Source organism: Anolis sagrei, chromosome 6 (genome assembly GCF_037176765.1).
Source record: "Anolis sagrei isolate rAnoSag1 chromosome 6, rAnoSag1.mat, whole genome shotgun sequence".
In the NCBI taxonomy this organism is placed as follows: domain Eukaryota; kingdom Metazoa; phylum Chordata; class Lepidosauria; order Squamata; family Dactyloidae; genus Anolis; species Anolis sagrei.
Genome location: NC_090026.1, coordinates 24,069,359 through 24,141,447, shown reverse-complemented (window position 1 = coordinate 24,141,447; position 72,089 = coordinate 24,069,359). Strand labels below are relative to the sequence as shown.

At 40.6% G+C, this 72,089-nt stretch overlaps 3 protein-coding genes across 4 annotated transcripts in view; 1 reads left to right on the top strand and 2 right to left on the bottom strand.

Annotated features, from left to right (window-relative positions):
• LOC132777998 (serine protease 27-like) overlaps nucleotides 1-9,755 on the bottom strand; it is a 20,023-nt gene extending 10,268 nt beyond the window's left edge. The window contains exons 1-2 of the mRNA XM_060780586.2: nucleotides 9,495-9,755; nucleotides 4,345-4,782 (exon numbers count right to left, since the gene is read on the bottom strand). Of these exons, the coding sequence (XP_060636569.2) occupies nucleotides 4,345-4,480 (136 nt within the window). The 5' untranslated portion in view covers nucleotides 4,481-4,782; nucleotides 9,495-9,755. The remainder of the gene's footprint in view (nucleotides 1-4,344; nucleotides 4,783-9,494) is intronic.
• Nucleotides 9,756-30,143: 20,388 nt separating this feature from the next.
• On the top strand, nucleotides 30,144-45,771 carry LOC132779508 (serine protease 27-like). The gene is made up of 5 exons (XM_067470504.1): nucleotides 30,144-30,147; nucleotides 33,992-34,154; nucleotides 37,360-37,634; nucleotides 43,272-43,441; nucleotides 45,451-45,771. Exons 1-5 carry the CDS (start codon nucleotides 30,144-30,146, stop codon nucleotides 45,739-45,741), a joined length of 903 nt encoding a protein of 300 aa, XP_067326605.1. The 3' UTR covers nucleotides 45,742-45,771.
• Nucleotides 45,772-47,551: 1,780 nt separating this feature from the next.
• Nucleotides 47,552-64,821, bottom strand: LOC132778009 (serine protease 27-like). Of its 2 annotated transcripts, XM_060780599.2 has the most exons (7): nucleotides 64,668-64,821; nucleotides 58,697-58,723; nucleotides 56,437-56,463; nucleotides 54,754-54,922; nucleotides 53,310-53,581; nucleotides 51,869-52,038; nucleotides 47,552-50,269 (listed from the first exon to the last, which is right to left on the bottom strand). In XM_060780599.2, exons 1-7 carry the CDS (start codon nucleotides 64,720-64,722, stop codon nucleotides 49,979-49,981), a joined length of 1,011 nt encoding a protein of 336 aa, XP_060636582.2. In that variant the 5' UTR covers nucleotides 64,723-64,821; the 3' UTR covers nucleotides 47,552-49,978. The 2 variants fall into 2 exon arrangements, with proteins under 2 accessions (XP_060636582.2, XP_067326052.1); XM_067469951.1 differs by lacking the exon at nucleotides 58,697-58,723.
• Between the last annotated feature and the right edge of the window lie 7,268 nt (nucleotides 64,822-72,089).

Genomic DNA, 72,089 nt, shown 5'->3' with positions numbered 1-72,089 from the left:
ATGTTGAGAATAACAAATCTTAAAAGGAACTTCATTACCATATTGCAAGGTAAAAATCCATTTTTTTCCTTCATCAGCATTAACTGAATTTCCCAATATTTGCTTGGGTTTCATACTGGAGTTATTTTGCTTGATTCTTGCTTCATATTACAGTGGGAGGAAATATGGGTGTGTCCCCTTATTGAGATCAGTGATTTCCCAATCAGTGGAAAAGCCATAGATATGATGGCTTTCATAGGAAAGAAAAGCAGAAGCATATGGTTGCATTCAATAGTAAGATTATTGAACATCATTCACCTGTTAACTGACAAAATGCTATGAATGACAGAAAGCCTAGAAGTTCATGTACATCCCTCAAGACAGGCACACCCTTTTGGGGTTTTGGTGGTCAAAAAGACCAGCATGGAATTTGCTCACGGAGCAGACAAAGGTAAATTAATTGCCCGACTTATCGGGCAAGGCCTATTGCGGCGGGGGGCACCCTCCCACCGGCCATGTCGGTAGCAGGGGGCTTCTCCTTCCCAGAAGCCCCCTGAATGGCAGGAAGTTTTCACGCAGCTTGGTCAACGGGCCAATAAGCGTTTTGTTGCCTGGTATTGTGCCCCTCTTGGACTCTTTAGGTATTGGTCAGCAGCGGGCTGATCGATCTTGATCCAGAACCCATGCCTGACAGCCATCCTTTTGTTCCTGTAATCACTAAATTAAGTTGTGGCCAATTTTTACTCCATCTATGTGTTTGTGTCTGTGTCATTCCTGGTTCTCTGAGCGGGAGGAGTGTTGCCAATCCACACGTAATTATATCTGTTGCGGAATAAGCAAAGATAAAAGCTTGATCCAGATGGCACACTATGGTTGGAGGGAGCAAAGAATATTTAAGATTCTACTTTGCTTCAATTAAATTAGAATATCTCAGCATTTCAAATTCATACAAAATTGGTTTCCATCACTTAGCCACCACAGACAATGATGAACCATAATGGGAGTAGTTGTTCACCAGCATGAGGAGTGTCTAAGTTTCTCAACCCTGATTTGGAACAAGGGATAATGAAGGGCTATAGCTCAAATGCAGGACCCATTCTTTGTTGATCAACAACATCTGGAGACCCACACAATTCAAATCCTTGAGATAGTCAACTGGAAGCCAGTTTACTCTCCATTTTCATTTACCTTTCCATTTTCAAGTAATCACAGTTTGTTGTTCCAACAAAACTGGAATAAGCAATGATTCTTCAAACAAGAACAAGCACAACACAGACCCGTCAATCTTTTTTATATGCCATCAAAAGCCAAAACATTTAAAATAGTGTATTTAGCATGGCAGTTCCCTGCCCCAAGTATTGTACAATCTCATTTTTGCTTTCACGTTATTAATTTAATTAGCAAACTTCATTTTAAAAAATCTCAGTTTTGACTAGGAATCCCAAAGTCTCACTTCTCTTCTCCTGTCCTCAAACTGAAAGAATCCCAATGTAACTAGGAAATTGTGTGTGTGTGTGCATAGATTTATGTAGTATTTTAATCATTTATTTAATATTTTAATAGTGTATTTCACATTGTATTTAATAATCTGTTTTTTATGTATTTATTTGTTTGTCCTGTACAGTATATGAAACACCTACGGTCTAAGCATTAATTAAAGCTCAACTCTCTCTCTCTCTCTCTCTCTGTGTGTGTGTGTGTGTGTGTGTGTGTGTGTGTGTGTAGATAGATAGATAGATAGATAGATAGATAGATAGATAGATAGACCTCCCTACTCACAAGACTGTGATTTACCCACATCTGACAAAATATGTCTTCGCAAGGCATTTCAGGTCTTCCAGCACAGCTCTATAATATGTTTCCACTGGAAGTTATTTGGCCCTAAATTGGTAAGGACTGGGATGTATTTGATCTGGTAACCATAATCTTGACAGAAGGAGATGAGGGAGGAGAGATGAGTAGGGATCGAGAACAAGAATAAATGCAACTAAGCATGCTTAAATTACTGTGATATTCTAATTTAATTGAAGCAAAGTAGAATCTTGAATATTGACACTATGTTATCAGATGAGTTTAAGTGCCAAATTCAATTTGTGTACAGAAATTAATTTGGGATTCAGTATTCATTCAGTTAGTGCCACACTTTGAATTCATTATACAAATGGTTTGGGATTAATCAAGCACAAAACAAAACCAGTGCTAAGATTACAAAAAGATCTGTCTATCATGTGGTCACTCAGCTCTTATGCCAACAGTCATAGTTAACCAAGTTAAGTAATTAAGTTCCATTTAACAACAAAGATGTTGAATTTCAGGATGCACACAGAATTGCACCAGAACATTTCTTTTCCATCCCTAGTGCTAACACCCCACAAATCTAGTAGAGACCCTGACAGTAAAGGCATCAAGTTGGAAACAGTGAGAAGAGAAAGTAAGGATTGTTTAATGAACATTTGCAGACATACATCCATTCCAAATGGCAAAACTTTTGCAAGGTAATCAAACCTGACAAGAATGTTCCAGTGCACAGAACATCCCAACCCCCCATGAACAAATCGCATAGCCAATTAATCCCATCAACCACACCACTTAGATTGCCATCCAGCATAGTCAGGCAGTTCTCAAATATCTTATCCTGTAATCATTTCAGATATCAGGTAACATACCCAGAATCACACACACCCTTCTTTTCCCAAAGATCTCCACCCGACAGGTGTGTTGCAGGCATGTTATCAAAGCACAGGGTCTCTCTTTCAGCACTAGAAAGATTATAATACTGCACACTCTACTCCCTTTTTCACTTTGATTACAAACTCAATGATATGGTAGCACATTTTAAAGCATACAGTGACAGTAATTTTATACATATTTAATATAGAATATGCATATATTTAATATATCAAATTACTGTTAGCCCTCCACTTTTGCTGAGACTCAAAGGGAAGAACCTACATGAAAGTAGAAAATTCTGAATCAAAAGCTATATTTTTATTCAGTGGACACTTTTTTAGAAATCTCAAGGTTCTCCAACACAACACTATGGTCACTCCACAGCTGAAAAAGTTTGAGAATCCCTGCATAGAAAATTCATTGATCGTTGCGGGAACAGGGTGCTGGCTTTTAGTCACAGCTTTTGGAATGACCCATGGATAAATTGAGGGCCGTTCTGTAGATAGAAAAGTACTAACATTGACTGAGGGGGTCAGTTGTCCATGACTGCCATCATTTTCCCACCTGGGCATTCAAAAAGACCTCTGTAGCAGAACAAATATAGGGGATTGGTGCTTATTTTAGGTTCTCCCAGGCAGGCACGTAGCCAGGATTTTGATTCGGGGGGAGCTGAGTTTGATTCGGGGAGGGGGGCTGAGTCCGAGTGAAAGAGGGTCTACCCTAGCAAACCTTATGTATCGTTACCCCAATACCCCCATGTATATGGGATATATTGAGCATGGTGATCAGATCATGATATGAATAAACATAACAGTTTAAATAATGTAGCAGTAAGGCCTTCTCGTGGACCACCATGAGAATTTCGGGAGGGGGTGAAGCCCCTCAAGCCCCCCCCCCTTCCCGGCCACATGCCTGCCCCCAGAATAGAATAAGTTTCTGCCACTTGAAGTAACGGTTTCTTTTTAGACAAGTGTTAGGCTACAGTAATTCCATTATCTGTGGATGAGTCAATCCAGGTTTTTCAGTTGATTTTTTTTACAAAAAATTTAGAATTATTCCTATATACACTAGTAAAGATGAGGAGCCATTCAGAGACAAATAGTGGTAATGTTATTTCTCTAACACTCCTTCATGTGCAATAAGGTAGGCAAAGGTTTTCCCCTGACATTAAGTCCAGTTGTGTCTGACTCTGGGGGTTGGTGCTCATCTCCATTTCTAAGCTGAAGAGCCAGCATTGTCTGTAGACACCTCCAAGGTCATGTGGCTAGCATGACTGCTTAGAGTGCTGTTACTTTCCCACTGCAGCGGTACCTATTGATCTCCCCCAATTCAAACCTGAGACCTTTCGGTTAGAAAGTTTAGCAGCTCAGCAGTTTAAACCATTGCACCACCGGGAGCTCCAAAAAGATTTACTTTTTTATTACTTTATGACTATTTCTTTCAAAGACTCAGATCTCAATAAGATAGATACTGTCAGTTCTAATTATTGCTTTTGATTCCTGTATATTTATTACTTTTGAGGAATTTTCTGTGTATAGCCCTAAACACATGAGATGCCCTTCTTTCTCAACCACACCCCAGATACCATCTTTTTCCTAAGTTTGATTAAAAGACTTGAGGATCCTGAACCCCAAACCAGCTCCTTGCTAACTAGATCTGACAGATATTCCTGAAATGGATAATCCAAGTTCTTACCTCTGTTAGGTATTTCTTCATCATCACAAGGATTATAATACTGCTTCATGGCAATCCCTCTTCCCATCAGTGTTATCAACACTAGCAGCAGGGCTACTGTCAGTCCAGATTTAGTTGCCCCCCATTGGCATGCCATATTCGATTTCTGGGGATCCTCAAAGAGCTGCTTTCAATTGACCCTTCCTAGGATCTGGGAGAACATCAAGAGGGATGCCCTAAGTAACACAGCTCGCCTTTCTCCAAGATGCAGATGGTTTAATACCTAGCCCTGGGAAGGGCGGACACCATGTCACCAAACCTGTTTGACATTGTTTTACATTTTGAGTCTGGTGTCTGACAGTCAAAGGGAGAAGCCAAAGGCATCCAGAGAGTCAGCCATTCACGTTCTTGTATCTCCTGAAGAATGTGACAGCTATGCTCCTGGAGAAGATGTGGTACCTAAGCAAATAAGCAAATGAAGAAGACATCAGGCAGACATAGATGCTCATCTGAACTTTCAGCTGTCACAGTAGATCTTCCCCTGGTTAACTTATTTATCAGTTATTTAATTGTTTACACTGGAGTGGATGTAAACCTGCACATAGCCCCCAATCCCTATGTTCCCCCAATCCCTCTGTCCCCAATGCAAAAGGCCTTTGAACGCATGCTGTAGAGTACATTAAAACAATTTCACCATGTTGAGGGTGTATTTGTGACCTATTTTAGACCAAAAATGAATTTTTTGTGACTTCTTATGTAGTTCAGCCACACGTCCCAGTTATCATTAGGCATGGCTAGGTTCGGTTAGAAAATTCATAATTCGGAAAGATTTGCTTTTTGAAGTGATTTTGAAGTTTTTAAGGAAACCGGAAGTCCTTTTGCCCTTCTGAAGCTTTTTCCGCCATTTCTGTTACAAAGCAGTAAGTGAGTCGGAAATGATTCAGCTTTTCCCAGCTTCTGGTCCCTGGCCTTGGCTCAAACCAGAGAAGCCAATTTAAACCAGAGTGGATGAATTTCCTCCCTCCCCCCCCCCCCCTGCTTCTGGAGTAAAACAACTACTTTCAAAGTTAAGACCACCCAATGAAACAGGAAATAACACTTTCAAACCATTAAGGGAGGATTCGGAAGTCTCTGAATGTTTCAAAAAGTTTTGAACTTTTTTCTGTGAAAATTGAATAGACTTTAGAATTGAACCACCAGCGCCCCCTACATCCAAAATGAGTTTTGAACCATTTTTTTATCAAACAAGCCTAGTTATAATCTCTAAAGTGTTGGAAATTTTGTGGAGTCATTGGACATTTGGGAGAACACCGCAGAAAAGGCAGCACCTTGATCTTTCATTTGTTATTGTTGCTGTTTCTTTATATAGTGCTATCAAGCGTACATGGGATTTTGCATATACACTTGTAAAACAACCAAAAACAATGGGTCCTGCCAGAGGCACGCAGTCTAAGACATGTCTGTCATATTTTTCTAGCAACTTCCCCTTAATGTGAAAGATTCCCTAATTAACACTTTTTAAAAAAGGCTTTAGTGGTTGGTCATTAGATTTTATTCAGATGGGTGCCTTTACCTCTGGCAGCTAATATAAACAGGGTGTTAGCTTACACTGAGGCAACAATGCAACAAGGGAGACCTACCCCAGATTAAGCTGGATCAGCCCCATAAGTCTGCAGGTTTGACTCAATTGCACACCTACATTCGGTAGTCATTCTGACGAAAGGAAAACTTTTCATTTCACTCCGTGATAATTGCTGCTACAGTTGTATCAGCTTTCCAAATGGCTTTTGTTCAGTTGAAAAGACTCAAGATCTGCTATCAACTGTAAGATACATAGACATTTTTATTTCCAGTATCTGATAAACAGTGAGTGACATGACTGAGTGCGGTTTGCTTATACAGCATATGGGCATGTCTATTTCCAATATATGTCAGGTGACGTATAGCAAGTGGCATGGTTTTATTACTGTGTATTGGCTTGTTTATTGCTATGTTCTAATTATATTAATGTGTCTGGTAGGCCTATCTGCCTATCTGTGCTTTTCCTAACATGCACTAACAGCTGAAAACAAGAGAGAATGCTCATGAAATTTCTTTATTATGTAAAACATCAGACTCAACAGGGAATGTAATGGGATTTTACCTTGCGGTAGTGAAGATTGGAATCAATGGAATTATCAACTGTGTGGAAGGGCCCCCAGTTTTTAATCTGTTAGCCATTATACTTGTGAATATTTTATAATCATTATTTAACAGAGAGATTGGTCTGTAGTTTTTAATGTTGGTTGCATCTGTCTTTTCTTTATGAATTAGGGTGATATTAGCATCTTGCCATGATTCTGGTAATTTCGAATGGTTCCAAATATTATTTATTATTTCTTTTAAATATGGGGTCAGTTCTTCTGCAAAAGTTTTGTAATATACAGATGTTAGCCCATCTGGGCCTGGTGCTTTGTTGATAGGTAAATTTTATGGCCTTTCTAATCTCGTCTTCATTCACTGGTTTATTAAGTAGTTCTCTTTGCTCTTCACTTATTTTCTCTAATTTCTGTTCCGCTATGTGTGTTTCTATTTATTCCTTTTCTATCTGGTCTTTATTGTATAGTTCTTTGTAGAATTCTTTGTAGAATTCTCTAAATCATTTTGCTATCTCCTCATCTGTGAAGAAATTTTCCTCATCTTTTGTTATTTGAGTTATTATATGTTGTCTTTTTTGTTAGCTTTTTTTGCCAGCAATGCCCCAAATTTATTAGCATTTGCAAAGTAATTGGCTTTTAAGTATTTTAGATTTTTTTACTATTTGTTCAAATTGTAACAAATGCATCTGTTTTTTTTAATAAGTTCTAACTCTAGGCAGGTTTTGTTATCTCCTGGTTTTGATTTTAGTAGGGCTTCTTTTTCTTCTAGTTTCTTCTGTAGGTTATATTGTTCCTCTTGTCTTTTCCTATTTTTAGTACTCCTTGTTGTATAAAGTATAACTGCCTTACTGGCATCCCATAATATTTCTGTTTTTGTCCTTCTTTATTATTTAATTCAAAGAATTCCTTGAGTAGTTTCCTGATATTTTCTATTTCTTTTTCTGATCTTAAAAGGTTCTCATTTAATCTCCATCTCCTCATTCTTCCTTTCTCTTGTATCACCATTACCATCGGGCAGTGGTCTGTATTTGTTCTAGGCAGAATTTTAACCTTTTTTATCTTTGTTATTAATGAATTTGTGGCCCATATCATGTCAATTCTGGGCCATGTTAAATGTCGGTCTGAGTAAAAGGTATAATCTTTTACCATTAGATTTCTTGTCCTCCAGGCATCTTGTAAAAATAACTCATTTTAACTGTGTTAGGCTGTGTGGTAGTTTCCCTCCATTTAAATCCTTCTTTTTTTTAGTTTTATCTAGATAACATTCTTGTACCGCACTGAAATCCCCTAGTATTATTAATTTTTTGTAATTTTGCTCTTGTATTTTCTTCTTTAGTTGTTTTACAAATTTTGATTTTGCTCCTGTGGGGGCATATATGTTACATATTAGGGTTTCTTGATTATTTATTTTTGCTTTTATCCCTACCATCCTCCCCTCTTGATCTTTAAACGTCAAAGATTCCTCTGTTGTTTCCTTTACATATATTGCCACCCCCTCTTTTTTTGTAATGTCAAGGAGTGAAATTTCTTGCCGAATTGTTTCTGAGTTAAGTATGAAACCTGTTTTTGCAAAATCTCCTGTAAGGCAATAAAATCATATTTCCCTTTCTTTAATTAGTTGTAAATTAGTTTCCTTTTATTTGGTGTGTTTAGGCCATTTACATTATTTGAAAATATTGTCACTGTCATTATCAAATTCTTCGTTAGGTTCGTTGGGTTCATCCTGTTTTTCCTTGGCTTTGGTTTGCAATCCTTTGTAGTCTTCAGATGAGTTGGGTCTAGGTCTTGTCTTTCTTCTTTATATCCTTCCCATTCCAGGTTTCTTTTCTTGTTTCTGTTGTAGTATTTCCATTTCTCTCCTTTTCTCCATGCTTCTTGTTCATTTCCATAATTTTTAAAAATTCTTTATGAAATTCTCTCACTTTATCTTCTGATGTTAGCCAGTGTTTGCCTTTGTTAAATATCACCAAAATTCTTTCTGTTTTTTCCCATTTAAAATTTATTTCATATTTTTTGAGTTCGTCTGTAAGAAAGTAATATATTTTTCTTTTACTCATGGATGTTGAGGTAAATTCATTTAATATTATTACTTTTCTTTTATATGCTTTTTGGTCTCTTGATTTTTCTTTTAGAATTTCGTTCCGAACTCTTTTTCTACCAAAAGACACAATAATGTTTCTAGGTACTTTATTCCTTCTGGCATAGTTTGTGTTTATTCTTTGAAGGCAGTCTATGTTTTGATCAATTTCCTCTATTGTGATGTTTAGTATTTCAGCTGTGATCTCTGTAATTATACTTCTTATGTCTTCTTTTTCATGTTCTTCAATATTTCTGAATCTAAGCTGGAATTCTGTTTCTTTAATTGCCAATAATTCTTGCTGTCTTTATAATTTTTCAGTTTTTTATTTTTGCTTTTGTTTTTCCTTGGTTTTTCTTCAGAGTTATATTGTCATTTTTTATTTCCTTAATACTTGTTGCATCTCATCTATCTCTTTTTTAATTGACTGCATTTCTTATTTTAGTTCTTTTTTCATCTTTCCCATCTTTTCTTGAATTGTTTCTTGCATATTTTGTTGCATTTTTCCTTGATTTTCCTGTATTTTTTGCAGTTCTAACATCAAATCTTTGAGTGATAATTCTCCTTGTGTTGAATGTCTTCTTACTGCAGTTGCTCTTAGTGCTTTATTTGTTTTTGTTGTGGTTGTGAATTTTTCCATCTTGTAATATTTAAATATTCTCTCCTTTATCTTCCTTTATCTTCCTTTATGCAATCCCTTTGACTTTCCTTTTTAATTTTTTTAAATTAATTAATTAATTGGTTTGATTTATTTGTCTCCACTGTATTGTTTCTCTTATTATCTGTTCTTTCACAGTATAGGTTTTCTTCTCTTAATGCCTTGTTAAAGTAGTAAATCTTATAGAGGTCCCACCCCTTTAATTTGATTGTATTTTATATCTTCCATTCTTTAGTATTTATTTATATTATTATTATTATTATTATTATTATGTCTTTACTTAATACTTTCTTCTTACCTTTAGGGCTTCTGGTTCGTTGGTGGATTCTTCTTGTCTTCCTTTCTTTTGTTTCTCCTCCTTCTCTGCCTCCTCTTTCTCCATTTAACCTCCGTTTAACCTTCTTAGCCTTTGTTCTGCCCTTCTTAGCCTTTATTCCGCCCTTACTTGTATTGCTTCTTTTGCCCTTCTTCTCCCTTGTCCTTCTTCTGTTCCTCTTCTACCCTTGCTTGTATGTCCTGCCCTTTGTCCTTCCTTGCTTCCTCTATCTAGCTTCCTCTACATCACTCTATGTCACTTCCTTTTTGCAGTTGCTTTTCTTAAAAGTATCGTGTCTTCAGGGTTGGGAGGGTAAGTTTTCTGTTTATGAGGGTTGTGGGATAGGGCTTTGGGGCTCTTACTTCTTTTCCTGGATCTGATGTTCTCCTGCTAAGTTAAGCAATAAGTTGGCAACACACTAAACCTGTGGTGCTCAACTCCAAAGTTTTTATCTCCGTCATCAACCCTTCACTTATCTAGGTGGGAATTTCTGCACTTGTACCTCCATAATGGTCATTTTCTTTGAATATTATTTCCTTACCCTTTCCTCTAGCTGTAAAGTCCCAGTACAAAGCCTAAAATAAGGATGCATAGAACCTTGACAAAAACATAAACAACATGTATCTAAACTGTGAGTGTTGTATTTTGAACATATCATGAAATGACATAGCTCATTAGAAAACACAATAATGCTTAGAAAAATACAAAGAGAGAGAAAGAATACTACAGTTAGATCGATCAATGAAAGCAGTGGTCCTGACTTTGCAAGTCTTGAGCAAGACACTTGATGACTAGGCCTTCATTAAATTGCCATGAATCAAAGTCAAGTTGATAATGAATAACCACAGCAAATCTATTAAGTTCATACATAGGCAACTCTTTCAGTTCTATAATTCACAGTAAAATAATCATAAAAGCCTTGCTTCAGTAAATACATCTATTAAGTTCCCAAAGTGACATTACAGAAATAGGGACATATCAATTTCATACTTGTCAACTCAGAAGTAAATCTTGTTGAATCACTTAGATCTTAATCCCAATTCGTTGTGTCTATATTTGCAACATTATCTTGACGCAGGTTGACTGCTGACAAGTCATGGTACTTTTGAATACATGCTTTTTCCCAGCCCATCAAATAAAGATAATAATCACATCTTAAACCAAGGTGTGGTGGAGCCATTAGCTGAAGCTCATAAAACACTCTGGAGGTGCTAAGCAAGCACTGTTACTGCTGTTACGCACCTTGGCGAATCAACTCAGACAACCTCAGTAGAACCTGGCTATTAGAGACTTAGGACTGATTGAAAGATAATATTTCCATCAGTATATTTTTTCATAGCTGGAAGATGGGAAAACCTAGCAAGAATACAACATGGGTCACAGCTGAATAAAATTCCACATTATTTGCTATGAACTGGAATATGTGGCAGTGTGGACTCAGATAACCCAGTTCAAAGCAGATATTGTGGGATTTCCTGCCTTGAAATTCAGGGATATATGGCTGTATGGAAGGTAGGTTAACCAAGGTGAATCTATGCTGCCATATAATCCAGTTGCTGAATACAGATTATCTGATTTCAACTCCACACTGCTATATAATCCAGATCAAAGCAGAAACTGAATAACGCATATTTACTCGAGTCTAATGCTCCATCAATTCTAATGCGCACCTCAATTTTCAAAACCCTGAAACCAAAAAAATGTTTTACTGCCGAATGTAATGTGCAGCAGCAAAAGGTGCACTCTTTGTTGTTTGCTTAGAATTCCTTCTTTAGAAACAAAAGTGTTAGAGAACACCAAAGCTTTCAACAAGCATCTAAATGTATCTAAGCTGTGGAATAAATCCACTTTAATTGCCTTGACCCAGTGCTATGCAGACATGAGGACTTTAGTTTTACAAGATCTTGAACCTTCTCTTCCAAAGAATGCTGATGCCTGGTCAAAACTACAAATCCCAGGATTGCATAGCATTGAGCCCTGATAATTAAATTAGAGAGGATGCCCCTCAAAGAGGAGCTCCAAGTGCAGCTCCTGAAGCAGCTTCCCCATTTGCTTTGGCTTAGGACTAAAATTACTATACTATGTGAATCTAATGCACACCCTAATTTATGTTAAGTAATTTAGTCAAAAAAGGTGAGCATTAGATTCGAGTAAATAGGGTGTAGGTAGATCCTAACTGTATATTTCTGTAGCAGTATCTGCTGCTCTCTTGCTGTATGTAAATGCCTAACTTGCTGAATTTCTGGCCAGACTGTTGTTCTTAAAAGACATCCAGAGAAAAGAGATGACAAGGCTATGGCAGCCTAGCTTAAACTGAAACAATAAGGTACCTAAATTAAATTACGTGATATGAACAGAAGTGATGCGTGCGCCTCAAGCCTTATCTATTTCATGCAAGCTTTTCTGCTGATTATGTGCCTCTTTACTACCACCTTGTGGCAATGCATTCACGGACAAAAGAAGATAAACTAGTTTCAGAAAAATGCTTTATACTGGACTGATTGGTCTGTTTTTCCTGCCTTGATCTCAGCCACCCTGTTATGCAAATACTACTTCCTCTTCTTCTTCTTCAATAGCTCATTTAGCATTCAGGGTAAAACCTGAAGGGGATACATATGGAAGCCACCAACCACTACTCAACCCCATAAATGTTATGTGTTAATGTACATCTATCCTTGTGTTTCCCTCATGGATGCAATCTTCTCCATTTCCTATGTTGTAAGCTGAAAGCAATTAAATTAATCTTGTAAGAAGCAGATCCAGATGTTCCTTCCAAGTTCTGCAGCATCTGAGCAATCCAATGAGGCCTGGAGGTCTCCAGCCTCAAAGATGTTTGAAAATTATGGGATACCTACATTGCAGAATTAATTCAATTTAATGCTACTTTAGATGTCATGGCTCAATGCTATGGAACCCTGGGACTTGTAGTTTGATGATGCACCAGCACTCTTTGGTAGAGAAAGCTAAAGACCTTGTAAAACATTCAGGAAAAATCTGTTAATAACAGCAAGAATAACAGACCTGGCCACAGTGGTCCATTCCGTATAATTATTGCAACGTGCTCTACATGGGGGTTACCTTTGAACACTGTTCGGAAGATTAAACTGGTCCAATGGGCGGTAGCATGGTTGCTCACTGGAGCAGTCTACAGGGAGCATACAACCCCTCTGTTGAGCCAGCTCCACTGGCTGCCGGTCTGCTTCTGAGCAAAATTTAAAGTGCTGGCATTAGCTTACAAAACCCTAAATGGTTCCGGCCCAGCTTACCTGTCCGAACATATCTTCCTCTATGAACCAGATATTAAGATTGTTGGGGGAGGGGGGACTCTCACTCCCACCGCCCTTGCAAGTGCATCTGGTGGGGATGAGAGGCAGGACCTTCTCAGCAGTAGCTTCTCGGCTGTGGAACTCCCTCCCCAGTGCCATTAGATCAGCCCCCTCCCTCCTAGCCTTTAGAAGGAAAGTAAAAACCTGGCTTTGGGATCAGGTGTCTGAAAAATAATGCAGTGCAATAATAACTGGAATATGTGCAATGATTATGGAACGGCTTTGGATTATGATTTTTGAAAGGCATGATTTAATACAGAATGTAATGTTTTTAAATGTTTAATATTTGAATAATGGCCATATGTAACCACCTTGAGTCCCCTTCGAGGTAGAGAAAGGTAGGATATAAATAAGGTAAATAAATAAATTAAATTAATAAGAACTACTGCACCATTCTAACACATTTGTTTCATTTGGAGCAAATGCAAAGTTACTTTTCCACTATTCATTAAAATGACAGGCATCCTGCATGAACACTTTTGCTGTTTTTTTCTTCATTCACAAGCATGCATTCCATCCTTCATGGGATTCATTCCAACAGAGAGAGGCAAAAGGAATTTGATTTCTTATTCATGGTGTATGGCTGCTTCCCAGTGGCCAAGACCTGCAATAACAAAAGAACCAATTTATTGTCGAAGGCTTTCATGGCTGGAATCACTAGGTTCTTGTGGATTTTTTCGGGCTATATGGCCATGTTCTAGAGGCATTTCTCCTGACGTTTCGCCTGCATCTATGGCAAGCATCCTCAGAGGTGCTCACCTCTGAGGATGCTTGCCATAGATGCAGGCGAAACATCAGGAGAAATGCCTCTAGAACATGGCCATATAGCCCGAAAAAACCCACAAGAACCTAACAAAAGAACCGATTTCAACTGAAAAACCCATGGTCAAGCTTAACAAGCCATTGTAGTGGGGATGGGTGGTAGAAAACAAATTTCCTGAGATGAAAGATAGGACACATTTACCATCCAAGATTTCATAAATGGATACTGGGACACATGTGGCAAGAAACATCAGAGTTTGATCGAGATGACTAAGAATATTAATGACAAAGCACACTCAAGCTAGGAGAGGTTGCAGAAGTTTGTTTTTGCCTAAGTTACAAATAGGTAACTGTTTCATAGTTACACTCACTACTTAATCATGATTTTGACACTACATTATGGCTTCCATATCCACAAAGAATACATTACAAGGCATGCAAGCACTATAAATACCTGAAACCATGGATGATAGCAAATCCTACATTTTGACTATGCATGGGCTGGAGACATATTATATTGCTATAATCATAATATCACCACATTTAACAGGCATTAGTTGCATAGGGAGAAAGGGGTCCATTATGGAGAATTTTATTTCTATCAGGATTAGAGAGGTTGGGCCAGGAGACTTTACTTTGATAAGAACTTCTTTAAGTATGACTATTATAAATAGTCTGCTGTGGTGAACAATAGCAGATGTCAACCTTTCAGGTGGGTTTCTTTTCTTCCTATCAGTATTCTTCCCTATCCAGCTTTCACAACATAGAGAAAAGAAATAAAATAGTATGGACAATCCTATCTTTGGTATTCAATTACATATATATACACTTCAGAGTTTTGTCTAGTTCCTTCATAACTTTCCTCACAAATCCTACACTTCTTTTGATTTCTTAACTACTACCACTCTGATTAATGATCTCATGTTATAATGTGACTTCAAGTCATTTCTGATCTATGGCATCCCTAAGATGAACTTACCACAGGGTTTTCTTGGCAACGTTTGTTCAGCAGTTTGCCATTGCCTTCCTCTGACACTGACTTGCTCAAGGTCACCCAAACGACTTCATGGCTGATCAGGGATTCAAACCCTGTTCTCCAGTGTCACAGTCCAACACTCAAACCATCAAGCCACACGAGCTCTTGATATCCATTCATATATTGTTAGGAAACAGATAGTATGCAAGCATCCCAAGTGCAGCTGTGATCCTACCCGGCAGAGGGCAGCATAATATGCTCAATAGTTCATATTTCAATAAGACAAATAGTTAAAGTGACTGAAAGTGACTCAGGTGATTTATATCATTTCTCAGGCCGGGGAGGGTTCCCAACCTACATAACAGAGAGCTACCCACAGTTTCCATGGCTTCTCCTTTTGCATTGAGAGATTGCACAAGTCCCAGGGGAGTGGGGTAAAAGTCACCCTGCCAACTGAAACAGCTGAAACTCTGAGCCCTGGAGTCCATCATTAAACCTCTGACCATATCATGAGCTGTCTGGAAACGTCAGAGCAGGTGAGGGATGATATGGATGATAACAAGCCTACCTGCCTGGGCTGCTGGAACATATGACCTCAATTCACAAAGCACCTAACTAACTAGCATAGATTCAGATGGAGCTTTAAGATGTGGTTAGACATGATGGCTCCAGAAACCGAGGTCTTTCCTATATACCCTGAGGGCAGGCCACTGAATCTGCAGCATGAATTAGCGGGAAATTTCCACCACAGCTGTATTTCTACAGCGGAAAGCATTGCTTTGAAGTCATTTATCTCTTGTTGAGGATTATTTCATTAATCAGCTTGGAAATGCATGAAAAGACATAAAGGAGTGAACAACATATAGACTAACAACATAGACAATAATTATCAGGGAAACACAAATGCAATGAAAATACATTATTATTATTATGTTTATTATGTTTATTTAAAATTATTCAATACAATTTAAAACCTATAGCGGTAATACAAAGCGGTCATAAAATATAATAAAAACAAAACACAGTACAATCAGCCCTCCATGGTTGAGTAATTAGATAACCCTTGTGCTGGCTGAACTGCTGATCTGAAGGTAGGTGGTTTAAATCTGCGTGATGGAGTAAGCTCCCCTCTGTCAGCTCCAGCTTCCCATGCGGGTACATGAGAGAAGCCTCCCATAGGATGATAACACATTTGGGCATCATTTTAGGCATTTAAGCTCTACTCCAGAAGAGAGGAACTGAGATACAGGCAGGTCCACACTTTAAGGAAGCTTCTTACCTGTTTCTTACTCTAGAAGAGGCGCTTGGTGGCAGGCAGGCATGCGTGCTTTCTGGGCCTGCACACCACATGCACATTCCAAGACAAGGAGACAAGTTTACTCCAGAGGAGTGCTTGGCTGCAGGCAGGCATGCACACTTTCTGGGCCTGCCCACCACACACACTTTTCAAGGCAAGGAGGCAAGTATACTCCAGAGGATGTACTCGGCTGCAGGCAGTCGTGTGCACTTTCTGGGCCTGCACACCACAAATACTTTCCAAGGCAAGGAAACAAGGAGGTGCTTGGCTGCAGGCAGGTATGCGCACTTTCTGGGCCTGCACATCACACGCGCTTTCCAAGGCAAGTTTACTCCAGGTGAGGCACTCGGCTGCAGGCAGGCACATGTGCTTTCTGTACCTGCATGCCACACACACTTTCCAAAGCAAAGACACAAGTTTACTCCAGAGGAGGCACTCAGCTGTAGGCAGGCATGCATGCTTTCTGGGCCTGCATGCCACAAATGAACTCTTTCCAAGGCAAGGAGGCTGCTCTCTAAAAGCAGGCAAGGAGCCTGGATCGTCTCCTGCTTTCATGTCAAGCTGATTTTTGTACCGTGAGGGGCCTTCCCATTACATGCTCCCGGCGGTAACAAAAGTAACAAAAATGGAGGAAATTAAGGAAAACGGTTGTACGCACAACCCTAGTAATTTCTTTGACCACTGAGATGGAAGCCATGCAGGCCATTGCTCAATCCTCATCCAATCCATTACAGCAGACAAGGACTAATGAACCACACTCCTTCTGCCCTATAGAGGACAGCATTGCTCCCCACAATGCCTCAATTGTGTTCTATTGCAAACATCTATAATGACTCAAGGCTGTGATCGCATTTTCCTTGCCCTGCGGACTTCTCAGAAAGAACTGCCCACGATTTCCCTTGCCTCTTCTCTTGCATGAGAATGTTTCACAAGCTCCAACAACAGAGTGGGGGTAAAGCCAACCTACAAAATTAAAGCAATGAAACTCCTTGCTCCACAGCTCATTGATCGTCTGAGATAGAATCTGAGATAGGGAGAGAGGAAGTGAGTGAGAGAAAGATGTTTGTTCAACTGGCTGGAAAGCAGGAGGGTTTGGGGGAAAGCCTACATTAAACAAACATTTGCATATCCACAAGGTATCTTTTAGCACTCAGCAGTGGATAGATGTGGTCCATGAGAAGATCACACAAATTACACAGTAATAGAACCGATATTCCTTTTAGCTGCCTTTATTCCATCCTATGGAATACTGGGAGTTGTCATTTGGTTTTCTGAATGAATTCTATATGTCTTCCCTAAATTACCATTCCTAGGAATCCATACAGAACCAAGATAGTTAAAGGTAGTTAAAGTTGAATTATATAGGGTGCCGTGGGGTTTTGTCCTAGGCCCAGTGCTGATCAACATCTTTATTAATAACACCAAATTGGGAGGGATAGCAAATATTCCAGAAGACAGGATCAGGATTCAAAACAACCTTAACAGATCAGAGCGTTGAGGGGAAAAAACTAACCAAATGAATTTCAACAAGGAGAAATGTAGAATACTACACTTAGGCAGAAAAAATGAAATGCACAGATGCAGGATGGGTGATATCTGGCTTTACAATAGTACATGTGAAAAAGAGGTCTTAGTAGACAAGTTGAACATGAGCCAACCATGTGATGCAGTAGCAGCTTTAAAAGCCTATGGATTTTGGACTGCATCAAAAGGAGTATAATATCTAGATCAGGCATGGGCAATCTCCGGCCCTCCAGGTGTTTTAGGCTTCAACTCCCACAATTCCTAACAGTTAGGATTTCTGGGAGTTGAAGTCCAAAACACCTAGAGGGCTGAATTTTGCCCATGCCTGATCTAGATCAAGGGAAGTGATGATGTCTGTCTATTCTGCTTTGGTCAGAGCTCACCCAAAATACTGGGGCCAATACTTTTCCCCACAATTCAAGAAGGATATTGGCAAGAGGGAATGTGTCCAGAGGAGGGCAACTAAAGTCATCATACTTAAAGGACTGGGCATGTTTAGCCTGCAGAAGAGGAAGTTGAAATGAGACATGTTAGTCATGTTTAGAGGTTTGAGAGGATATCATAATGAAAGAGGGAGCAGGCTTGTTTTCTGCTGTCTGAACATTAGGAAGAACTTCCTGACTGTAAGAGCTGTTCAATAGAGTTTACAATCGTTGGGGGAGGCCCTGTTCTTGATCCCACCATCCTCACAAGTGCAACTGGTGGTGGCCACCCATCTGTGGAATGCACTCCCCAGTGAAATCAGGGCAACTCTACCTCTCCTCTCCTTCAGGAAAAAAACCTCAAGTCTTGGCTTTAGGAGCAAGCATTCGGGCAGCTGGCTGTAATGGCTCGTGATAATTGTCAATGAAGAGAACTTGGACTGGAACTCTGGACTATGATTTGGATTTGCGGACTCAGACTTGGTTGTGTTAATACTGTATTTTAAGGGCCATTATTTTAAATGTATGTTAATGTATTTTTACTGTTGTTGACCTGTTTATGTTAATTGCTGTGCTTTAATTGTTCTTTGTTGGCATCTAATGATTACCAATTGTAAGCCACCCTGAGTCCCCCTTCGGGGTTTGAGAAGGATGGTATATAAATGTTTTAAATAAATAAATAAATAAATGTTCTGTCCTGGAGTATAGAGGGAGCTTATTCTTTGGAGGCTTTTAAACAGAAGCTGGATGGCTATCTATCAGGGGTGCTTTGATTGTGCTTTTCCTGCATGGCTAATGGTTGGACTGGATGGCCCATGTGGTCTCTACCAATTCTATTATGTCATTCTTCTGGCATGTGTAGAATTCTGAGAAATGTAGTTTAGGGCAGGGCCTTTTGAATACTCTGCTACAGAGGTCCTCGCATTCCCAAACTACATTTCTCAGAATTCTGCATGTGCCAGAAGAACGAGGCTGCCCACGCTAAAGTCCCAGTGTGATAAGGGGGTGTGATTATATGATTGAATAGTGTAAATGGGTACCAGTGTGTTTGGACCACAGTTTTCATGGTCTCTAGCTATTGACTAAAATGTCTAGAGGAAAATATCTAGACTGCCACCTTTGTTCTACAAGCTATCCGATGTTTATTTTGAGGACTTGTCCAATGAAAACAGCAACTCCCATGGAACCTCGAAAAGTGCATCTTCACTGTAGAATTGGAGCCCCCGGTGGCGCAGTGGGTTAAACCCCTGTGCTGGCAGGACTGCAGACTGACAGGTCGCAGGTTCAAATCCAGGGAGAGGCGGATGAGCTCCCTCTATCAACTCCAGCTCCTCATGCGGGGACGTGAGAGAAGCCTCCCACAAGGATGATAAAAACATCAAATCATCTGGGCGTCCCCTGGGCAACATCCTTGCAGACGGCCAATTCTCTCACACCAGATGCGGATTGCAGTTTCTCAAGTTGCTCCTGACACGACAAAAAAAACTGTAGAATTAATGCAGTTTGACACCACTTCAGTTTCCAAGGCTCAATGGTATAGAATCATTGGAATTTCAATTTTATAAGATCTTTATCTTCTGAAGGATGCTGGTACCTCAGCAAACTAGAACTACCTTGAGTAGCATCAATCGGCATTAATTTCAGTGCAGATGCACCCCAAGTGGAGGAAGTAGCTTTTATTTTATATTCCTGGCATTCCAACATATGATTTCTTCTGACATCATTGCCCCGAATGACTTGGAAATCCAGTCATTCTAGAGATGTGGAAAGAAGGTGGAGAAAAAGAAGAGGAGGAAGACGAAGAAGAAGAAGAAGAAGAAGGGGGAAGACACCATACACAAACAACTTTGTGCAGATGTTGTTTTGGTGGTGACAACCATCTCTCATTCCATGTAACTCTCTACAATGGCTAAGCATCCAGGACAATGAGAAGCAAATTTTAGATGGCAACCAGACCATGTTCAACAAGAGAGACCTGGAGGTAATGAAAAGCACCATTAGGTCACTGGTGTAACAAATAGAATCACAGAACTCTTCTTCTGTAACCTCATCATGTTTTCTCTTTCAACGGAGCTATGATCCCCACAATTGGAGAAGGGTATAGATTTTCCTGCCCACCATATGTTGGTGCAAACCGTCTCAACTATATGGCGTTTCAAGGAAGCTTTGTTTTGAATAGGCAGTGAAGACTTTTTAGTGTTACAAAAGGTCAAATCGTGATAGAGATGAGAAATGCTAGCTAGTTGGTTAATTGGATCAGCACAGGTCCCACTTTTTTCTTTTTGTTTACTTGGAGCTTCCTTGGTTACTTAACCAGTAGCAGCTGGTTATCTCCATTTCAAGGAAGGTATGAAGCTATTGCAGGTGTTAATCCAAACTTTAAATGCTATTCAAGGTGAAAATCCTATTTGAAGGAATAGCATTCAATGCCTTGGCTAACTGCTTTAATTGTAAGGCTGAATTAAAATCACTGGCCAACTGGCACTAAGCCAGCACATGAAGACACAACACAGTCATTATAACTGGCTACAACTCAAAATGTATTACTACATTACTGGTTACAGGCCAACTACTATCTCAACCTAAGGTACTTAATGTAGTTTTTGTAAGGGAAGTGATTATGTACATCTACTTGAGCTCTTTGGAAATAAGGCAGGATGTAAATAAATAAATTTTACCTGCCGAGTGGAGAAATGAGATCTGCATGCCACCCCATTGTTCGTGAGACTCTCTTGATTTGTGATTGAATCCCTGCCACTGTGAAATCCGTGGTGTAACAGAACGGAAGATGAATCTGAGATAGGTTGCTTTGTATCACTCATCAAGTATCTGTTTCTGAATTTTGTCATGCTGCCAGGTGAGCAAAAGGAAACCCGGTTTGGGAAATCAGGAGAGAGAAAACAACAATAAATGACTCAATACTCAAGCAACAGGAAGTAGAAAGCAGTGAACGAAGAAATACCTGGGTAATGACATTCATGAAAGAAGGAGAAGTGATAAATAAGAGCTGTCAAAAGTGACAAAACTGGGGCAGGAAAAAAGTAAATATTTTTATTTATTATTTTAAGAACAAACAGTTTAATTCGCAATCCAAGTAATACATTTTTTAAAGCAGAAAAAGGTAAAGAAGAATAAAAAGAACATATCACTAAAATTAAAACACAATACTAAAGCACCAAATGTTAATTAACTAAAACGCAATAGCGCCCTGTCCTCCCCAGCTCTTAATCCTTCTTAGTAGTAGTAGCAGCAGTAGTATTGATCCTAACTTAACGAAAGAAAGAAAAGAAGTATATTATCGGGGAGAATGGGCTGCAACTTTAACTTCCTGCACTTTGATCGCCAGTTGAACCACCTCCTTTGCTAATTCCAGCTGCTGGCATTTAAGGAATGTTTGGAGTATATTTACAATTGTAACAATAGTCTCATAGTCATGAATGCAAAGTTTTACTGAAGTATACTATTTATTATTATTTAAAACTTTTATATTCCGATCTTCTCAACCTCCGTAGAGGGACTCAGACCAGCTTACAGCAAGGATTCAATGCTAATAGTACAATCTAAAAACATCATATAATAACGAGTTAACATAGATATCGATTAAAATTACAAATAAGCCAAATCGCCAAGATAAAATCATGTCCAACTCAGTCCGTATGTGTGGTCGATAACTTTGTTCTGTTATAGATCCATAACTATAGGTCAAGAATTTATAACCACAAGACGGATTGCCAGCCCACATAAAAATAGTATTGAAATTTATACATGTAAATGAACCTATGCCTTATGTGGGTCCATTACAGCATATATTTTAAACCTGTGCACAACAGTGATTGGGAGCTCACAGGATAAGCCAGTAGTTTCTTCTCCCAGTGCATAGTTGCAGCAGTCTTTCACTGCCATCTTAACAATGCTCTTGGTTATTCTAATCCTATGGTACCACACTTGTGGCAATACCATCCACACAGGTACTGGCATAGTTAGCTTAACCAAAGGAAGCCAAAATGTAACCTTGATATGAACTGAAGTTCTTTCTAAGGATTTGTACTCTTGTCTCCAGAGTCTTATGGCCTCATCAAACATATCACCAAAATCGCTACTGATCATGGCGATTCCGTTGGTGCCCATCGGAGGATGTAGGGAACCCATGACTCCATGTTCCACAGCACCCGACTATATATATATATATATATATATATATATATATATATATATGGTTTTCATGACATATGTTGTGTCACCTTTGATTATTATAATTCATTAATGTGTGTGCATCATTTTATGAGGGTTAGTTTAACCTCCAGTTTGCCAATAAAACCAAATTACTGTGTCACGAAAGGATGCATTGTCTAAAAATTGTGTCACCAACTTGAAATGTTTGGAAAGCACTGCACTATTCTAGGCACAACACACATTTAGTGGTGCATAACTATCCACACAGCTCTGTGCCTGTATTCCAGATAAGTGCCAAGCCCCTTGGGGCCACTTCTTTGTCGATTAAACAGCTATAGTGATGGAGGGTGGAGATGATATCATCACATCTCTGTCTGTGCTGCCCAGTTTTCTCCCTCCGTTGTCTTCCATCAGAGTCCTTGGGTGGCTGCAAGGAGCTAGAGAATTGTTCCTTTGCACCCTGTTCAGAACAGGGTGCACATCAGTAATAGGAGTCAAAGAAAAATGAAATTGCTGTAAAGTCTGCCTTGGCCACGGTAGTCCATACTCTTGTTACATCCCATTTAGACTACTGCAACATGCTGTACGTGGGGTTGCCTTTGAAGACTGTTCAGAAGCTGCGAATAGTCCAACGTGCTGCAACCATGTTGTTAACTGGGGCATCGAACGGGGAGCATACACCCACCCACCCCCACCCCCACCCCCACCCCCACCCCCACCCCCGGTTGCAGCAACTCCATTGACTGCCTATTAGCTACCAATCATGATCCAGTGCTGGCTTTAGCCTATAAAGCCTTAAATGGCTCCAGTCAACTCACCTGTCCAAACCTATATCCTTCTATGAACTAGTTCATAGATTAAGGTCTTCTGGGGAGGTCCTGCTCTCGGCCCCACCAGCCTCACAGGTGCAGCTGGTGGGAACGAGGGACAGGGCCTTCTCAGTGGTAGTCCCACAGCTGTGGAACTTCCTTCTGAGTAAGATCAGGTTGGCCCCCTCCCTCCTAAACTTTAGGAGATAACTAAAGACCTGGCTGTGGAACCAAGCATTTGGCCCATCATAGAACTATTTAAAGTTTAAGTAAAAGTTGAAAGTGTAATGACCCAGAACTGTTTACAACAACAGCTATGTCTCTGTGTGATAAGTGATATTATTTTACATTATGTGTTTAATAATGTTTAATGTTTTATCTTGGGAGGGTCAATTTTAATGCTTTATACTGTTTTTTATTGATGGCATTGAATTGTTGCCAACACTGTGACCGGCCCTGGGGTTGAGAAGGGCGGTATATAAATATTGCAAATAAATAAGTAATAAATAATAAAATGTCATTTTAAGGAATTAGTCATGTCAGTCTCTTGCAGCAAGAAGTAATGGGGAGGGGAGAAAGAAATGTGGCAGCTCCATTAAGACTAGCTAGTTTTTAGTTTGGCATGAGTTTTCATGGATATAAATCCACCTCAAGGAAGAGAAAAGGAGGAAGTACCACTCACAATTGTATTGTTATTGTTATGAGCTATATATAAAGAGGGAGATTAGTGTGAAACTATTATGGACCCTCAGATGCTTGCTTATTCCCTAGATCAAGAGATTAGTAGATAAGGAAATGTTTTCAGAAGTACGAGGATGGTTTCATTGCAGAGGTCTGACTGAACTGTGTTACACCAACAAGGTTAGGCAGGCACATATTTCACTGACCTCTCTTCAAAACTGTGATTGGTTCATCCTGAACTCTAGCGGTAACAAATAATAATGAATAATAATAAATCTTCATTTCTATCCCACCCCATCTCCCTGAAAGGGCTCGGGGTGATTCACAACATGAGTAAATAAAATACATAATATAGAGAAATAAATAAATTAATAATAATGAAACAAAAGAACATAAAATAAAATAAACAAATTAAACTATAAACAGTAAAAACATTAATTAAAACACATTTAAAACACAGTGTTTGCATTAGATTAAATAAACTAGATAAAAGCCAAGATACCCGAGTTTCCATAGAACAAAAAGACCTCGTCCATATTCAGGGGATATTATCATTTTCAAAGGCCTGTTTAAATAACCATGTCTTTAACTCCTTCTTAAAGGTCGTGATGGTAGTTGCTTGTCTGATCTCCCTGGAGAGGGCGTTCCAGAGCTGGGAAGCCACTATTGAGAAGGCCCTCTCCCCCGTTCCCACCAGCCTCACTTGCTATAGGGGCAGGATCAAGAGGAGGGCCTCACCAGCCGATCTTAAAGTCCAAACAGGTTCATAAAGGGAGATGTGGTCATGACAACACTTTGCTTCAAAAGAGGGGTTGTGTGTTCTCTACAACCTGCTCCAGTCAGCAGCCTGGCTGCATAGCTTTGAACTAGTGGAAGCTTCTGTACCATCTTCATAGGCAGCCCCATGCAGGATGCGTTACAGTAATCCATCTGAGATATAACTAAGGCATGGACCACCATGGCCAGATCTGGCTTCTTGAGATATAGTTGTAGTTGATGCACAAGCTTTAATTGTGTGTAGGCCGTCCCAGCCACCACCGACACCTGGGCTTCAAGCATCAACAATGAGTCCAGGAGGCCCCCAGACTGCAGACCTGTGTCCTCAATATGAGTGTAACCCTGTCGAGCACAGGTTGCCACCCTATACCCTGATCAGCATTACAACTAACCAGGAGAGCCTCTGTCTTGTCTGGATTAAGCTTCACTTAGTTAGCCCTCGTCCAGCCCATCACAGCTGCCAGGCACTGGTTCAGGATTCCGGGAGCTTCCTTGGGCTTTAGGGGAAATGAGTAATAGAGTTATTTGTCATCTGTGTACAGATGATGACACTGAACCCCAAAACTCTGGATGACCCCACTCAGCAGTTTCATGTAGATATTAAAAAGTATGTGAGATAAGATAGAACCTTACAGGACCCCACAAGCCAGTGGCCAGGGATCCGAGCAGGTATCCTCCAGGTATGAGGGAAGCCATTGCAGTGCAATGCTCCCAAGTCCTATCCCTGAGAGCTGTCCCAGAAGGATACCATGGTCAATGGTATCAAAAGACACTGAGAGATCAAGAAGAACCAACAGGGACACACTCCCCCAGTCTAGTTCTCTGTGGAGGTGATCCACCAAGGTGACCAGAGCTGTCTCTGTTCCATAAACAGGCCTAGAACCATACTGTGACGGGTCAAGATAATTGGTTTCATCCAAGACTGATCAATAACTGGCAAATAGAGGGAGAAAACATGGAAGCAGTGAAAGACTTTGTATTTCTAAGTGCGAAGATTACTGCAGATGCAGACTGCACCCAGGAAATCAGAAGACATTTACTTCTTGGGAGGAGAGCAATGACCAATCTTGGTAACGATTGTTAACCGCTTTTGAACTGAGGTGCTGGAGGAAAATTCTGACTGCCTTGGACAGCAAGAGGATGCAACCAGTCCATACATCAAGAAATAAAGCCCGACTGCTCATTGGAGGGCAGGATAGTAGAGGCAAATATGAAGTACTTTGGCTACATAATGAGAATACAATCATGCTGGGGAAAATGGAAGGAAAAAGGAAAGGGGGCTGGCCAAAGGAAAGATGGATGGATGGTATCCTTGAAGTGACTGGCTTGACTCTGAAGGAGCTGAGGGTGGTGACGACTGGCAGGGAGCTCTGGCATGGGCTGGTCCATGAGGTGACGAAGAGTCGGAAGCGACTGAATGAATAAACAATAACAAGACTCCCTGGAGCTGCGTGACCACAACTCGCTCTAGACCCTTGCCGAAGAAGGGGAGATTGGAAATAGACTGATAGTTGCCAAGGATTGCTGGGTCTAGGGAAGGTTTCTTTAAAAGTTCCTTTAAAAGTGGTGAGAAGCATACAACTGAAGGAGCTGAGCTTAATTTCCAAAATATGATGTGTCAGAGCCAAGCCAATAAATTCCTTTCTGTTCTCTAAGTGTTTGTTTAAAAAAAATGAAGTATCAGCCTGTTTCCCTGCAGTATATATCAGCAGCTCAGCTTAACATGGGAGTAGGCCACCCAACAGTCACAACAAGATATCTTCTATTTTAGTTGCTTCAGTGGGGAGTGGGCTCTCATTTTGTGTTGAATCATATTGCCAGATGTTGCAAGGTTACCTTTTTCCTGGTTGCATGCAGCTCAGTACTTACAATGCAGCAACAGATATTTCTCTCAATGATTCACCCCTCATAAGTTTAATGGAGGAAGGTCATGAGGACATCTTTCTGAAACTATTTCCACGCCCAAGGCTTACACACTCATCTTTCCACATAGACCTACTAGAAGATGAACAGGTGCAAACGTTCAAAGTACTGAATCATTTGAAACAGTCAAAGGGCTGAGTAACCTCACTGGTGTTATTAGGATTTTTCTTTTCCTTCTGGTAGAAAATAAGCGATGACAATAAAGTGTACAATATGCAGAACATGTTCTCAATGCTTGTTTTTATTTGCTCATGAAGAAATAATCGTAAGTAGACAATGAGGACATTGACCTGGTTCAAGATGTTCCATAGCTTGGTGGAATGCCAAGCTGTAACAGTATTCTTTAAGATAAGTTCAGAAAATTGTATAGAGGAATTCTCCTAGAACTTTCCATGACCAGCCAGAGACCTTTTGATAAAGAAACAGAGTTGTACCCAGGCTTCATCTAACAGCAATTGGAGAAAGCATTGTGCAAAGAGGTACTGGATACCTCCCTGCACAAACTGGAAAAAGAACCTATACTGGCCTAATTCCCAGTTACCCCAGCAGAGATCTCTATAAAGATTCTGGCCTAGGGGTGGGTTCCTGAAGCATGAAGAAAAGATGTGAGCACTATCAATGCTTCCATTTTAAACAGAAAAGGGTCATCACTACTGACCTAGAGGTCATGAGTTCGAAGCCAGCCCAGATCAAAGTGAGTTTCAAGCCATTAGTCTAGCTTGCTGTCAACCTTTGCAGCCTGAAAAGACAGTTCCATCTGTCAAGTAGGAAATTTAGGTACCGCTTTATGTGGGGAGGCTGATTTAACTGATTTACAACACCATAAAACCAGCAGCATGCAGAAGAATGAGGAAGTACTCCATCAAAGGACTTGGTGTCACAAATGAAGCAGCAGCTCCCCCTGTGGCCGGAATCGAGCATACCCTCATGAAGCCAGAAAGCTGGAATGTTAAATTGCCTCTGTGTCTGTCTATATATGTTGTATGTCTAATTGGCATTGAATATTTGCCATGTATATGTGTGTTGTAATCCACCCTGAGTCCCCTGCGCAGTGAGAAGGGTGGAATATAAATACTGCAAATAAATAAATAAATAATAAAATCCCAGTGAGCAAAAAAACAAAAGCAATGACTGACTGCCAGGCATTCATTAAGATCATAATTTAATGTAAGATTAAACTAGTTTACTAGTTTAGCCTTTTTCCATCCTGGAATCAAACACAAATTGGAATGACATCTGGAATCAGCTTGAATATGACTATGCAGTCTCATGACCACGGAATATTTCTCTCAATTTCTCTTTAAAGTAGGCACTTAGCAAGTCAGTCTGGGATCATCATCTCAGAACTGGAGAGAGGAACACCACTAAAATGTCTTTTTACTCTGTCATAACTCCCTACACTTCAGATGATCCATATAAGAGCCTCTGGTAATGACAGTAATATACAGACGAGCATGAGAAGAGACTAGCCATTTTTCAACAACATGTATGCTAAATATATATCCCACCAAAAATCAAATAACTGAAAACCTAGATATGTAATGGTGGCTTTAATGGGACTTGCACTCAGGAGAAGGGTTCTAGGTTAAATCTATAAGAAAGTAAAACGAGTGTGAAAACAACAATTCAGTGCATAAATCCAACAGGCCAAACCTATAATTAAGGCAGTGAAAATAATGACCAAGGCCAAAGCATAGTGAGAGTGTACCTTTTTGGGTGAGCCTGTATCTGGACTCCATGCAATTCTGTAATCATCAAAATCAACTATATACAAGAGTTATTTGGAAAGTAAGGTTACACCGCACGTAGCTCTTGCACGGAATTTTTGTGAGGGAAGTTAGTATCACTGCTGTGTAGTGGGAAGCCAGTAGAAGCAAACGAGCAGTGCCAGTCATCAATAGCTCATTGACTGGCATTGTGGTGAAGGTTAGATATGAGCGTCCTCATTCCATTTCCCTTCTGTCTGTCTCCTTCACAGAAATGCGTGTCCACACAATGCTCATGCAACACAACAGTTGTTAACTTCATTTGGTTGCGATGTTTTCAGCCACTCTGCTCACATTCCGATCTGGCACTTAGTAACTATCATCTGTTCACTCAGTTGAAGGAACACCTTAGTGGAAAACATTTTTCCAATGACGAGGAGGTGAAAATCAAAGTGTGGAACTAGCTGAAAAAGGCCATGGGAGGTTTCTATAATACAGGCATCAAAAAACTCAAAATACTAGCTTGGGGACCTGGCAGTGCCCGGGTTATTTGAGAAAGGCATTGTGTGCCAAGGCTGGTCGTTATCAGTTATTTATGTGGCTCACAGTGGTCTCAGGAAGTTGGTGAAGGTACTGTGAGTCCCATTGTCCATGGTCCATCCTCCTCCAAACTGCACCAAAATGTAGAGTGGGTCATGGGGGCTCTGTGTGCCAAGTTTGATCTTGATCAGTCATTGGATGAGGTTAGCAGTGGTCTCGGAAAGTGAGTGAAGGTACTTCAAGTCCCATCATCCATGGTCCATCCTCCTCCAAACTGCACCAAGATGTAGAGTGGGTCATGAGGGCTCTGTGTGCCAAGTTTGGTCTTGATCAGTCATTGGATCATGAAGTGATCATCTGTGGTCTGTCCTCCTCGAAACTGCACCAGGATGTAGAATGGGTCGTGGGGACTCTGTGTGTCAAGTTTGGTCTTAATCAGTCATTGGATTAGGGTCAGAGTGGTCTCTGGAAGTGAGTGGAGGTACCTCAAGTCCCATCATCCATGGTCTGCCCTCCTTCAAACTGCAGTAGGGTACAGAGTGGGTCATGGGGGCTCTGTGTGCCAAGTTTGGTCTTTTTCGGTCTTTGTTGGGGGCCACAATGCTCTGTGGGAACCAAAGGGTTTGAAAGTACTACAAATCCCATCATCCTTTGTCCGTCCTCCCCCAAACCTCACCAGGACATAAAGGGGTTCATGGAGGTTATGTTTGGTAAGCTTGGTCCAGGTCCATCACCCATGCTGGTTACAGTGGACTGTGAAAGTGGCAGCCAATCAGAAAGCTGCCACATACACCTCCACATACATACGAACAAACAAACATACATAATACAAACATTCACTTTTATTATATATAGAGATATCCATTTGTATTATAAAAAAATCTTGTAACCTTACTTTCCGGATATCCCTCGTACAATCATATTATTAAGTTGGGAAATTTGGATCCCCATCTCACATGTTTTCCAAGTTCCATACTTGAATGACAACACTTGAGGGAATTAATAAGGGATATTAAGGTCTGAGAGTTTCTTTTAAAAAGTAATATTTGCAAGTTCTGTGGGTTACTATTAACAATGACGAAAGTGTCAAGTAGTGACTTCCATGCCTGAAGTGGGAAATTCAAGTTTATGCCTCAGTTTTAAAGGAACTACCTAAGGTACTAAGCAACACATCCTCAAAGTAGGTTCAGCACTTTGAAAAGCACCTGCAAAGTTCAGACTAAAATCCAGCATAGATTCACTTCTCAGCTAGCATGGAAGCCCCCAACCACCAGGAAGATTTTTCCATTTTCCCACCAGTTTAAAATAGTGGTAAGAGCTTTTACCAGAACATGAGCTCTAGGTCTTCACATCCCTATGAACATTAGAATTAGAAAGAAGGAAATGGTAAAGTTTGGAAGACAGAAAGGAGCACTGTCAAGTTGTATTTACCAACAGGTTTCGTAACATGCCCAGGAGGCGGGCACTGAGATCTGGCAGTCTTCCCAGTGCTGAACACACCCTTTTGGGATATATATATAATATAAGTATCCAAAGCTTGCACTGTACATTAATGTGCTACAAGGTGGTTCTAATTTTGGGAGAGTGCTATTATCTACCTTTCCCTTGCTATAAGAAAAGAAGAAAGCAAGAACACCACTATGAAACACCAAGAACAAGCATTGTTGGGAAGGAGATTCATGGGATTGGTTTTGCTGATATTCTTGGAAGTGTTGATGGGTAAGTAGTATAATATGACCCTCACATCCTTGGGAGGGATACTTGAAAATCGGGATAATAGCAGACCCCATATTTTGGCTATATGTATGCCAGAAACATACCATAGCATTGCACTGGATGATCTAGAAAAGCATATAAATGCTTTCAGGACACTATTTTTGGGAACAAGGGTCAATGAAACCGTGGGGATCAAGTATGTGGATAAGGGGGTCATATTGTTGTATGTTTATTTCAATAAACAGATTTACCCAGTAGTAAAAGGCATGCCAGACATAGCTTTACCGGACAGTTCTTGGAAGCCCAGCTTTCCCGAGATTAGAAAAGATAAATCACTGTACTTTCACAGAATTTTCTAACTCAACTTAATTTTAGGGTGCGTTTAGCAAAGTTAAAGGTTTTCCCCTGACATTAAGTCTTGTCATCTCTGACTCTGAGGGTTGATGTTCATCTCCATTCCTAAACCGAAGAGCTGGTGTTGTCCATAGACACCTCCAAGGTCATGTGGCTGGCATGACTGCATGGAACGGTGTTGCCTTCCTGCCCAAACAGTACCTATTGTTCTTCTCACATTTGTATACTTTCGAACTGCTAGGTTGGCAAAAGCTGGGGCTAACAGTGGAAGCTCACATTGCTCACTGGATTCGAACCACCGACCTTTCAGTCAGCAAGCTTAGTAGCTCAGTGGTTTAACCTGCTGTGTCACTGGGGCCACCTAGGGCCATGATGGCGAACCTATGACACATGTGTCAGCACTGACACGCATAGCTATTTTCGATGACACGCGGCCGCATGCGGCCACATACACAGAAGAATGGGGCCACATCCTGAGAAGGACATTTCATCCTCAGCTCCTGCACCAGCATTTTTCTATAATGCCGAGATATAAGGCATTATAGAAAAAAGCAGGTAAGTTAAATAATTAGCTTTTTGGTTTATTAAATACAGTTATATATTGCAATAATATATTTTGTTATATTGGTGTTTTTTTCTCTCAAAGTGACACCCCACCTGAGTTATGCTCAGTTTTTTGGCGAGTTTTGACACACCAAGCTCAAAGGGTTGCCCATCACTGACCTAGGGTGTGTTTAGATTATCTAAAATTTGACAATTAAGTGCATGAGGGTTTTTTTTTCTTTACTTAATTTCCACCATTAACTGTGCAATACAGACTTAAAAGTCAGAATGATGAGACAGCCTTTAATCTTTTGTTGCGTTACCCAAATCAAGGAAGTCACATACCTTTAAAAGAAAACAATGAGACAGTTTCCTATGTCTTTCATTCCTGGGATAGTTCTGAATCAAAGCCTTTCAATCTAATAAGTCAAAAAGAGGAACATAGAGTTCTCTGTTGTCATTCTTTTGTTTAATATATACATTTCAAGGTTTTCAAAGCAATCCGAGGAAGGAGTCTCTTTGTTCAGAAAATATGGATGCAAATAAGTCAATGTGTGAGGTTTCGCCTAAGTTACTGAGGTGGTGGTTCAAATCTAGCCTTTGGAGGCCCAAAAAGCCAACTTCAAATGACAACTGAACGTTTAAATACTGAATCCATATCTCCCTTGGTCCTTATGCTAGATGCCTCAAGGATATTTTGGTTGGCATTGAGATTTAGTTCCCAGTTTCATTGGAAATTTCCAAAGGGACAGCTTCTAGAAAAAAGGGATCTTCCAATCATCAGGACATTGTGATAGATCCTTTAATATTTTTTACTGTGGTTTTGCTTGTCATTCGAGTTGTTGTGGCCATTTTTAATTTGAAATTCCAAATGGTAGAAGAACTTTATACAAACAAAAGATCTGACACGATAATAATAATTATTGGGAAACAGGAGAGAATGCCATTTGTCATTGTTGGTAAGCTTCCTAAAACAAGAAGGAAAACGTTGAGGAAACAAAAGAGGGGTTATGGTGCTGCTGTTAAAATTCTTGATATTAAAAATGATCAGAAAAGGGCTCTCCATGATACAGTTGGTAAAATTCCTGAGATTGTGAGGGGAAACAGGAGGTTTTGTGAACCCTTTTTGGAAGATTAAACACTGTACTGAACAAATTTCAACTGATAGCTAATGAGATATAACTTTGAGAGCAACACTAAAATTTGCTGGAAGAAAATCACTTATCTTTTCACACAATATAGTAACTTGATCATCCATCTATGATTATCACAAACCAAAAGCTCAATGCCAATTATGACAAAATTCTTCATTTGGATTCCGATTTGTATGATGTTACTACAGTTCTGACTTATTTTTTTTTCCCCATTTAGATACCCAGCTAAGTTCTGCTAGCAGAGGTGTGTACAATTCACATTTGTTTGTGTGATTTCTTAAGCTGGTTATTATTAGGTTTGTTATTGTCTCATCCAAATGCCCAAAGATGGTCTAAAGCAGTGGTTCCCAACCTGTGGTCCATGGACCACCAGTGGTCCGCAAGCATGAAAATATGGTCCGCAGCCTCACCATTACTACACTGTTGCCTCAAAATCATGTGGCAACAGGAGCAACTGGTCTCACGAAACCCTTTTATAGTGCCAAGGCAATGATGTCGGGAGGGGAGGAGGCTGACTACTCACAAAACATTACTGCTACCACATCAACTCTAGATTATTAAATATGGTTTTCTGTGGATGAGCAACTGGCAACTACTGAATGAGATATGTTCTGTATTAGAAACTAGAGCTGATGTAGACTATCCAATGCAATTTTCTGAATCAGCACCCCAAATAACCAAACTGAATCTAAAGTTGACCAAAAACTGATTTGTTACCCTTTTGGTACTAATGCTGGACATCGGCCCCTGGTCAAAGTGGTCTCTGGTCAAGTGGTCCCTGGTCAAAGTGGTTCCTGGTCAAGTGCCCCCTGGCCAAAGTGGTCCCTGGTTAAGTGGTCCTGATCAAAGTGGTTCCTGGTCAAGTGGTCCCTGATCAAAGTGTTTCCTGGTCAAAGTGGTCCCTGGTCAAGTGGTCCCTGGTCAAAGTGGTTCCTGGTCAAGTGGTCCCTGGTCAAAGTGGTCCCTGATCAAAGTGGTCCCTGGTCAAAAAAGGTTGGGAACCACTGGTCTAAAGAAACAGAATGGGAATAGGAAACGTAATTTACTAGCTCTACATATAACTCTATGGCTTCACAAAACTAGTATTATATGCCCTAAAAACAAAATAAACGTTGATGTTATCCCAAATTCTTTGGGCCAGAAATGTTTGAGATTTCAGTTCTTTTTGAAGTCTGGAATACCTGCATTTGCATACATGTACATAATCTGGAAATGGGATGCAAATATAAGCATGGCATTCATTTATGTTGGATATACATCCTAATACACATAGACTAAAGGTAATTTTATAAAATATTTTTATACACAAAACAAAGTTTGTGTACACTAAACCACCAGAAAACAAAGGTGGAACAATCTCAGCTACCCATGTGGATAATTTCAGATTTGGGATTCTAGATAAGGGATGTCCAAACTGTATTGCCTAAGAACACATTTGTTGTTAGCACAGCACCCAACACATCTGTCAATTGTATTTGAATCTTTTGTAGGCAAACTGACACCATTCACACATAAGATTAAGAATTCCGCAAGTCTGAGAAAGACGTAGATGTGTCTTGAACAAGAACATTTTAAACTGCAATTTGTTGTTACATGTCCCTCCTTGTACACATTAAAATCATTTTAAAAATCTATTAGAGTCATGTTAAAGCCATCTTTTCTAGACATCACTCTTCCATCCTCCCTGTTTTCTGTTTCCTAGAACGCGAATGTTCCATCTACTACTGTTAATAGCCATAGATTAAGCCAGCACTAGTTAATAGCCAGACCTAAACTGATAACAATCTCTTTTTCAGTATGTGGAAGACAGGGTTTTCTGAACCGGGTCGTAGGAGGGAAGGATTCCCAGGATGGAGAATGGCCTTGGCAGGTCAGCATCAAACTGAATGGGGAACACCACTGTGGAGGGTCCCTCATCAGTGATCAATGGGTTGTCACAGCCTCGCATTGCTTTAAACTGTGAGTATTAACTTGGTACCTTCTCGGTGTTCTTTGATCCTCCTGAACATCATATATACATGTTCTAAAGTGAACTTCAAGTTGTCAATACTGAAAATTTCACATTAATTTTGTGTTTCATAAATCTGACAGAACAGCATTTTATATAATACAATTTAACAATACATAACATTACAATTATAATCAATATAACTTGTGATATTCATTGTCTGACCTATTTTGGGTTAGTTTCACTTGGGTCCCACTGAAATTGGGGACATAAGACCTTCAGAGGTAGTGAGGTCTGTTGGAACTGTTGGAACTGTTCCAACAGACCTCACTACCTCTGAGGATGCTTGCCATAGATGCAGGCGAAACGTCAGGAGAGAATGCCTCTAGACCATGGCCATATAGCCTGAAAAAAACCTACAACAACCCAGTGATTCCGGCCATGAAAGCCTTCGACAATACAAGCTAAAATCATTTTAATTAACTCACTATTCACTAGCTACTGTTTCATTTGGATGGCATTCTGCTGGAAATGTACACAATCATAAATGAACTAACGCAAAAATGAATGGCTCCTTTGGACAACATTTATATGCAGCTAGGCTTATCAGACCTTTATTGCACAGTGCCTTGTTCTGCATGATCACAATTCACTAAGGAGCCCCCGGTGGTGCAGTGGGTTAAAGCCTTGTGTCGGCAGGATGGCTGACCAAAAGGTCAGTGGTTCGAGTCTAGGGAGCAGGATGATCTCCCATCTGTCAGCTCCAGCTTCCCATACGGGGACATGAGAGAAGCTTCCCACAGAATGGTAAAACATCCAGACATCCTCTCGGCAATGTTCTTGCAGATGGCCAATTCTCTCATACAAGAAGCAACTTGCAGTTTCTCAAGTCACTCCTGGCACACACACACACACACACACAAACCAGTTCACTAACCTGGTTGTGCATCATAGCAGCAACATAAGCTCAAAGGCCCTGATAAGTGATCTCATAATAATGTATTGTCGAAGGCTTTCATGGCCGGAATCACTCAGTTCTTGTGGGTTTTTTCGGGCTATATGGCTGTTATCGAGCTCTTTTGTGGGGCTCTCCCAGCGGGGGAGATCCCTGAAGACCGCTAAGGGGGTCTTTTGACCTCGGTGAGCAGCCAGCGAAAGCCAATCCAAAGCGCAAAATATTAAGAATTAATCTCACCAAAGGCTGAAGAGGTATCCAGTGACCGAAGCGTTTATTTCTGCGATTCAGCTGAAAAGGATGCGATTGCAGTGATAGTTCACATACAAGCATACATTCACAGAAGTTACAGGCATTTTTATATTGTCAGAACAAAGGAAAAACAGTTTGAAACTCCCGCCCGCCTTCCGTCAGCTGCCTTCGCCCTGATTGGCTGGCCCTGGAACAGCTGGGAGGAGGCTTGGCTGTACGCCCTGCCTCTTGACCAATCAACAAGCGTTGCTGCCTCCAGGGGGCCAATCGGCGCCTTCCTAGCGCCTCCGAAGATGGAGGCAGACAGGAGGCGGGACTCAGCTTGACAGCTCAGGGGAGGCGGGATGCCCGGGAGGCATCGCCAGCTGATTTCCGAGCCTTTGTGTTTGTCAGCGGGGTGGCAGACAGGAGGAACAAAGAGCTTCCTGGTTCGTTGATGAGATTTGGAGGAAATGTGAAAAGGGGCTGTTGATGGCATTTGGATCTCAAAACTCTGTAAACAGGGGGGCCCTGCAGACAAAGGAGCTTCACAAACACCATAAGTTGAGTTAATCAGTCTTTTACCGGAGTTTCTGTTGACCTATCTCTCAGCCCATTGTCTGCTCTGAAAATGAGCCTCGAGATAGGATCAATCATGGATCCATGCAGATGTAAATATGGACTGGTTTTCTTAGAGGACAAAGGATTTCCTCTTCACAGTAACCTCAGGTCACATTCCTTTCTGGGGCGAAGTTCAGAGGGAAAAGGTGGGGAGGGGAGTCAGGGTACATTTTATATGATATTCCACTGTATACATCTTATATGCTTCACATACTTCATACATTTCATAAATGAATCCCCATCCCCAACCCAGTAAAGTTTATTAAAGACAATAATATTTGATAATAAAAGTATTTCATTTCCGTCATAATCGCAGTCTTCTTGGTGAAGGCACGCGCAGGCTGAGGCTGTTGGTTCTCCCAGGAGAGCCTGGTTTGAGGTTTGTGTCCAAAAGTATGGCAGGGAAACAGTCCAAGACAATAAGGCAGAAAGTCAATAAGAGAAGGCAGAAGTCCAGTGATGGGCGCTGGATTGGGTAGTAGCAGAGTCCATAGTCCAGTGCACAAATCAGAGAGTTCACAAGGAGGAAACAGGAACCCAGTTATGCGCGCTGGGTCAGGAAGCAACAGAATCCATAGTTCGGCCCTTGGCGAACTATAAATACTGGGGGGGGGGGGATGCTTGGCATCATGGCCATGTTCTAGAGGCATTTCTCCTGACGTTTCGCCTGCATCTATGGCAGGCTTCCTCAGAGGTCTGCTGGAGCTGGGAAAAAAGGGGTTTATATATCTGTGGACTGACCAGGGTGAGACAAGAGGCTTTTGTAAGTTGGGCTAGGTGTGAATCTTTTCAACTGACCACCTTGATTAGCATACAATGGGCTGACTGTGCCTGGAGCAAACTCTTAATGAAAGGTGCTTAGATGTCCCTGCCTGTTTTTCTCTCTGCTGTTTTAATTTTAGAATTTTTTAATACTGGTAGCCAGATTTTGTTCATTTTCATGGTTTCTTCCTTTCTGTTGAAATTGTCCACATGTTTGTGGATTTCAATGGCTTCTCTGTGTAGTCTGACATGGTGGTTGTGAGAGTGGTCCAGCACCTCTGTGTTCTCAAATAATATGCTGTGTCCAGGCTGGTTCATCAGGTGCTCTGCTATGGCTGACTTCTCTGGTTGGAGTAGTCTGCAGTGCCTTTCATGTTCCTGGATTCTTGTTTGGGCGCTGCGTTTGGTGATCTCGTAATATTTTTAGCCTGTATTCCTTTACTGGTCAATTTATTCTGTTCATTTCCTTTTACTTATATCATTGTCGCAGTCACATAAATTGAACTTTTAAAAAATTATTTTTGAATGCAAACTAGAAAAATATTTGGTGAAGACATTTCTTGAAATGTGTGATAACATCCATTCAGAACACTATATTATTAGGAGGAAACAAATCCCCATAATCTTTTATTTTCTCTCTTCTCTAGAGTTGATTCGCCTTCTAATTTCACAGTCCTGCTTGGAGCACTGAAACTCTTAAGCCCAGGTCCTTATTCCACCACGACTGGGGTGAGAAACATTGTCACCAATCCAGAATATGAAGCAGGGGGTATGAGGAGTGGAGACATTGCCCTAGTACAACTGGATCGACCAGTGGAATTCTCCAGCCATATCACCCCCATCTGTGTCCCTGATGCCAATGTCAACTTCCAACCAGGACTCAAGTGCTGGGTCACAGGCTGGGGAGATGTGCAAGAAAGAGGTAAGTGCAGAAGAAGAACCAAAATGCATGCATATCATCTTCAACTACAATTGTAGTGGCGCAATGGGTTAACCCTTGTGCCGGCAAGACTGCTGACCAAAAGGTCAGCAGTTCAAATCCAGGGAGTGGGGTGAGCTCCCATCTGTCAGCTCCAGCTTCCGATGTGGGGACATGAGAGAAACCTCCAACAGGATGGTAAAACATCTGGGCGTCCCTTGGGCAACATCCTTATAGACGGCCAATTCTCTCACACCAGAAGCGATTTGCAGTTTCTCGGGTTGCTCCTTACATGGAAAAAAGCCCGGTCCTGATTTGGCATCCTACTTCTTCAGTTTCTCTCTACTCTTCCTGCTTTGTCCTTGGCTTACACTAATTGCAGCAAACTGAGTTCAAAGTGCAGGGTAATGGAGGTAGAAGGATCTTGCCCTTCCCAATAGACAATAGCCCACTGCTGCAGCCACTCCTAACTTGTCTGTTAAGTTTTTCCATCTTGGTCATACTTTCATGTTGTTTGGCCTCATGGGTCCTAATTTTCATCAATTAAATGTTGGTGCGGGCTATAATTCCAATTCCCTGCAACACCACGAAAATTAGAAGAGTGATTCCCAGTCTCAGGAAGCAAAATGTTTAGTTGGCAATCAACAAATTAGAGCGAAACTGTACTGCAGATTTTTATTGTCTTCATATTCATTCCTTCTTCTCATCGAATACTGAGAATTATCACTTTGTGCATGAGGGTGCATGCTAAGAATCATTCACAGATTACTGTTAATGTACATCATCAAAGTCCAATTCCCAAGATTGCCTGAGAGGAAGCCATGACAATTATAGCTCTATAACAATGATATATGTTTATTGCTGTAGATGTGCCCGTAGGCAATGAGAGTCCATGGCTATGGTTGATTGAATTCATACTGTTTTGGGTTCTGTCTTTGATTATGCTAGTTAATCCCTGACAATACCAGTTCACAGAGCTCAGTGAGGAGGACGGAAGTCAATTTATTCAGGACCGTTGTGCCTTTCACTGTTATGTCATGATGAAATACAGAAATGAATCCTTCAACAGATGGCAATTTCAGTTAATCAACAATCCCCCAAAGCCCCTTATAGCAAAAATAATAGAACACCCTCCCTTTTGGCCTTTCGTAAGGGCCTGAAAACATGGCTTTTCGAGATGGCCTTCAATTGAGTGCTATGTTATTGGAAATGACGACCGGAATGGACTACGACTATGAGAATGATTATGTCCCCATGATATGACGAAGCGGATTTTTAGTATAAGTAGATGTTTGTAGTAGTAGAATGTTGGTTACTGTCTTGATTTATTGTAAACTGTCTTTTTGTATGTTGTTGTACACCGCCACGAATCGCCCTAGGGCTGAGAGCGGCGGTTAATAAGTGCAAGTAATAAATAAATAATAAATAATAACACATCATTTTTTTAAAAATCAATATGAAAACATAATACCTATTGGAGGCACTATCCTAAACAATTCTAGGACCAAAATGCACATATTGTCATTGTAAAAAAAATAAGACTAGTGGCATTTTAAAGAGGGAGTTCATCTACTGTGTCATCTACTGTTGACAAGTTGTATTCTGCCACCTCACTGGACCCTGGAGTCTCAGAGATCTGCAGGAGGAGTGTAAGCTCACAGGTTCAATCAAGCTGGTAAATTTTTGACTATAGCCCAAGTATATATGGAGCCCCAAGTGGCGCAGTGGGTTAAAGTGCTGAGCTGCTGAGCTTGCTGTCCGAAAGGTCGCAGGTACGAATCCGGGGAGTGGTGTGAGCTCCCACTGTTAGCCCCAGCTTCAGCCAGCCTAGCAGTTTGAAAACATACAAATCTGAGTAGATCGATAGGTACCACTCCAGCGGGAAGTTAACAGTGCTCCATGCAGTCATGATGGCAACATGACCTTGGAAGTGGCTACAGACAACACCAGCTCTTCGGCTTAGAAATGGAGATGAGCACCAACCCCCAGAGTCAACACGGCTAGACAATGTCAGGGGAAAACCTTCACCTGGATCATCAATGTTGCAATCCCAGGTGACAGCAGAATTGATAAAAAAAAAAAACAGGAAAAGCTTAAATGATATGAGGATTTAAAGATCAAACTGCAAAGACTCTGGCATAAGCCAGTAAAGGTGGTCCCAGTGGTGATTGGCACACTAGGTGCAGTACCTAAAGACCTTGGTCTGCACTTAAAAACAATCAGTGCTGATAAAATTACCATCTGTCGGCTGCAAAAGGCTACCCTACTCAGATCTGTATGCATTATTCACTGAAACATCACACAATCCTAGACACTTGGGAAGTGTCTGACACATGATTGGATACAAAAGCCAGCATAGTGATCTTGTTGGCTGTGAACTAATCTGGTTGTATATCAAATAATAATAATAATAATAATAATAATAATAATAATAACAACAACAACAACTTAAAATGATTTATTACTCACTTCTCCTTTCAGCTTGAAAGCTAAGTACAGAGGGCCATTTTTTGTGTCAGAAGCAACTTGAGAAATTGCAAATTGCTTCTAATGTTTGCTTTTGATGTGAGAGAATTGGCCATCAGCAATGCCGCCTGGATGTTTTGATGTTTTACCATCCTTGTGGGAGGCTTCTCTAATGTCCCCATATGGGGAGCTGGAGCTGACAGAGAGAGCTCATCTACAGTCTCCCCAGATTAAAACCTCTGTCGGTCTTCACTCCTGCCGGCACATGGGTTTAACCCATTGCACCAACAGGGGCTCCTACAGAGGACCATGACGTCACCAAAAATTGGCTAACAATGACAGAATGGCCATAGAATGGTCTGGATACTATTGGACAGTCTAGATTGGAATGGCTCTCTGTCAGGATGGCTTTGATTACATTTTCTTGCCCTGGTGAAGTGAGTTGGACTGGATGGCCTTAAGTATTTTCTATTAGTCATGGGAGTTCTGTGTGGGAAGTTTGTCCCAATTCTATCGTTGGTGGGGTTCAGAATGTTCTTTGGTTGTAGGTGCACTATAAATCCCAGTAACTGCAACTCCCTAATGTCAAGGTCTATTTTCCCCAAACTCCATCTGTATTCATATTTGGGCATATGAAATATTCATACCAATTTTGGTCCAGATCAGGCATGTAGGCTTGAGCCCCCCCCCCCCTCCCCCCCCCCCCCCCCCCCCGAAATTCTCATGGTGGTTTGCGAAAAGGCCTTACTGGTGCATTATTTAAACTGTTATGTTTATTCATATCATGATCTGATCACCATACTCAATATATCCTATATGCATCGGGGTATTGGGGTAATGATACAAACTGTTTGCTAGACTAGACCCTCTTTCACTCAGACTCAGCCCCCCCCCCCCCCGAAACTCAGCCCCCCCCCCCCCCCGAAACCCCCCCTGAAAAAATTCACACACACACACACACACACACCGAAACGAAATCCTGGCTACAGGCCTGGTCCAGATCCATCATTGTTTGAGTCCACAGTGCTCTCTGGATGTAGGTGAACTACAATTCCCAAACTTAAGGTCAATGCTCACCAAACCCTTCTAGTGTTTTCTGTTGGTCATGGGAGTCCTGTGTGCCACGTTTGGTTCAATTCCATTGTTGATGGAGTTCAGAATTACAACATTAGAGGAAATGTGGATGCCTCATAAATTTCATATGGTTTTCTTAGTCAAGAAGATGGTTTTGCTGTTTCCTTCCTCTGAAATAATAGCCTGCAAAACCTGGCATTCATTGTCAGTCTCCTATCCAAGTACGACTAAGTATGACCCTGCTGAATTTTAAGGGCAGTGTTTCTCAAACTCTGCTCCTCCAGGGATTGGACTTCAGCTCCCAAAAACCCCTGCCAGTTCACCATTTGTTAGGAATTGTCAGAGCTGAAGTCCAAAATACTATTTGTATAACGTATTTGGGGGCTTCATACTGGAGGTAATCTCTACATCAATAAAATATGATTCTTTAAGTACTAGATTGGAAAGAGATGCATACATGGTGGTACTCTGAATTTGAGAGTATAGATAAATAAAGAAATTGAGATGATTGGGTAATACAAGACATAGGTGTGCCCACATTGCTCATGTAAAGCAGACATTAAGAAAATGAGATCCAGTCAAAAGAGCCAAAGATCCAGTCAGAGTAGGTGTGACCAACTCCTGGCTGGTGATGAATTAGCAAATCAAGATTAACAGTGTACACAAAACGCCTAAACACAGACAATGACCTTTTGTCGTAAATGAGCCACTCCTACTCATTTTGAGCCCAAATCAGTTGGTGTCAGATCTGTAAATAAATCTCAGCTCACAAAGAAATCTCCCTTTGGAAAACTTTAAAAGCTTTCATGTGAATATGCGAACCTTTCCATTTCTAGTCCATCTTGCAGTTTTTCTCATCCAATTTTGCATTCTAATATTTCTGAATTAATCTGTGATATCCTTTGCATTCTATTCACACATGATTTTGCAGTGTGTTTTGCATCATGTATGCATTCCTTCACAGTATCAATCTTTTCTCAAAATCCTTGTGGAAAATAATACAGTGCAACAGTTGAGAACTGTATCAAAACATGGAGGATTTGATTAGATTTTAGCTATAGGATTTAAGTTATAACTAACTTTTCCCACTGACTTCTATGCAGCATAAGTTCACCTAACTTACCTTTCTCATAGAAATGGGAAATCAGATTAATTGCTATGTTTAGATCCACACATGTAGCAGAAAGGTAAGGATCACATTATATCTTGTCAGAATTCAAGATCAAATTCCTCAAGCAACCTAATTATGTTATAGAACAGCGTTTCTCAACCCAGGGGTCAGGACCCCTGAGGTGGTTGCGAGCGTGTGTCAGAGGGGTTGCCAAAGACCATCAGAAAACACAATATTTTCTGTTTGTCATGGGGGTTTTGTGTGGGAATTTTGACCCAATTCTATTGTTGGTGGGGTTCAGAATGCTCTTTGATTGTAGGTGAACTATAAATCCCAGCAACTACAACTCCCAAATGTCAAAGACTATTTTCCCCAACCTCCAACAGTGTTCACATTTGGGCATATTGAGTATCCATGCCAAGTTTGGTCCAGATCCATCATTGTTTGAGTCCACAGTGCTCTCAGAATGTAAGTGAACTACAACTCCAAAACGCAAGGTCAATGCCCACCAAAACCTTCGAGTATTTTCTGTTGGTCATGAGAGTTCTGTGTGCCAAGTTTGGTTCACTTCCTTTGTTGGTGGAGTTCAGAATGCTCTTTGATTGTCGGTGAACTATAAATCTCAGCAACTACAACTCCCAAATGACAAAATTAATGCCCCTCCATTTCCACCAGTATGGATGAATCAGACATTTGTGCCAAATTTGGTCCAGTGAATGAAAGTACATCCTGCATCTCTGATATTTACATTACGATTCATAACAGTAGCAAAATTAGTTATGAAGACGTAATGAAAATAATGCTATGGTTGGGGGTCACCACAACATGAGAAACTGTATTAAGGGGTAATTAGGCATTAGGAAGGTTGGGAAACACTGTTCTAGAATATCTCAAGAAACTATCATTCTCTCCACACTGGTTTCCATATTTCCCATTTTTAATATCACAATGCATCTCTTGAAATTCAGTCTCTTATTTTGTCCTTGCAGAAAGGCACCTCACATCTGATACTCTACAAAAGCTGGAGGTTCCCATCATCAGCACCAACAACTGCAATGCCCTGTACAACCAAGGCTCCAGAGAGCTTGAAGACACAAAGGATATTAAAAGAGACATGATATGTGCTGGTTTTGCGGCTGGGAGACGAGATGCCTGCCAGGTGAGAGCCAGCTTAGCTTTAGTCAATTATGAAAAGAATGGGAAATAGATGTTTATTTTACTACATTTCCCAGATGCTACAGGTGGGAAATTGATGGTAATCCCCCAAATTAATATATCCAAGATCTGATTGTAGGATTAGACAAGTGCTCAGATTACAAAATGACATGTGGAGCTTTCCATCACCTTTCATAACATTACACTTAGCTTTCTGATTTTAGAAATTGTTTGAATCCCAGGATTTGACTATCACAGAAATTAAGCCATGGGTGGTACACAAAGATTTGATTAAGAACTCCATATATACGTAATTTGGACACATGATTCAGATACAGCATCATCAGCCTGAGACCACTGCCTTTACTGAGATTCATTGCCAATAGACTAGGACCTCCATTCTGTTACTGCCACCCTCCCAAGATGCCATGCTTCTGAATATTATGTCATTCTATGGCATTGTGGATATAAAACATGGTGAGCATTATGCTTTTTATAGTAGCCACCGTGCTCACCATCAATCTATATAAATAAAAATGTAATGTTTGTTTGTGGGATTAACATAACTCCAAAACCACTGGACGAATTGACACCAAATCAGGCCAACAAGTGACCATCACTTATAAAAACACTGAAAAACACAACAGAAGAGACTTTAAAAGCCAAAGAAACAAAATTACATTACAATGCATGGAACAAACCCCATATATATACGCAAACACGCATATACACATATACACAAACATATACACACACAAAACACATATACACAGACTGGGCCACAGCAACGCATGGCAGGGAATGGCTAGTAATACTATAAAATCCTTTATAGATTACTGCAACACACTCTACATGGGGTTGCCTTCAAGACTGTTCGGAAGCTATAAATGGTCCAACGAGTGGCAGCCAGGTTTCTAACAGGAGTGGTATACAGGGCATACAACTCCATTGTTACAACAGCTCCACTGGCTGCCAGTTTGCTACTGAGCACTATTCAAAGTGCTGGCTTTGACCTATAAATCCCTAAACAGTTCCGGCCCAACTTACCTATCTGAACGTATCTCCCTCTACAATGCACCATGGAGGTTAAGATCTTCTGAGGATGCTCTGCTCTCGATCCTGCCTTCTTCGCAGGCTTGTTTGGCAGGGACGAGAGATAGGGCCTTCTCAGTGGTGGCTCCTCAGCTATGGAACCCCCTCCCCAGCGAAATTAGAGCAGCGCCCCCCCTCCTGACTTTCAGGAAAAAAGTTAAAACCTGGTTATGGGACCAAGCTAGTGCAATATGAGTATACAGAATTGTGAAATGACTAATGGAATGGCTTTGGATTTTACTCTGGATGACGTGATTTTAATAATTGTTTTAATGCTGTTGTTGTTTTTTGAGTTTTAATGCATATGTTTATTTTTATTTATTATTTATTTATTTAAAACGTTTATATTCCCCCCCTTCTCACCCTGAAGGGGACTCAAGGTGGAGCACAGCATATATACGGCAAACATTCAATGTCAGGACATGATATCATTAGATGCATACATAAACATTAAAAACATTTGTCTCAATATTAAAATACACTGTTTAAAACCCGTCTTGATCATCTGTGTCTGATCTAATTGGCCTGGTAAGGTATCACTGCTTTATTGCACTGTATTTATGTATATGTACAGCATCAAAATACTGCCTGTTCTGAGCCGCTCTGAGTCCCCCTGCTGGGGTGAGAAGGGGGGGATATAAATGTAGTAAATATATAAATAAATACATAATGGGCCATTGCCTTTCAGGAGAATTTAGATGGGGGCCACAACAGTGACTGTGGGGCACCCATTGGTCTGCCAAAGGTCCATCAGCCTTAGAATTGACATGGACTCAGTTCCTCTTTCAAATTAGTGAAGGGTTCCCACTGCTGATTTGATCACAAACATAATTACTATTGTTTGTTCTCATGTACAATAGCATCTCCTCCTATGGCCATACCTACATTTCTCATAATCTGTCCACATTCTTTTTTGCACAGGGTGATTCTGGAGGCCCTCTGGCCTGCCAGTTGGGAAACTGTTGGCTCCTTGCTGGCGTGGTCAGCTGGGGAGAAGGCTGTGCACAGAAGAACCGCCCAGGGGTCTATGCTCGTGTCACCTTTTACCAACCCTGGATTCACAGTGTCATACCGGAGCTGAAGTTCACAAGTATCAGGGGCCATTGGACAACAGTGAACAACAAAGGTGCCACCAGCAGTGCATCAACTGGCAGTTTTAGCCTCCTCTCTGCCATTTTTGCCACTATCGTTTTGCTATTATCTTCGGAATAGACTCTACAGAGAAAACAGATTGGTTTTCCTTGGATTCCTTTTTTTTTTTTTTTTTTTTTGCTAAATCTACTTGAAATAAATAATCAGACTCATATTTGCCAATGAGATCATGAAGGAGACGTCAGCTACTCAACTTTTAAGAAGAGTGTACAGAAATATGCATTATTTTATCCGGAAACTCAGATTTACAGGTTATGTTGTTGTTTTTAGACTCAGAATAGCAACAGAACCAGATTTTGTGCAAGCTGACTAAAGCCTAAAGATATACATCCAAGCATAGTTTTCAACCTTGAGGAGCCGTTCCCAACCCATCAGGGATATTGTCTATGGTGGACAGGACATTTTACCGAACTCTCACAATTTGCTCCAGACTTACTGAAAAGCAGCAAAGATTATCTGGGAAAATGTCATTTTCATGTACTCACAATGCCCTGGATACACCATACTCTACTGGGGCATTGTGGATACTGTAATTATAATGACTGCCACCTTTTAATCACTCACCATTAACAATGGTCATCCCAGAATATAGAAAAGTGATGTTTGGTCTACAGCTTTCAGAATTACCTAGCCAATATGTCCCCTGTTTATGGTGGTTGGGACAAGTAATCCAAAAATAACATTCTCCAGCTTTTAGTGCTGCTGATACTCAACACCATTAATCCCATCAAGTCTACGATTGAGGGTACAGGCAGTCATCAACTCATAAACAAGATAGATTCTGTAGGTTTAGTCTTAATTTAAATTTGTATGGAAGTTGTAACAAGTACATTATTAAGTGTAACTCCATGGGAGCTCCTGGTGGCACAGCGGGTTAAACCGCTGAGCTGCTGAACTTGCTGACTTACAGGTTGTCGGTTTGAATCCGGGGAGTGGGATGAGCTCCCACTGTTAGCCCCAGCTTCTGCCGATCTAGCAGTTCAAAAACATGAAAATGTGGGTAGATCAGTAGTTACTGCTCTGGAGGGAAGGTAAAGGTGCTTCATGCAGTCATGCTGGCCACATGACTTTGGAGGTGTCTACGGATGGATCTTCAGCTTAGAAATGGAAATGAGCACAACCCCCCAGAGTCAGACATAACTAGACCTAATGTCAAGGGGAAACCATAGGAAAAGGTCAATGCCCATATGCTGTTTGTTTTGCTGTCTGTGCCCCTGTTCAGAACATTTCACCTCAGTCCCTAATTGGATTTTGAAAAATTAGGCTTGTTTTGAAAACAAGGATTGGTGATAAAGCTTCAGAGGAGACCTCATTTCCTGTATTTTAGGGGACTGCCTATTTTAGTGGACTCTATTTTTATAATGTGGGAAAAGTAGCTTTCTGAGAGTTGTAGACTGGTGAGACTCCAGCACTCCCATGATTTTATGGCATTGAGTCATGGCGGTTCAAGTTATGTCAAACTGCATTAATTATATAGTATAGAGGTACCCCAGGATGTCAGGATTTTTAAATGTTTTCTTTCTTAATATACTGAATATATGATATTACACAATGCTGTATCTAGCAATGACTACCTCCGCATTTGGGGATTGACTACCTCTAGACCCCAACGTCTGCTGCCACAAACGTTCTTGCTATGCTGATTTCATGGTATGCCTTCATGGTTTGCTGACAGTGCAGCAATTTAGTAATGTTATGATTTGGGGCTGATATTTTTATTATATTAACATTCATTGAAGTGGAATAAGATAGCATGGCAGCATTCTTTAAGGATGGCTTGGACATCTACCCCAATGTCATGTCCTGGTAGGACACTTCTTTCCTGAATGACTAGCAAGGTGTATGGTGTATATATGAATGTATACATGTATTTATGTTCTTATTTATTGTAACACTTGAGGTATTTTATTTTGCAACAGGCACACAACTCCTCAACAAAGTCTTTTTTACTTGGCCAATGGAGCCCCATCCAGTATATGACTCCCACAGATCATTGCCTCTCTCCTTCCTGTTTGCACAATAAACTCTTTGAACCTGAACGCCCAAAACGAACTAGATTTCTCTCTGACCTCAGCTGACCCTTACCTGAGGTGACCTGAGGAGACAGGAATGTGCTACATTAGCCTGCATTAGGAAAACATTTCCAATGGGGAGGGGAGAACATTTCTAGGAGGAAAGTGTTTTTATTCTGCGTATGAATACACACAAAGATGAGACATCCTGACTACTGCCTTTACCAGATTCTTGGTATCCTCCACCCTCTTTCCTCGAAGCTGTTCACCTTAAATTGTCAAGCTATCATCAGATTTAAGCATCACAAGTGTCACCGAGTGACAGCTGGTTTAACAGACCCTTCCACTATTTGTTTCTCTCCACCAAAACCAGTCTATCAAGGATTATCAGACCTCAAAGCCTTGCCCAGGTGGTCAGGCCCTGGACCTTTTTTTGGTTCTCAGATCAATCTCTGCAGTCAGAGCCATACTAGCTATATGTTCTGCAAGGCACACTTGGCAAACATCAAGATTAGTTTCAAAATTCCCCTCTGATTAGGATAGTTTAAGGACTCCATCCCCACATATACTGTATTTTCTGGCATATAAGACTACTTTTTAATCCAGGAAAAACTTCTCAAAAGTCAGGGGTTGTCTTATATGCCAGTTGTCATCTTATAGGGCAAGTGCAGAAACTTCTGAGATGAACTAGAAAATCTGTGATCGCTGCATATGGTGGGGAGAGCTCAAAAACGGTTATGGCCACATCCCTGCTGTATGCAGTGACCGTATGAAAGCAGCAAGGGCAGAGCTGTAGAAGTACGGTAGAAGAAAATCCACTCACCAGGATTCCTGGAAAGAAGTCATCTGGGATGTCCGGTGTATGGAAAAAAGAGATAGAGTGGCACTGTGCCCAGAAAAACACACCTCTTTCACCCATTTGCCCACCCTTATATCCTATTACCGTACCTCCTTCTCTGCCTCTCAGATCTTGCTCCTGAGGACTGCAGTGAAGAAGCTCAGGTGCACATGTGCGAGATCTAACAGGCAGAGAAGGAGGTACAGTAATAGGAAAATTACCATATTGAAATCAAATCTGATTTTTTTTATTTGGTGTGCATTGAAAGAGGGGTAGTCTTATACAGTGAGTAAATCCCAAACTCTATATTTTAACTGGAAAATTGGGGGCCGTCTTATACGCCCAGTCGTCTTATACGTTGGAAAATATGGTACTTTTTTCTCATGGTGACACATGAGAGAAGATCATCACAGTGGGAGAGTCTGGCTTTTATACTATGGTTGGCATCCTGTAGGGGAGAGCATTTTGGAAGTTCTTATCCTCTTCCTCCTTCTTGAATATAATAAGCACAACATTGTGCTAGGATAGCCCTCACCATGGCCATTCTGTTGCTGGTGGAGAAGAGCAGGGGTCAAAACAGTGTCTGGTTACGTTATCATGGTTAGAAGCAAAGCAAAGGCACCAGCAGATCTCAGTGCAGATGACCTCATTACGTGCCCCACTATAGAGACAAAGCCAGGTGTTTCTTTACCAGTCTTCACCAGCAATAAAATGGCCATAAGGTGTACAATAATAGGATGATAGTGAGCACTGGCTGCTGTTAAGTTTTGTACACACTAATCTGATGTTACCCTCAACTACCCCAGCTCCCAAAAGAGAAATTCGGATATCACAGATTGTGCAAATATGCATATATTCACTAGTTTACACGAGTAGCACCATATGGAGCGCAATGCAAGAACCCCATTTCCAATGTAAGGGATAATTCTGAGACAGGTGAAGAGATGTATGGCAGTTTTTGAACTGAAGAAGTCCTGCTCCTTCATGGATAAATGTTCTTCATAGCCTCACCTCTAGCATGGCTGTAAGTCCATAAAGTTGTAATTATTGTGATGACCATGACCATGATGACAATGACAACAATTACCACAATGACAAAACACAGACCCGCTTAGAACTTTCTAAAATCCATTCAAAAAGAACTAGGCTTCTAAGATGTCGACTAGGATGTATGATAAAACAGCAGAAGCCATCAGATTATAAATAATCTTCAGACAATAAAAAAAGTCTTCCCAGTCTCATCTCCATTGAGGTTGAAGTCTATAAAGGCAGTGTTTTGATGGCTGTGATGATGACGATGATGATGATGATGACAAAATATGGATCTTTCAATAATTTTCCAAAATCCATCCATTCAGAAAGAACTAGACAGATTTGTCATGGAAGGTATCTTTTTCCATAGCACTTCATCTCCACGAGGTAAACACTGGAACACCCTACTATCCTTCTATTTCAGAAAGATCCCAATGAAGGATATGGCTGTCAGCAGAAGAAAAAAACTGAAATCTGTATGGAACAGGCTGGAAGCAGAATTAGATGGTCTAACTTTGTTGTAGGTGATATTCACGAGGCCAAACTGGGCTCTGGGATAGTGTTTCTTTATCCAGTCCTCATAGAAGCTGACAAGGGTGTAAACACCTGGGCGGTTGGGAAGGGCACACATGTCACCCCAGCTCACAATTCCTGCCACATAATAGGCACCATTGTCTTGGCAGACCAAGGGACCACCAGAGTCACCCTAGGTTGAAAAAGGAAGACAGTGAACATCCAGAGTATCCCAGACCACATATTCCTAATCAATTCATACATCCTTTTATTTATATTCCACCCTAGATTTAAGTCGTTGACGTGCTGGCTGATACCCAAACAGGGGATGAGCTGGAGATATCTCTGCCTTGGTCCTTTCACTATTGGCTGCTACTTCCCGGCGGATGTCAGGTGGTACAATACCGGCTAAGCAGTGTAATTTCTCCAGTGGTGTAGGGCACAGACACCCTGTGATAATGCGGCATGTCTCATTAAGAGCCACATCCACTGTTTTAGTGTGGTGAGATGTGTTCCACACTGGGCATGCGTACTTAGCAGCAGAGTAGCATAGCACAAGGGCAGATGTCTTCACTGTGCCTGGTTGTGATCCCCAAGTTGTGCCAGTCAGCTTTCGTATGATACCCTGTTTGGGTATCAGCCAGCACGTCAACAACTTAAATCTAGAAATAGTTTTCTAAGATCTACAGAGACATTCGCTGGAACACCTCAGCAAGCAAGAGTCCAAAAGTGGCGGGCTCAAACCCAGAACCTCAAGCCATGGCTGATACCAAATGAGAGACTCCCCCCTGGGCACACAGAAGACTGGGCGACTTGAAAGGTGCTGAACAGACTGTGCTCTGGCACCACGAGATGCAGAGCCAACCTTCAGAAATGGGACTACAAAGTGGAATCCACAACATGTGAGTGTGGAGAAGAGCAAACTACAGACCATCTGCTGCAATGCACCCTGAGCCCTGCCACATGCACAATGGAGGACCTCCTTGCAGCAACACCAGAGGCACTCCAAGTGGCCAGCTATTTATTATTTATTTACTGGTCAAAGGACATTTAATCAACTACCAAGCTTGCAAATTTTGTATTTTGTCTGTTTGTTTGTTTGTTTGTTTTGTTCTGTTAGAATTGTAATACAATTGACTGGTTGCCCTGACATGACAAATAAAATAAATATCCCACCCTTCTCCCTAATGGGATTTACAATACAAAATGGAAGAAAATGCAATAAAACACATAAAGACCTACAAATTTAAGATTGAAATTATATTCCATGTTATGATCAACCGCATACTAATGTCCCACCATTATAAAGATATATCTCCTTATACAAAACTATATCTTAGTTTCTCCTTTTCTTGCACCTAATAAAGGCAAATGTGAGTAGATCAATAGGTACCACTCCAGTGGGAAGGTAACATGCTCCGTACAGTCATGCTGGCCATATGACCTTGGAGGTGTCTGCGGACAATGCCAGCTCTTCAGTTTAGAAATGGAGATGAGCACCAATGCCCAGAGTTGGACACGACTAGTTAGGAGAAGTATTCCAATGGAACTTTGAGCATAATTCCTGTTATCTCAGAAAATGAAGCACTACCAATTCCAGCTCAGCACCAGATCTCCTCCCAGCAAATGGCTTCTTGTTAACCCAATCCTAAATTATTCCCTGCACTATCAATAGTGTTCCATCTTATAAATCAGACTTTCCAACCTGGCACCTTCCAAATAAACTGAATTGCAAATTCCAGAAATGGCCACCTCTGCTGGGAGAAAGGCATCCGGTTGAAGCCTCACTTACCACACAAGCATCTTTCTTTCCGGTTTCATAGCCAGCACAAATCATATCATCCTGGATCTCTCGGGTATTGGGATTAATACTTGTACCAACATGGTACATCTCATCACACTTCATTGTGTCTATCAAGGGCAGCCTGATCTGTTGCAATGTCATTGGTCCTCCAAGGGAAGCTTAAAGTACAAATGGCAGGGAAGAAAGAGAGGAAATTAGAAATGTGAGCTCTGACTTGAAGGGGGTATGTATATGTGTGTGTGTGTATGTGTGTGTGTGTGTGTGTGTGTGTGTGTGTATATATATATATATATATTGTTATGCTTTGGTGTTATTTGAATAGCATACATTTGATAGATCAGTTAACATAAAAGGGATTTTTAAAATAATAAAACAACTTTCAGCTAAGCACCTTAGTCCTTAACCTTTCCAAGAGTTGACAAAAGTAACTAATGGCTTTCCTCTTGTTTCTCCTCGTCTCTCACCCACCAAAGCAGTATGTAAAATTTATAACAAAATAAAAACCTATTTGAAAAACCAACATTGTCTCATTTTTCCCTTTATATTCAACAAAACAGTTCCAAATCACAACAAAATTGTGTTTTTCTTTCTTTCCTTTGGCTATTTGAACATGGATAGTTAATTTTGCTATCAGAAGTAGTTATACCATGCTGTCACATGGTATGAACCGTGGTGGCTGAACCGTGGTGCAGCAGGGATGTTGTACTATTTGTTTTAATGGTAATAATTAGTACTGTGTTTGTTGATTTTTAAATTGGACTTTTTGTAATGTGTTGTAGTTATCTTAACTGATGTTGTTATTGTTTAATATGTTGATGTAATTTTACCTCTATTTTTATGGCACTTGTATGTGCTTCTGTAAGCTGCCCTGAGCTCTTTCTGGGAGATGGTGGTGGGGTATAAATAAAGTTGTTATTATTATTATGATTTGATACATAACAAGATTAGTACGCATCAAACAAGATCACTATGCTGGCTTATATATTGGATCACATAGTATCTAGCACATTCGCTAATGTGAAACATTAGCGAATAATGAATGGAGATCTGAGTAGGGTGGCCTTTTGCAGCTACAGATGGTAATTTTGACAGAGCTGATTGTTTTTAAGTTCAGGTCAAGGTCCTTAGGTACTGCACCCAGTGTGCCGATCACCACTGGAACCACCTTTACTGGCTTGTGCCAGAGTCTTTATTATTATTATTATTATTATTATTATTATTATTATTATTATGATAAATAACCACTTACAAGTTTGTGAGATTCCTAGATTTTTGTTTATCGGGGGGAAAAAGCCCAGAAGGGCCAGATTTTGAGTCTTTTGAAGATGCTGGTTAGTGATCATAATTATTTCAGAAAAGACTGCATTCCTGATTTTAGCTACTTGATCACAGTACCACCACAAATGACATACTTAGAAAGTCTCCTTACCTCCATATGATGGGGCTCCCCATCCTGTCACCCAACAAAAGGTGCCATTCGAGAACTTGACCCTTGCATCTGGAAGGCAAGCCGGCAGGATGCTTTCAGTGAAGTGGACTGGACGTTCCAACTGGGCTAGAGCTATATCACCGCTGGTCCCATCCCCGGCATAGGCCTTGTGTGCAAACACTTTTGAAAGCTTCACCCATTGAGCATTCTTTTCTGGATTCAAAAGCTGGTAGTTTCCCAGATTGACTTGATAGTCAGAGAATCTCACATTGCTGTGGAAAGAATATCAAATTGCTGTGGCAGGGCGGGGAGTATGAACATGTAAAAAGGAATTCTACCTAAACATTAGGAAGAACTTCCTGACAGTAAGAGCTGTTTGACAGTGGAATATGCAGCTCGGAGGGTGGTAGAGTCTCCTTCTCTTGAAGTTTTTAAGCAGAAGCTGGATGGCCATCTGTCAGGGATGCTTTGATTCTGTGTTCATGCATGGAATATTTGGGTTGGACTGGATGGCCCTTGTGGTCTCTTCCAACTCTATGATTCTATGTTACAGATGGATTGATTCTATCCAAGAAGCCACTGATTATGAGACCACATGGACTTCTTTCAGTCATTGTACTGCTGTACATTGAAGCCTATCTGGTGACAAACAGCAACAATGGCAACAAAGTCTGAATATAGGGCCAGTGCCATAAATTTATGCCATATGGTGTACTCAGTCACCTATTCCATTCCCCCAGAACAACGGTTTACCTCATCTCACATCATCCCAACAATTAGCCAAACTTTTGTGGCAATGAAATCTTTCACTGGCTATACAAGGAGTTTCTCCTAGAGAACATTTTCCCCCAAACACCTTGGGATTCCCTCAGTTTTCTGATATTTTGGGGATCATCAGCTTCCAGCATTTCACAAATTAAAACTGGAACATATGTGGCCAAGCAACATCTAATTGTGGTCAAAAACATATGACTAATGAAAATGAACACAGAAAACTATTACATTTTTCTGGTTCCCAGGGTCTTGCAATGGATTAAACCTTTTTGCTGGCAGGACTGAAGACCAACAGGTCACAGGTTCGAATCTAGAGAGAGCTCCTTCTGTCACTTCCAGCTCTCCATGTGGGAACATGAGAGAAGCCTCCCACAAGGATGGTAAAGCATCAAAACATCCAGGCATCCCCTGGGCAATGTCCTTGCAGGCAGCCAATTCTCTCACACCAGAAGCAACTTGCAGTTTCTCAAGTTGCTCCTGACATGAAAAAAATAGGAGTAAAAAAATAAAAACATCTACAAATGATGCCCTGAGTCTGTGACTGGCTATGGGACATAACAAAATGAATTTCCTCCACCACCCCCAATCTCCATCAACTATGCAATAGGCATTCAGTGGGGCTATCATGGCAAAACTGTGAGTCAAGCCAACTTTATGGTCATTGGCTTACCTTGGAAAACAGTGGGCTGCAGTCAGAACCCAGTCAGCACTGATGAGTGTCCCCCCACATGCATGCTTCCCCTTGTACTGAAGGCTGATTTGCCATGGCCAGGCACCCCGAGAGGCGTCTTCTCCCCCAACAATACGGTTTTTGGTTTTTGTCACCACCTGGCCACATGCTGTCAAAATAGATATATGTGTAAGTGAAAGAAAGCATGCAAGCAAGCAAGAAAGACCTGTTCTGCAATTTTCCAGTTTCTCACCTTTTGGCTAGAAATAAATAAATTCACCAGATGATGTAAAATAACAACAACAACCTGCAGCTTACATTTAAATCATGCATACTGTCATCCCACCATACCAATGGGTTCTGCACTGAAGGATTCGATCAATCAAGGCTCAAAATATTTTTAAAAAACCAATTAAATAATGCAAAGTTTGATTTTATAAAAGGAACCCATTTTAATATGCCTTTGTATGTAATGGGACTTGAGTATTCATGGATTTTGCTATCTACGTGAGCTCCTGGAATCAAACTCCAGTGGCTATGAAGGGCACTCTGTAGGTAAATTCATACTATACAGAAGTAAAATGTAATTAAATTATCAAATAAACAACCCCATTAAATGCAAAGATTTTAAAATGACAAATAAAATTCCACCACATTTTACAAAGTGCATCCTCATCCCCACACACAGTTTTCAAAGCCTTATCAGAATAAAAAGTCTTCATATTCTCTTTCACTATTCAGAAAAATGAGGGGAAAGGTGCCAAAGACTGGAACTTTTGTCTTTTGTTCCACTTTCTTGCCCATCAGGCACTAAAATCTGATTAAGTGATGGCTACTCAAACAAACAACATAAAGTCAGTAGTGGCTAGAGGCTATTATATTAATGGCTCTGAGAATAAATCCACTTTCATTTACTTAAAGGAATTCTCCAAGATGGTGAACCTATATCAGGGCATATGGTTTAGCACCTTAGATAACTTATTTTAGCTTTAGGTTTACATTTACTTTATCAGTCCCATGGTATCTACTAGCCACTGGAGGACCAATTTGGTTCTGATCCAATCCTCCTCCTCCTCCTCCTTCTTCTTCTTCTTCTTTTTGCTATTATTATTATTATTATTATTATTGTTATTATTATTATTATTCTATGGGCAACAGGTTAACCCGCTGAGCTTCTAAACTTGCTAACCAAAAGTTCAGCAGTTTGAATTCAGGGAGTGGGGTGAGCTCCTGCTGTTAGCCCCAGCTTCTGCCAACCTAGCAGTTCAAAAACATGCAAATGTGAGATCAATAGGTACTGCCCTGGCGTAAAGGTAATGGCACTCCATGCAGTCATGTCAGCCATGTCTATGGACAATGCAGGCTCTTTGGCTTAGTAATGGAGATAAGCACCACCCCACAGAATCAGACACAACTAGAATTAATGTAAGGGGGAAAACCTTTACCTTTACCTTATTATTATTCTATTTAAGAGATCTGGTTCAGCACCATGGATAGCTCATATAAAATCAGAGTGAATTCACCATGTTCATGGTCCACATCAATGAAGATATTATGATTCTCAGCTTCTTTTATAGCAGAGCTCCTGTGCTTTTAAATACTAAAACTTTATTAGCAGAATTTTTAGTACTATTGCTTCAGCCCCAGAGCTGCAACCAATTTGTGCTGCAGCTAAACACTTACTTATTGACTTGTCATCCTCAGTACCTCCTACAAAGAAATAATGGAAAGAAAAGAGAAGAAAACAAGAGTTATTATGACTGCTCAATTAAAAGGAAGCCATTTTCAAAAAGCAAAACTGGAACCAAGCCAAGGAAATAAACAAGCTTATCTCATACTTTTAGCTACACACTGGGGAAGGGATGGGGAATTTTAAATCCACTTGCATTTTTCAATCATTAACTGCTCAAAAGTCTAACGGTTTACTATCAATGAAAAAAAGTCATTATGGTGTCCTTCCTGAGCTTTGAAACTCAGATCTGCATCTGCCCCAGTATTGTTTAAAATGGGTTGTGGGATATAACATGAAGAAGTGGTTGATCCACAGAAGGGGCCTTATATTTTTCTCTGTTTTCCTCCAATAGGGATTATATATCCAAAACTTAATATTGGCCAGTACTAGTACATACTAGCAGAGGAAGCTGGAGAAAGATTAGCTGCTTCAACATCCACAGCCTGAACACCTTCTTGAATACTGATGTTGGACTGCCCTGGGATTGGATCCAATACTTGGCCCAAACACGCTATCCTCGCAATCCAGTTGCTCCTGGGAATAGTTTAGTAGGAAAAAAGTTCAAAACCCCCAAACAGCTCTGCAACACATTTTAGGTGGTGGCTCCATGGCATAACACCAGTTACTAGTCCCAACTCAAGTGACCCATTGAATCAATGGGATTTGCATAACTAATCAGTTACCATTATCTATTGAATGAATAATTCTCATCTAGTTGGAACTAACAAGTGGATTTAAACCTAAGGCTACTCTATTTCCAAAGTAAAGGTGACAAGTTTAAGCATGCATTGTTACTTTGAACATATAAGTAACTATACAAGGAATCTGGTTCTCAGGGTGTTTTGTTCTCCCTTACCTTTTTTTACTATAGGTAGGGTTTGAAAGACTATAAACATACAATTGGCACTGTACTCATGGATTTTAACCATGGTTTGAAAATATTTTTTAAAAATTCCCCAACGCAAACTTTAAATAATACAATTTTCCATAAGGGAGACCTATGCAATAATGGGAGTTGAGCATCCATGGATTTTTGGATCCATGGGAGTCCTAGACCCAAACCCCAGTAGATAGAGGGCTCACTGTATATTTAAAAATCGGGTGCTGTAACAAAGGGGCTTTTATGTGCTTGTACATGTTTACACATACAATAATTCCACATGAGGTGTTAGTATAGCCTAATCCAGACCTCTTTTCACATGGATCTCTACTATGGTATGCAAAGGTGCATATGGAGACTCTTCATCCATTGGTTAAATGTGCACATAATGTACTGATTGATGATACAAGGACATATTTTCTTCCAACAAGTTGGGGAGTCAGCAGAACCCACCACCACGGTGTTTCACATAATTTTCTGAGCTTAAGCAGGGTGTTCTCAGTAGCTGCTCCTAGGCTCTAGGACAGTGGAGGTCAACCTGTGGGTCCCCAAATGTTTTGGCATTCAACTCCCAAAAATCCTAACAGTTGATAAACTGGCTGGGATTTCTGGGAGTTGTAGGCCAAAACACCTGAGGACTCACAGATTGAGAACCACTACTCTAGGACATGTTTCTAAGAGTCCATCTACATTAGAGAATTAATGCAGTTCAACATCACTTTGCCATGGCTCAATGTTATGGAATCATGAGAGTTTTATGAAGTTTCTGAAGTTTTCAGACCTTTCCACCAAAGAGTGATGGTGCCTCACCAAATTACAAATCCTAGGATTTTACAGCATTGCCCCATGATCATTAATGTGGTATCAAACTGCAATAATTCTACAGTGTAGAATCAGCATTAGAGAGAGCCCATGGCCTTACCATCAACAAACCAAGGCCATTTTTATTCCATGGGGCATTCGGAAACTTAAGGAATCTGCACATTTTTTAGGTTAATTACATATTAGCCATAGCCTTTTGAGTGTTTTTCTTTCTGTTTGGCTTACTTATCTGTATCTGTTTTAATTTATAAGGCAGCTTGAATATTTAAGAGGTTTTTGTTAGAGCAGAACAGGTTAATTTGGGGCAATTATTCTCCCGACAAAAGTAGTCCCCTTTTACTTCTGTCTTTCTCAATTCCATCGATACAATGAGAGCTGTGTTTAAAGAGCAACAGAGAAACCTGAGCATTTCTTCAGCAGTTATGCCTTGGGGGGAAGACAGTATATTTATTTCAGAATTCAAAACACAGTGTTTTTCCCATTGCACGTCCGGTTTGCAAAATACTCACTGTTTTGAGCTTTACTTGCCAAGACACCTGAGTGGAGAATGAAATAAAAGTGATGTCAGAGGCAAAGCTGGAGAACCGGATGGTTAAGTAAAGTATAAATAAGATCAAAGCAGATAAACTAAAAATATTAACACCGAGGGAGGAAAACTACATAAACAAAGATATCCTTTTGAATACTCAGAACCAGTGTGGTACAATCAGGGCCAGGTTTGGGAAGCATGACGTTCGGGGAGAACCTTTCATTGGCTTTGTAGTTTATTGTGTACTCAGCAGATGGAAAACTACAATTGTAACTATGGATACTCCTACAAAGTAGAATGAATGCAGTTTGACACCACTTTAACTACCATAGCTCGATACTATTAAATCCCAGGATTGGTAGTTTATTGAAGCACCAGAATTCTTTGGCAGAGATGGCTACAATCTTGCAAAGCTAAGGCCCCTTCCACACAGCTGAATAAAATCCCACATTGTCTGCTTTGAACTGGAATATACACCAGTGTGGACTCAGATAACCCTGTTCAAAGCAGATATTGTGGGATTTTCTGCCTTGATATTCTGAGTTATATGGCTGTGTGGAAGGGCCCTAAAACTTCCAGGATTCTATAGCATTGAGCCATGGCACTGCAGATGCACTCTGTGTAGATGCCATACATGAAGGATAGGAACTGTGTTGTCCTCATATGCTGCTGGCTTCCCCCCCCCCCCCCCAAAAAAAACCTTGCCAGAGTAGTCAATAGTAAAGAATGATGGGAACTGCAGTCCAGAGACACTTGAAAATCCAAATAATTCCCTCGATAGAGGATCAGATATGGATCAATACTCCTTCATCATCCTAACCACCTTTGACCCAAACTTCTGGACTCATCACTATAACATAAACACCTACTAAATCTTATGATTTATATTCAGCTATTTTGAAGATAATGAAATCTAAATCTAATTCAGAGAACTGAGCTACATGAAAGGCAGGAATCATAGAGCCTTCTGGATATGATTGGATTGCGACTCTCAGCAGCCCAAGTCAGTATAACTAATGGTGAAGAATTCTGAGAATTGCAATACCGCAACACCCAGAAGTTTGGACAGTTCCAACTTCCATTGGCCTCCAGTAGGTAGAATGTGGTTAGTCAATGATAGGGGAAAATTTCAATCTGGAAAATTTACTTCTTTATTGTGTTGTCGAAGGCTTTCATGACTGGAATCACTGGGTTGCTGTGAGTTTTTCAGGCTATATGGTCATGTTCCAGAAGCATTCTCTCCTGACATTTTGCCTACATCTATGGCAGGCATCCTCAGAAGTTGTGAGGTCTATTGGAAACTAGGCAATGAGGTTTATATTTCTGTGGAATGTCCAGGGTGGGTGAAAGAACTCTTGTCTGCTTGAGGCAAGTGTGAATGTTGCAATTGACCAGCTTGATTAGCATTGAATGGCCTTGCAGCTTCAAAGCCTGGCTCCTTCCTGCATGGGGATCCTTTGTTGGGAGGTGTTAGCTGGCCCTGATCGATTCTTGTCTGGAATTCCCCTGCTTTATTTACTGTCCTGATTTTAGAGGGGTTTTTTTATACTGGTAACCAGGTTTTGTTCATTTTCATGATTTCCTCCTTTCTGTTAAAATTCTCCACGTGCTTATAGAATTCAGTGGCTTCTCTGTATAGTCTGACATGGTAAGTTGTTGGAGTGGTCCAGCATTTCTGTGTTCTCAAATAATATGCTGTGTCCAGATTGGTTCATCAGGTGCTCTGCTATGGCTGACTTCCCTGGTTGAATTAGTTTGCAGTGTCTTTCATGTTCCTTGATTCGTGTTCAGGCAATGCTGAGTTTGGTGGTCCCTATGTAGACTTGTCCACAGCAGCATGATATACTTATTTATAGTTTCCATTAATCATTGTGCCATTTTTAAATAATTCATCTGTGGAAATGTTAGAAGGTATGTGGTATCATGAGAGATACAGTTTTCATGCCTCCCCTTCCTACTTTCCTTTTGCATCCCTTGCCTTCTTTTCAGCCTAGGAAAGTTTGATCGTTACTTGTGGATTCCAAACCACACCTTTGTATGGCTACAGCTTAGAACAAACAATGGGAACAGAACTTACTGATAACATGCATAGCTGTTGAATGCTTAAGTTCGTATTAATTGCACTTCACTTATCTTAGACATTTTCTTCTCACAAACAGCAAGTGCATTCTCTCCTGGAGTTGCAGTTCAACCTAAAGCCTAAAATTAAACAAAGGAAGGGGGAGGGGGGCTCTATTCCATCTGCCATGTGCTTTCTTCACATTATCTCCAAACTGATTCAAAGACCCAACGAGCAATGTTTCTTTCAGTGAAACTTATTCTAGAAATTCTTCCTGGTTGATGTGTTGTTGAAGGCTTTCATGGCTGGTATCACTGGGGTGGTGTGAGTTTCCCAGGCTGTATGACAGCATTTCTCAACCTTCCTAATGCTGTGACCCCTTAATACAGTTCCTCATGTTGTGGTGACCCTCAACGATACCATTATTTTTGTTGCTATTTCACAACTGTAATTTTGCTACTGTTATGAATTGTAATGTAAACATCTGATATGCAGGATGTATTTTCATTCACTGGACCAAGTTTGGCAAAAATACCCAATACGCGCAAATTTAAATACTTGTGGGGTTGAGAGAGGGGGTATTGATTTTGTCATTTGGGAGATGTAGTTGTTGGGATTTATAGTTCACCTACAATCAAAGAGTATTATGAACTCCACCAATGATGGAATTGAACCAAACTTGGCACACAGAACTCCCATGACCAACAGAAAATACTGGAAGGGTTTGGTGGGCATTGACCTTGAATTTTGGAGTTGTAGCTTACCTACATTCAGTGAGCACTGTGGACTCAAACAACGATAGATCTAGTCCACACTTGGCACAAATACTCAATATGCCCAAATATGAACACTGGTGGAGTTTGGGGGAAAATAGACCTTGACATTTGGGAGTTGTAGTTGCTGGGATTCATAGTTAACCTACAATCAGAGCATTCTGAATCCCACCAATGATAGAATTGGGCCAAACATCCCACACAGAACCCCCATGACCAACAGAAAATACTGTGTTTTCTGATGTTCTTTGGTGACTCCTCTGACATCCCCCTCACAACCCCTCCAGGGGTCCTGACCCCCAGATTGAGAAACGTTGCTGTATGGCCATGTTCCAGAAGCATTCTGTATGGCCATGTTCCAGAAGCATTCCAGAAGCAAACAACCTCTGAGGGTGCTTGCCATAGATGTGGGTGAAACATCAGGAGAGAATGCTTCTGGAACTTTGCCATACAGCTCAGAAAACTCACGACAACCCTTCTTGGATGAATCTTAATTTTGTTATATTTGGGAAATCCACTCATTGAAATCAGTGGAACTTCATTTAATTTCAATGAGTATGAAGGGTGTGTCTACACTGTAGAATGATTGCAGTTTAACACCAGTTTACCTACTTTACCTGAGGATTCCATAGTATTGAGTAATGGCAGTTAAAGTGATCTTGAAATGAGCCCAGCCTCATTCCTTGAACAGAATATCCCCCCAGGGATATTGCACATTAGCATTATTGGGTGGAAGGTTCAAATGGGCTGCCTCCATTGAATATAAATTGTCCCATCACCAAAACTGGCCTGCCACTCCTCTGAAAAATAGCATTTTAACAGATACTTCAGTTGTTTATGCCCTGGGGCAGGGAGAGAAATTTCTTAAATTTTATTTCAAAGCAAAGGGAACATTCTTAATATTTATCTACCTAATTTTAAATGACTGATGTGAAAGTGAAGCTGTAGACAACACTATCTGAAAGTTTGCTGGAAAACAATCTATCTCAAATAGAAACAGAATCCAGGAAAAGAAACAGATTACTTAGATTGGAAGTTACACATACTAAATGAAGGCCTGCTCATGCACAGACTTGGGACACATGTGTGTTCAATGCATTGCATACATGTACAAACTAAATTTGCAAAATTCCTGGCAAAGGGAGATGTTAGAATGAGAATCCATCCAGACAAATTGATTTTTCTTGTTTTTCTGGCTCTTGTTTCTATGTTGGACCAATGCCCAGTTGGCAGACTTCTCATGGATACTGCATTCCAGTCTACCTCCAGAAGGTTCAAGCTGTCAATTCCCCACATCAGGAATCCTAGCTTCTCTGGAGCAGGCATGGGCAAACTTCAGCCCTCCAAGTGTTTTGGACTTCAACTCAACACAATTCCTAAGCCCCACAGATGACTGCATAAACTTCTGCAGTAGCACAAAACAATGAAATTAGGAACCACTTCTACACTGCCACATAAAATCCAGATTATCTGCTTTGAACTGGATTATATGACAGTGTAGACTCATATAATCCAGGTCAAATCAGATAATGTGGATTATCTACTTTGATAATCAGGATTACATAGCAGTTTAGAAGGGGCCTGGGATATTTTCTTAGCCCTCTTGAATCCCCACCCCATAATAACAGCACGCAATAAATAATTATGATAAATATTCATGCATTTACCCAGTATCTTTACACCACTGATAGCAGGATCCTCGGCTATGTCACCCAGCTTGTTTTAACCACTAGGTCCTGCTTCTAAGGCCCCTTTTATACTGCCATATAATCCAGGTTATCAAAGCAGATAATCCACATTATCTGCTTTCAACTGGATTATATTAGTCTACACAGCCATATAATCCAGTTGAAAGCCAATAATATGGATTTTGTATGGCAGTGTAAAAGGGGCCTATGTCAGTCAACAATCATCCTACCAGAATACATAGGATATGATTATGGAAGGAAGGCATAAAACACAGATTTATGGTCATCGTTTTAAAAAGAGATATCAGAGGTTGTGGAACAGTGGAGAGATAATCCATATATTCTAAAACAAAGGAACCTGTTGACTCTTTGTTGGATATACCATTAAAACTCAGAAGCTCTTCAAAGAGTTATGAGATGCGATTTCTATGCTCAGTAGTTGGGAATGATCATGTTCATTCCATTAATGCAGAGGTTCTCAACCTGGGGGATGGGACCCCTGATGGGGTTGCGAGGGGATGTCAGAGGGGTCACCAAAGACCATGAGAACACACTGTATTTTCTGTATTGTCAAAGGCTTTCACGGCTGGAATCACTTGGTTGTCACTACTTCTGAGGATGCTTGTCATAGATGCAGGTGAAATGTCAGGACAGAAGGCCTCTAGAACATGGCCATATAGCCAGAAAAAACCTACAACATCCCACTGTATTTTCCGTTCATCTTGGGGGTTCTGTGTAGGAAGTTTTGCCCAATTTTATCATTGGTGGGATTCAGAATGCTCTTTGATTGTAGGTGAACTATAAATCCCAGGAACTACAACTCCCAAATGTCAATGTCTATTGTCCCCAAACTCAACCAGTGTTCACATTTGGGCATATTGAGTATTAATGCCAAATTTGGCCCAGATCCATCATTGTTTGAGTCCACACTGCTTTCTGGATGTAGATGAACTACAACTCCAAAATTCAAGGTCAATGCCCACCAAACCCCTCCAGTATTTTCTATTGGTCATGGGAGTTCTGTGTCCCAAGTTTGGTTAAATTACATTGTTGATGGAGTTCAGAATGCTCTTTGATTGTAGATGAACTATACATCTCAGCAACTACAACTGCCAAATGACAAAATCAATCCCCCACCCCACCAGTATTCAAATTTGGGTATATTAGGTATTTGTGCTAATTTGGTCCAATGAATGAAAACACACCTTGCATATCAGATATTTACATGACCATCCATAACAGTAGCAAAATTACAGTTATGAAGTAGCAACAAAAATAATGTTATGGTTGGGGGTTGCCACAACATGAGGAACTGTATTGCGGCATCAGGAAGGTTGAGAAGCACTGTATTAATGCAACAAAGTAGGAAGTTATACAAAAGAGACATACAAAAAGACCCCTCAAATTAATTGTATACACAGTTTTACTTACCGTGAATCATCGGAAGCATAGAGATGCAAAGAAAATGAGAAAGTGGGATTCTCATAGTTTCAAGGCTGCCTCTGCTTCACCTCCAAGGCAGCAGGACAATCTCAAACTTGTACAACTCCAGGTTTGCTTCTTTGAGTGCTGTTGCATCCGGGCAGCCTCTTGGGAGAATGTGGCCCAACCTGTCTGCCCACCCAACAAGTTCTCTCTTCCCCCCCCCCTCCCCACCGGCAAATACGTCCTGTTGGCCTTCTGTCCTTTACCAGCCCGGTCAGGCTTTGACATTTTGATGAGTTTGGATACTGCAGATGGACAGAGATATGAGACACTTATCAAGGGCAGTTCCAAGGGGCGGGGGGAATCTAGGTATTATTATTATTATTTTCCAAATGCACAGATAAAATGAGCAAAGAGTAAAGTCAAACAAATCCTGGAAAAGAAAACACACCACATTGAAATCTAATCATTGGCGAGAGGGTAATGAATTTAACACATTGTTCCCCTGTCACTAAGAAAGGACAAAAAAGGTGATCTCTTTTGCACACTGTTGGCCTAGAAGTTAAATGTAAAAAGTATTTGTCAGCTTGCCTGTTCTTGGAGAGATGTTCTGATGCTAGATTTTTTTGGTTTCATGTTCATTTCAGAAGAAATGGAAAAACTGGAAACAAATACAGTGGCAAAAAAAAAAGAAGTACAAATGGCTTTTGTTTCTCACTTCTCAGATTAATGTCCATCTGAAGGCGGGTGTGGATTTTTCTTTCTTCAGCAGTAATTGCTGAAGTGGAAGCGGGTTTGGCATTTGATTTTTTCTAAAACATCCCAAATAGTTGTCCTGGGGCATGACTAGAGGGGCAAAAAAATACAAATCTACTATACATAAATCAAAGAGGTAGGTTTTTTGCAGCTTATATAATACAATATTAAATGTACATCAAACATATATAATACAGCAGTGTTTCTCAGCCTGGGGGTTGGGACCCCTGGAAGGGTCGCCAGGGGGTGTCGGAGGGGTCACCAAAGACCATCAGAGAACACAGTATTTTCTGTTGGTCATGGAGGTTCTGTGTGGGAAGTTTGGCCCAATTCAATTGTTGGTAGGGTTCAGAATGATCTTTGATTGTAGGTGAACTATAAATCCCAGCAACTACAAGTCCCAAATGTCAAGATCTATTTTCCCCAAACTCCATCAGTGTTCACATTTGGGCATATTGAGAATGTGTGCATTTGGTCCATATCCATCATTGTTTGAGTCCACAGTGCTCTTTGGATGTAGATGAACTACAACTCCAAAACTCAAGGTCAATGCCCACCAAATCCTTCCAGTATTTTCTGTTGGTCATGGAGTTCTGTGTGTCAAGTTTGACTCAATTCCATTGTGGGTGGAGTTTGGGATGCTCTTTGATTGTAGGTGAACTATAAATCCCAATAACTACAACTCCCACAGGACAAAATCAATACCCTCCCCCAATCCCACCAGTATTCAAATTTGGGTGTATTGGGTATTTGTGCCAAATTTGGTCCAGTGAATGAAAATACATCCTGCATATCAGATATTTACATTACTATTCATAACAGCAGCAAAATGGCAGTTATGAAGTAGCAACGAAACTAATTTTATGGTTGGGGGTCACCATAACATGAGGAAGCGTATTAAGGGGTCATGGCATTAGGAAGGTTGAGAACCACTGTAATACAGCATTGAGCAATATACAAGGAACAAAAAAACTGTTATTTATACATTGATTTTTACACCAGTCACAAAAGGAGAGTATTTCTTGCTGTAAAGCAGACTTCTCCTAAGGGCATAAGATCCCTTGCTTTCTGTAAAGATACTATTGGGTGGCGCTTTCAGTCCTTTGTAAGAGGATATCCACGTAGAGGATTTCCAGACTGGTTTCGACTGTCTTAAGTCTTCCTCAGGTGGAGAAAGCATGAAGAGTACACTGAAGTGGACATCAAGTTCTCCAAAATATCAAATCTTCCTCGGATGGATAAGGATGAGGATACAATGAAGAAGTGGATCTAAAGGGAATATATACACGTGACTAGAACATGTCCCAAAAGGGATAAATATTTCCATGTATTGACAACATATAAGGCATAACTAACAAAAGAGGCATAGAGTCTCCTAAAAAGTGCTCTGCATGACTAGTGGGAAACAGGATCCTTCTTCTTCTTAGGTGATCTCTCGTAGCTCAAGGATGATTGTCTTCCAGATGTGGTGTCTTGGCGGTGAGTCCGGAGGTGGCTGTGGAGCCCTATTCTTGATTCGCCTGTTCTCCTGCAGTGAGGAAATCAGTTTCCAGGTAGAAGGTCGTTCTTGTCAGGGTTGGCTTGATGTACCTTCCTCTTGGCACATTTCTCCCTTTCGCCCCCCATTCATGCCTCTTCAAATTCGACAGCACTGCTGGTCACAGCTGACCTCCAGTTAGAGCACTCAAGGGTCAGGGCTTCCCAGTTCTTGGTGTCTATGCTGCAATCGTTAAGGTTTTAAGGTTGGCTTTGAGCTCATCTTTAAATCAGTTTCCTGTCCACCAACATTCCATTTTCTTTTCTTTTCTTTTTTGAAGTTATTTTTATTGGAAAATTTTGCATATCTTAAAAAAATAGTTTTAACATCGAAAGTGGGAGAACATGTTTATTATAGATAAGGAGGAAGAAAAAAATAAGATAGAAAAGGGGCATGAGGAAGAAGAGAAAAGGGGGGTTGGAAAGAGAGAGAGAGAAGGATGTTGACTTGTTATCCAACTTCATAATATTATCCCAAAAGTCCTCTCTGTCAGCAAAGTCTAGTTCTTTATCTTTCATTTTCTATTCTTGAGTTTGGAGTGGAGCAACCACTTTGGGAGACAGTGATTGGGCATTCGGACAACGTGGCCGGTCCAGCAGAGTTGATAGCAGAGGACCATCGCTTCAGTGCTGGTGGTCTTTGCTTCTTCCAGCATGCTGACATTTGTCTGCCTGTCTTCCCAAGAGATTTGCAGGATTTTCCAGAGGCAACGTTGATGGAATCATTCCAGGAGTTTCATGTGATGTCTGTAGATAGTCCACGTTTCGCAGGCATATAGCAGGGTTGGGAGGACAATAGCTTTATAAACAAACACCTTGGTATCCCTATGGATGTCCCCATCCTCAAGCTTTATCCCACCATTGGAATAAAGCTTTTACAAGGGCAGCATTATGCAACTCATATAAAAGCATCTTAGGTAAACAAAATGGCCCTGCCAGGAAGTGACCACCAAAAATCCATTACAAAGCTGCTGCCATCAGAATGAACTACACTGTGGCAGATCACAGCTTGGAAGCTTTACCTTTTTGTACTATAATACCAAGAATCCCCAGATGGGAGCTTGGAAATTTTGTTTTATAACTGTATCTTCCAGAATCCTCAGATGCTATGATCACTGGTCATGTGGTATTTTAGAAGTTGAGAACTATTTTGTATTTGGACTTTCCCAGTCCACACCAACTCAATGAACATTGTGTGACTTTACAACCAACCCACAATGTTTTGTGAATTCTAGTTGGCTCTTGTAAATTAATGTGGATGTTTAATGTATTGTTGAAAGCTTTCATGGCCAGAATCACTGGGTTGCTGTGTGTTTTCCGGGCTGTATGGCCATGTTCCAGAAGCATTATCCCCTGATGTTTTGCCCACATCTATGGCAGGCATCCTCAGAGCTTGTGAGGTCTGTTGGAAACTAGGAAAATGTTTATATAAACATTTCTCAGATATATAAATGTTTATATATCTGAGAAATGATGTCCAGGGTGCCCAGGAAACTGAGAAATGATGTCATACTGCCCAGGAAACTCACAACAATCCAATGTGGATGTTTATTTAGATTTTATGTTATTATATAATTATGTTTGACTATGTGTAGTTTAATTTATTGATATTACGGATGTTAGACTTTAATTTGATGTTAGGTTTTAATGTTATTTTCATATGTGGGTTTCTCTGGGATTTTATGTCAGTATTGGTTTGTTTTAAGAAGGCACTGAATGTTTGTCATTGCTTGTTGGAATCTGTACTGAGTCCCCTTGGGGAGATAGGGTGGAATACAAATAAAGTTGTTATTATTATTATTATTATTATTATTGTGGTATAAAAAGGTAATCTTTCCAAGTTCTGAATTAGATGGGCAAATTATCAGTGGGTCTTGAGATTTATACATATTATTCACAGAAATTAGAAAATGCAAAATGATCTTTCTTATATCCTATCCTATCTGATTTGTCATCGATCCTCTCCTTTGGACTTCACGCAAATCTACCATTTGTCAAAATTTATGATCCATTTCTGGCAGAATAGTTTAATCAGAGGATGAAAAACTGGTAGTGACTCGGAGAGCAATCCTAATCAAGGTGGCCAACTGCAACATTCAAAAATATGTCAAGCAGACAAGAGTTCTTTCTCCCACCCTGGACATTCTATAGCTATATAAACTTCACTTACTTCTCTGTTGGAGGCAAGTGTGAATGTTGCAATTGGCCACCTTGATTCGCTTTGAATAATATTGCAGCTTCAAAGCCTGGCAGTGCCGAAACAAGAATCAAGAAACATGAAAGGTCGTGCAGACTAATTAAGACAGAGAAGTGTTGCATGAAACCTCCCTGGGCAAAATTATTATTTGTTCCCTTCATGCCTGCAGCAGAGAGTTCCAAAGGCTGCAGACACTTAAAGTGTAATTGTTTGGCTCTGCACATGTTCAGACAATCAGGAAACTAACTACAGGCTGCTTATGATCCCTTAATAAATAGGTTACCCTAAACTCTGTGTGCTTCTCTTGCCCTTTCCTTGCTGTAATGTACTTTTCCCAGCCATCATGTATCTTTCCTCTTTTCTTCTCTTTCCAGATAGCTGGTTCCTTTATTAGAAAACCTCTGATAATTTAAGCTCTCTCTGCTCTTTATATTTCTCTCCTGCCACCCTCCCTTTCTCAGAGCACACTCTCTGGCCTCTTCTAGAGCTTAACTCAACCCAGGGATTCTGAAGATTATGTTTTCCAAGCCTGAGAAACTATGTCTCCCAGGACTGCTGTTAAAAAGAACTCTCTACCTGCTGAATATTCATATGTTCTAAGGTTGTTTACCTCATCCATTCCCATCCTTGCAATGTGCACCAAAGACCCCCTAAAAGCCCATTCTACATGTTTACCTTTCCCCAGTATGGAATTGTGTTATTTCTATGTATTTTCTCTTTCTCATGCCTTGATCTGCATACAAGGGAGTCTGGCTTGGATATCTGTATGTACTTGGGAAAACTCTGTCTCTCATGTGCACGAAAAATGCCTTAAAATTTCCCTGCCTTTTCCTATGTATTCATATGTTTTGTTAATAATATATTTTGTGCTTCTGAGATTTCCTGTTCATTTCCCTGGATGGACAACTGTATTCCTGACCACAAAAGGAAGTCTTTGCATCCCATATGATCATACAGCCTGCGAGAAGACACTCCAAGCTGGGGATTTCACAATCAATTCCTGGCCTCACCCATCTTATGGACATTATCTAGACATCTGTAACACAATAGCCCAGCGGACAGGAAGATGGCCCATTGCCTTTTTCCTGCCTGCCTCAGGGGAAGTTGCTACTTTTCACAATGTGCCTTTGTGTGTGGGACCCCTCGCCATGGAAGGAACCTGATTGTCTTCTTCTATGCCCCTCTCCTCTGTATTTACATGATTGTGCCAATATGTTCCACTTTGAGTTGCCATGATCTAGGGTTAATACCCTGGGCCCCTGGGTCAGACTATCCTGCACACAATAAACTTTCCTGGGTAGGGCCAAGTGTCAAAAAATAATCATTTTTATTATTTTTCCTGTTAGATAAAGGGAAACCCACTCACCACCACTAAATGCCTTTTGTCTCTTTACAAGCCAACTGCTCAGCAAAGCCCTCTGCGAGGAGGTGATCAGAGTGGAGAGAAAGCACACGTGCTGTCCTGTGACCGGAGAGTAGGGGGGAATTATTGTTTATTTCTCTGAATTCTGCCACCAACTGGTATAGTGGAGGTTAATTGTTATATGTAATGTATGGTAACTGCCACCAACGTGAGATATGAGGTATTACTGTGAGATATGGCAATACAGACACAGAATGGATGGAGATGAGACTGTCTTCAACAAAAGATAACTGGTTTATTGAGTACAAAGCGTGTGGTTGCAAGAGTGTAACTTATTTTATAGAACTTTGAATAATACTTGGTTAGTTAAACATTTCACTCTTCCAGGTTACACAGTATCTTACTGAGGTGAAGCTCTTATTACTAAACAATGTTTCAGTACAGGAATATCTTCCCTATTTGATCTTTCCTTGATCAAAAAAATTACCAAGCTTATCCTTTAGCCTTTCCCTTGACTAAAGAAAACTGGCTATGTTTCTCCTTTCAACCTCCTTAGACTGAGAAACCTCCAGTAGCTATTCAGCCACAATTCTTTGCTTCACACTTCACTCTCCCACTCTACTCTTCACTTCCACTCTTTTACTCCTCTCTGATACAAAATCAACTCCTAACTGACACTCAAACTGTCTGTTTTCAAAACTCTCTCCACTTGGCTCCTCCCACTTCTCCTTCTGCCAGCTTGCCTTGGTCTCCATGGTAACGCTGACTGAGGATCTCTGAAATAGGCTGCTCCGGTGTTACTGTAGCTAACCCAAACACATATATATACAGTTTAAAACATGCAAAGTATTAATAACTTCTGCACACCCTCTTTCTGTGATTGGTCAGAATTGGGACACATGTCCAATGAGCTTCTCTACAGCTGATGTTGCTGCAATGGAAAATTTGAAATTATTGTGTATAAAAGAGGCTGTATTTCTGTTTTCTGGCTATTCTAGTTTCTTTGTAAATGTATCACAAGCTAGGATCTTATCTGCAGATAATAAAACCTTCCTTGGCTGAAATCACCCTTCTCACCTTGCTGCTGGCTGATTTTAATTGGGGCTGATCTGTATGCTTGCCAAAGCAGGGACTCACAAGGGGCAGCTCTGACTTTTCACTTCTCTTAGTTTCTGCCAACAGGCTTCTTCTGATCTCACTGCCAGCGGTTGCCTCCTAAATTGGGGCCGACAGAAGTCAGGCGTAGCAGAGCACCTGATGAACCAACTTGGATACAGCATATTATCTGAGAACACAGAAATGCTGGACCACTCTCACAACCACCATGTCAAACTACACCAAGAAGCCATTGAAATCCACAAGCATGTGGACAATTTTAACAGAAAGGAGAAAATAATAAAAAATGAACAAAATCTGGCTACCAGTGTTTAAAAAAACTCTAAAATGAGGACAGTAAGTAAAGAGGGACACTCAAAAACAGTGGAATTCCAGAGAAGAAACAATTAGTGTCAGCTAACACCTCCCAACAAACAATTACCTCAGGCAGCAAGTAGCCATACTTTGAAGCTGCAATGCT

Coding starts and splice junctions, on each gene's coding strand:
- LOC132779508 (XM_067470504.1), top strand. Junction 37,635..43,271: donor GGGAGATGTGCAAGAAAGAG/GTAAGTGCAGAA, acceptor TTGTCCTTGCAG/AAAGGCACCTCACATCTGAT. Junction 43,442..45,450: donor GGAGACGAGATGCCTGCCAG/GTGAGAGCCAGC, acceptor TTTTTTGCACAG/GGTGATTCTGGAGGCCCTCT.
- LOC132778009 (XM_060780599.2), bottom strand. CDS start 64,722: ATGAGAATCCCACTTTCTCATTTTCTTTGCATCTCTATGCTTCCGATG. Junction 53,582..54,753: donor GCAGCCCACTGTTTTCCAAG/GTAAGCCAATGA, acceptor TTCTTTCCACAG/CAATGTGAGATTCTCTGACT. Junction 52,039..53,309: donor GGGAGCCCCATCATATGGAG/GTAAGGAGACTT, acceptor TTGTACTTTAAG/CTTCCCTTGGAGGACCAATG.